General features: G+C 47.4%; 1 protein-coding gene and 3 long non-coding RNA genes across 7 annotated transcripts; 2 read left to right on the forward strand and 2 right to left on the reverse strand.

Moving 5' to 3' along the window:
• Window positions 1–2,759: 2,759 nt before the first annotated feature.
• LOC111772756 (uncharacterized) lies at window positions 2,760–8,672 on the reverse strand. Of its 3 annotated transcripts, none has more exons than XR_011437314.1 (3): window positions 8,452–8,672; window positions 4,076–4,229; window positions 2,760–3,002 (listed from the first exon to the last, which is right to left on the reverse strand). It is a non-coding gene; the product is annotated as an uncharacterized lncRNA (long non-coding RNA). The 3 variants fall into 3 exon arrangements; XR_011437315.1 differs by having other exon boundaries at window positions 8,576–8,651; XR_002806773.2 differs by having other exon boundaries at window positions 2,760–3,013; window positions 8,452–8,633.
• A 3,739-nt stretch (window positions 8,673–12,411) lies between these two features.
• LOC100050764 (liver carboxylesterase-like) lies at window positions 12,412–43,940 on the reverse strand. 2 transcript variants are annotated; one of them, XM_014738460.3, is made up of 13 exons: window positions 43,777–43,940; window positions 40,728–40,932; window positions 37,175–37,319; window positions 34,034–34,167; window positions 31,124–31,277; window positions 29,925–30,029; window positions 27,978–28,082; window positions 21,056–21,196; window positions 19,119–19,199; window positions 18,711–18,858; window positions 14,132–14,263; window positions 13,064–13,136; window positions 12,412–12,783 (listed from the first exon to the last, which is right to left on the reverse strand). In XM_014738460.3, exons 1-13 carry the CDS (start codon window positions 43,826–43,828, stop codon window positions 12,600–12,602), a joined length of 1,659 nt encoding a protein of 552 aa, XP_014593946.1. In that variant the 5' UTR covers window positions 43,829–43,940; the 3' UTR covers window positions 12,412–12,599. The 2 variants fall into 2 exon arrangements, with proteins under 2 accessions (XP_014593946.1, XP_023492782.1); XM_023637014.2 differs by having other exon boundaries at window positions 40,728–40,935; window positions 43,777–43,925.
• Window positions 31,745–36,922, forward strand: LOC138923566 (uncharacterized). Its single transcript, XR_011437318.1, has 2 exons — window positions 31,745–31,860; window positions 32,899–36,922. It is a non-coding gene; the product is annotated as an uncharacterized lncRNA (long non-coding RNA).
• LOC102148574 (uncharacterized) lies at window positions 40,837–44,644 on the forward strand. Its single transcript, XR_011437311.1, has 7 exons — window positions 40,837–40,975; window positions 41,106–41,484; window positions 42,082–42,288; window positions 42,400–42,911; window positions 43,085–43,200; window positions 43,422–43,478; window positions 43,767–44,644. It is a non-coding gene; the product is annotated as an uncharacterized lncRNA (long non-coding RNA).
• Window positions 44,645–57,403: the final 12,759 nt, after the last annotated feature.

The following is a 57,403-nucleotide window of genomic DNA, read 5'->3' on the forward strand; positions in this document are numbered from 1 at the left end:
ACTCACCAAGGATGAAACCTTGACACCAAGGATGAAGCCTTGAACTGGAATTAACGAAGCCTTTAATGAGTGTTTAATGAATAAAATCAGAGAGCTCAAAATGCAGAAGAGTGGAGCTCAGAGAGACGTACCAAACCAAAATTTGGCAAACAGATTAGTGGTTACGAGAGTAAAAGGAGGTGGGGGGTGGGTGAAATGGATAAAGGATCACATATGTATGGTGAGAGATAAAAACTAGACTATTGGTGGCGAACGCAATGTAGGCTACACAGAAACTGAAATATAACAATACACACCTAAACTTTACACAATGTTATAAGTCAATATGGCCTCAATAAAAAAAAATATGTATATATTTGGCAGCAACTCATGAGAGCGTTGAGCACGGGGGGCTGGTGCAGGGAGCTTGCTTGGTTCCAGGGATCATCGTCTTTCAGGGATCTCCTCATTTGGATCCCATTTCTGACAACAGTTACCGTCACCCTTAAAATAAAATAGCCCGTTAGCTCAGCAGCAGATTGAGTTTATTCAGGAATAGCCAGAGGAATTCAGTTTGGGACAAGCAAGCTATGGCAAAAACCACCGGCAAGGCCGGAGAACAGAGAAGGGGATTGTGCTTTTAAAGAGAAAAAAGGGGAGTAGAGAGGGCTGTTCTGTGAAAGTTCCTTGGAGGAGGGTAAGAGTCCAGGGTGATGATGGTTTCTCATTTGCTGAGCTGTGGTATTTTCCATTGGCTGGGCTTGTTGAAGGACAGAAAGAAATTCTTCCTTCCTCCTGCTGGGGTAGTAAAGTAGTAGCCAACTTGCTGTTGGAGATGCCAGGTAAGTCCTTTCCTCTTTGGGGTATTGACAATGGGTGGCAGGCATTAGAGCTCCCTCTACAGGTCTTCCAGACTCCAATTTTAGTTGAGGTTTCTTTTATTAATTTACACATGGTGGTGGTGAGCATCATCGACTTTAAGCCACTCACCTGTAATGACTACATCTTCCCACTCTGGGACAACCAGGTTGGGTGGGGCATCACGTTCTCCTCCATGGCTCTGGTGCCAGCCTACGTTGTCTACAAGTTCTACAGCACATGAAGTTCCCTTCAAGAGGTGAGCACTGGGCCAGTCTGGAGGAAGACAGGGGCACAGGGAATGGAGGGGTCATCTTAAGTCATTCCTGTTGGAATGAGAGAGGGGATACAGAAGGATGTGGACACTAGAGTAAGACAGACCCACCACATTTGCCAACTTATTTACCCCCCCCCCCCACACACACACAAGCCTCAGTTTCCACATCTGTAACCTGGGGATAATAATATGGACCTTGAAAGGAAAAAGGGACTGTGCTTAGCACAGTGCCTGGTACATATATGTTCAACACATGTTACCTGCTGTTATGTTATATGTCCTATGCAATAAATGCTCCTACTGCTATTCCTACTGTTATTTATGTGGGAAGGTGATGCTCAGTCCTCAAGTCCTCCAAGGATGAGCTAGACAGACTGCCTTCATTGGACCCACTCCCGTGGTCACTCTAAGGTTTGTCATGGCTCCAAATGTCCTAAGTCTCCCTGTCCAAGCTCACGGTGACCTGGTATCTCAGCTTTTACCTGCCTCTTTCCTAAATCTGACACCTGATAAACCTAAACCAGAGATCTCCAAAACGTATTGTTCTTCTTTTACCTGTATGCATTGCATGAACATATACACATGGATAAGTGTTTGGGAAACAGTGCTCTTTATTCTAAAGTTATGTCTTTCCTATTCTTTGGTTATTACCATGCCCTTTCTTTTGTAAATCATAATGATGATCTTTTCTTGATGTCCTTAATTTGAAAGATAAAGATTTCATTTCTTCTTTCCTTTACCCACTCACTCCACAGATATTTACCGAGAACCCGTATGGGCCGTGCAGTATTCTCAGCACTAGGCAACACTTCCTGGAGTTCACATTCTGATGAGGGAACAGATAGACAAATGAGGACTTGAGGGAGGGAGCCATACAAGAACTGAGGGAAGAGGGCCCCAGCCACTGTTGTCTGCTCTTTCCCCCAGTTCCTTGTGACATATTTCCTGTTCATGAAATCTCAAAATCTGGCAGCCTCTGGGTGACTGGGAGGGTCAGGGTTCCGTGAGGTCATCCCAGACATGGGAACCAGGACCTGCTTTCAGCATTTTTATTGTCCACGCTTCGGGAGCATGGAGGGCTTCCATCATCTAGTGATCAGTCGTTGACTCTAATTATGTTCCCTGAGTCCTGCCCTGTGTCTCCACCCCAGGGAGGCCAGCCTGCTTCCCAGGCAGGGCCAGTCCCATCTCCTGTGCTCTCACTGCACTCTGAGCCTGTCCTCTGCAGCACTTATACCCATCATGGATAGAAAATTGCCTGTGCGTTTATTTGTTCAATGCCAGTCCCTTCCATGAACTGTAGGCTCCCCCACAGCAGAGAGCATGTGGGTCTCCCTCAGCTCTGGATCACTAGGGCCTGGCTCAGTGTCTGACCACAGTAGTTGGCTCAATAAACACTCACTGGATGAATGACTCAAAGTGAACTGACCAACTCCACAAACGGGTGGGCTGTGTTTTGTACAAACCTCACATGCTGTCCATGTGGGACTTCAGGACCAAATAGCAGGTGACCCTTACTTTGGAGTATCTTCTCGGCCACTGGAAGGGTGACCCTGGACCAGGCTGAGGCTTCCTCCAATTCTCCATCCTCTCACAGAGACTGGCCTATAACATCACTCCAGAGAAGTCAATTAATCACAACGAATTAGGGATCAAGAAAGGAAGATTTAATTCAATTAGCTGTCACAATCAGGAAGATGGAAGACTAATGTCTCAAAAACCCATCTTCAAGGACTGCAGAATCTTGAGGAAGATATAGGCAAAATGGGGAGTAAGGAGGGGGTTTACTTCAGTCCTGATGGACTCCAGGGTCTTTTACTGTTCCATTCCTTTGTCAGCTGTGATGGACACTTTGTAGGTGTGTTCCCCACCTGTGATCAGCCTGTTCCTGGAGGGAAACTCATAGAAAAAAGTCTTAATTTATCAAGCTATCGGGTAGTACATACGTAAGCTGAGGCCATAAATCAGGAGAGCATGTGAATGTTTTCAGAGTACATGCAGAGCAACGAGTAGTCATGCAGAAGATGAACTGGGGCTATTTAGCATGACAAAATGGCCTCACTTATGCTGACTCACATCCCCAGAGAAGGCCCCAGAAAAGACCATGGCCTGGACATATCCAGGAGCCACCAATAAATTGCTTCTGCAGCAGAGAATGGCTACTATACAGGGAGCGGCCCCCACACCCACTGCAGCTCCAGGTTCTAGTCCAGAGTCCCAACCTAGGATAGGGTGACTCAAAGTGAGGACAGAAGAGGTCTCATGCAAGCCCAGCCTCTGGCCACAGTGGTCCTGCTGCAGACTTGAAGGCCACGTCAGCCCAACACCAGGGCACCTGCCTGCTGCCCACTCTGAGCCCATTCCCAGGCTTTGCTAAATTTCTGTTCTTGCATCACAACTCCTCAAACTCCCATGGTAGTTGCCGTTGAGCCCTGACCCCGTCTCCAATCACACAGTAGTAAAAATACTCCACCAAAGGAGAGAGGTGAGAGGGCAGGGTGATATTTGAGGCATGCCCACTTCACAGATAAGGAAAGACATTGCAACTCTGCCATTTTAAATGAGATGCAGATTCAGATCAGGGAGCATCAGAGCCAAGATTAGAATTACTAGCTAGGCAGTTAAATTTATAGAGCCCCCACCATGGTTTTGGCATTATGGGGAAATATGGCACAAGGAGTGCCTGGCTTTGTTAAAAGAGAGAATGGGGCCATCCCAGTCTCACGAGTCATGGATTCCCAGGAGAACTGGGACCTGAGGAGCATCAGCACCTTGGACAAGGCCAGTGTGCTGAGCTAACATTTAATTAGCAAACACATTGGTTTATCCTGTGCCAGTTACTGTTCCTAGTGCTTTATAAACTGCAGCTCATTGAATCCTCCTAATGAGTCCATGAGGTAGTATTATCAACCCCATTTACTAGTGGTGGAAACTGAGACATAAAGAGATGAAATAACTTACTGGTTGGTGAGACTGAGGTTTGAATCCAGGAAGTCAGGCTCCGGTCTGTTCTTTTACCCACTCTGATATGCCATCTCCCTGGTCCCCAGCCACACAGGCGTAACATGGTCCAGCTGGTACCTGGACATGGATTCTCAACTGGTTCCAACACTCTCTTCATTACAAATACATATAAAAACAAATATATTTATTTATATGTACAGATATATGTAATTTGTATAAATATGTTATCTATGTATATATACTCCTACTTAAGTATATATAATACATATATATAGAAATTTATGTATGAGTCTGGACCCATGGCTGAGTGGTTAAATTCGCATGCTCCGCTTTGGCGGCCCGGGGTTCACTGGTTCGGATTCTAGACGTGGACATGGCACCGCTCATCAGGCCATGCTGAGGCGGCGTCCCACATCGCACAACCAGAGGTGCCTACAACTAGAGTATACAGCTATGTACTGGGGGCTTTTGGGAGAAGAGAAGGAAAAAAAGGAAATTTATACATAGATATATTTAAGTGCCTACATTGCGCTAGGAAGAAATGACTTGTCCTAGGTAATATAATAAGAGAGAGTTCATTTTGAACAGAATTCTCCTGTCTCCCAGGGAAAATACCTTTGCTGGCTTTCCCCAGGCACACACCAGACCCATGCTCTCTGGTTCTTTATGCCAGATACAGGTATGCCATATGGGCTCACAAAATGCAAAAAGATTACACATAGAGTGTACATGTGTTAGGATGACAAGTGGCTCCATGTAACAGATCTAATCATGGTCTCTTAAATGAGGTTTTCTCATTCCTGTGTAACAAATAGGCAATAGGTCAGCATGAGAGATGTTCTTGAGCAAGAAGAAAGGGAGAAATCTTCTTGTTTCCGGAGAACTTTCTTCATCTGGACATGCTCAGAAGCCTGGGATGTTTCTGGAGATGCTGAAGGAAGTCAAGAAGAATTTGCAACCCTTCTAGCTTCCTGTTCACCATCCATAGCATGTGGTTCTCATGCTCATGGAGAGAAAAGGGCTAATCCACCTGCAGACATCTTGCCCACCTTTCAGGCAGGAGGAAGGGAAACAGAGTAAAAGGAAGAGACCAGTTGATCCTGTGTCTCTTTACTATGGAGAAGAGTAGATTTTTCTGGAACCCCACACAGATGTCTACCTACATCTCATTGGCCAGATCCGTGTAACATGGCAATTCTTAGCTGTAAGGGAGTCTGGGGGAAGAGTAAGAAATTGTAAGTGGGTACTTTGCTGCCCTGAACAGAATCAGGGTTATGTCAGAAGGATAAGAAGGGATATTGAAGGATGATGGTCATTGACTCCCTTCCCATGGCTTCCTCACTCTGGATTCCATCATCTGCTGACAAATGTGGGGAGGGGTTGAAAGACCGTGGTCCAAGCGGCCATAGATAAGGGCTTCTCATTCCCACAGGCTGCAATCAGTTATTATCCTTGACGACGTTATAGGGACTCAGGACTAGTTCTTCCAGGATGAGGACAGACAGACCGTGGGTTGGCATTCACAGAGGCACCTCTAAGCTGGCTGAGTGGGTGGGTATGTCCACTGAGCAGAACATTTCTCCCCATTCTGGATTCCCTCTCCCCTTCTCTGAGCTGACAGGGCATCATAGCAATAGCAGAAGCTGATTAAAATAGAACATGGGCACTGTGGCCCTCAGGTGGCACCAACACAGGCTCCTGCTGCCAAGTAGAGGCTGAGGGAAGCCAGGAGGACGAGGAGTCTTTGTCTCTGGACCAGTCTCAGAGCCTATTTGAACCCTCAACACTTCCCTGAACCAGGGAGTGAAAAGGGTTCTTGTCTGGATAAAAAGATATATTTGGTTTCATATTGGTATATCTTGGATGGATTCACTCATTCATTCACTCATTCACTGATCACAGTCATACCCAGTCCTACTATGTACCTGAAGGAACTAGAGAACACAAAGGTCAAATAACCCTGTCCTCAAGGAACTCTCGGTCTGATGGAGGAGACAGCTGGTGTGCTGATCAGGAAACACATATTGAGCACCTCCTGCATGCTTGTTTGAAGTCCTCTAGCGGCTCCCCGTTCCTTCAATGTAAATCCAAATTCCTCAGCCTCCTCCTCCTCCTCATCTCACCCCCGCTCTCTGCCCCAGTCACCCTAGATTAACGCAGGTGTTTCCCCCAGCACACCCTGTCCCCTTGCGCCTCATCCCTGGGCCTTTCTCCATCTCTCTGAAACTGGCTAAGTCCTATTGGTCCCTCAAGATGTCACCCCTAGAAGAGCCTTCCCTGACCTACCCCTGTCACCGCACCTACCACCATTTGTTGACATGATCTTTCATGGGGCCAGTGCCTTTTAGGACGGGAGGCACAACCACTTACTTCTCTTTATGTCTCCAGAGTCTAGACAAGTGTTTGGTACATCATCGGCCCTTAGGGGATGGTTGGGTTACAGAGACAAGTGAGACAAGGCACAGCCTGGCAGAGAAATCATGCACATAACCCCACCCAGGGACATCAGACAGGGCTCCCCATAACAGGTGGCACTTGAGCTGAGTCTGGAGGTAAGTTCCACATCATGACAATACCATGATTCTGCAGTGTAAGGATGTGCAGAAATTTGCAGGGTGCAAGTGGACAGGCTGTAGAGGAAAGTAAACCAGAAGATGAGGGTCCTCGTATGCTGGTATAAAGAGATGGAACAGTTTCCAGGGGCGCTTGGGAGCCAGTGCTATGTTGTAGATTTGTGCAGTGATGTGATCATAGTTGGTTGTTATATAACGTATCAGTGAGCACATGCTGGGTAACAAAACCACTTTGGATCTTAAAACAACAACCATGTCTGTAGTTCATGGTCTGTCGACCATCTGCCTCCCACAGTTCTGCTGATCAAGACCAGGTTCAGCTGACCTTGATCAGGCTCACTCAGGTGTCTGCAGCTGTGAGTGAGCTCAAAGCTGGCTGGTCTTAGACAGCCTCTCCTGGGATGGCTCCCCTCCATGTGGTATGTCATTCTTCAACAAGCTAACCTGGGTTTGTTCACGTGCCAGTCACGTGGATTCAGGAGAACCAGTGGACACGTGCAAGACCTCTTGAGTCCTTAGCTGAGAACTGACACACCATCACTTCCACCATGTTTTACTGTCAAAGCAAGTCAAGAGGCCAGCCCAGACTCTGAATGAGTGGACCTGCAGAATCGCATGTACAGAGGTGATAACAGTTGTGGCTGTTCAGATGCCTCACTCTGGCCCTGTAGGGTGGAGAACAGAGGCAGGAGACTTGATAGGAGTCTTAGACCCGCCCAGGTGAGAGGCAGAGGACAGACGCTTTGCAGAGAAATGCTATGTGAGTGGAGCTTCCTGAGCACTTCCCAGGTGCGGGAACTGGATTAGTTCTGTCTTAGAGGCTGGGAGACCACCTGGGCCTGAAGGTGTTTAATCTCAGTTCGAAGGAGGAATAAGAGCTGGGAAGCTCCCACCCAAGCAGCCCCTGCATGGCTAGGACTCCAGAGGCTGCAAGAGCCGAGAGATTACTCTGAATGCCGTCCCTGGATGTGTCAGCGCAGGCATGGTCACACTGTTTGGGGACGTGGTGGGGAGTCTCGGCCTGGGGTGCAGACCTGGCCCCATCCCCGAAGCAGGTGTGGGTGCATGGACTCTGCCCACAAGAGGGCAGCAGAGAATCATCAAATCGGTGCCTTTGGCCAGAATCAAGGGATGAAGATACAGGTGAGGAGGGGCCCAGAGGTGGATGGTAAACAGTGTCCTGCGCAGGAAGGAAGGGGTGCTTTGCACTTAAGGACTCAGGCTCTGGAGCCAGACTGCGAGGTTCATATCCCAGCTCTGTCACCAGGGCCGGCTTCACGGGCGTGAGACCTGTGCAGTCACACAGACCCGGCTCTCTGAAGGCCTCCGGAGGCCTTAAATGCTTCTCTGTAACCAACATGAAATTCTTAATAACTTTTAAAATGAGGATTATTTTACTTTGCACAACAAAATTATGTAAATTATACAGTTCTATTTTGCACTGTTAATTATGTAGCTGGTCCTATCCATCACTTACTAGTTGAGTTTCCTTGGCCCTTGTTCTAACCTCATAGGGTTCCTGTGGAGATTATTTGAATTAATATGAAAGTAATTATTATGAAGACACATAATAAATATTCAATAACTTTTAGTTACTATTATTAGTATAGACTTCAAAGACATAATCACAGGTCACCGAAGGCTGATGTCCACCTCCACCTTGTAAAGATCCATGAGTCCATCCACCTAGTCCCTTTGCCAAACACTTTCTGGGGGACCATGAAAATGAATCTGACCTGGGTCTTGACCCTGAGGAGCCCACTGTCTAACAGGAACCCCTCTGCTCACCAGCTCCCTCACCTTCACATTTATTCCTGGTGCCAGTGCACAGAGGAACACAAATGAGCTGATGGCACAGGGACTGATGGACAGGACACGTTGGCTGACCCTGGGCTCACTGTCCATCCCTCATCCAGGTGCTCACCTCCTGGACTGACCGGGGAAGCTCCAGGCAGGGCCTGTGGTTACGAGGTGCCAGCTTCAGAAGGCTGCCACTCCCCAGTGCCCTTCTGAGGGGGAGATGTGGGCTGCTCTGCTCCCCATTGTGTAGTCACAGCTGTGCAGTCTAGGCCAGGCACCCAGGCCAAGAAGGACTAGTGTGCACAAAGCCACACACTGGTCAGGGATGATCTCTACTGAAGGGTGACTGACATAGCCAATCACACCTTCTATCTCAGGAAGGTTGGACTGAAACTGTGCAGAGAAAGCCAGAGGTCAGGGGAGGGGACAGAGTGCAATTCAAGGTCACAGTGAGCAGAAACCTTAGTGTCAGACCCAGAGACATCGGTAAGAGTTGCAGAAGCAGAGGCTCGGAGGGGCTGAGTGACCATGAAGGGGGCCATCCAGGTTAGGGGGTGGTACACGACACTGCAGGGGAATTGACACAATGACCTTGTTGTCGTAGCTTACTTGGGTTCACCTCCTTGATGACATTCCTGTCCCCACAAGGCCTCTTCAGTGCGCTGCTTTCCTTCTTCCTGCATTCTGACCACAAGCCCCAGTCACTGAAGATATCCTGGGTGAGCCTACATTTTTGCAATCTCAGGTACCTGGAAAACAACTCCTTTATTTGTCTGCTCCTGCATTCAGCCGTGCATGCCTGCACTCAACACATGCTCTGTGCAGGGCCCTGGAGACACAGGACCTATAGAAAGGGTCCTCCTTCAGGAACAAACTGAGCAGGTGAGGGGCTCTCTACGCTGGCTGTACTCCATCTCCACATAGGGAGCTTTTAAAAAGTCCTGATGCCCAGGCATCTCCCCAGAGGAAAGGAATGAGAACCAGGATGGGGCCCGTGCAAGGGCATGTTTTAGAAGCTGCTCAGCTGATTCCAATGGGCAACCAGGATGGAGAATTTCTCATCCAATGGATTTCTTTCAGCCTCTATAGGTTTTTGCTTCTTTTAAGCCAGGCTGAATTTTGTTCATCTCCAATCTTTCTTTTTCATGTTTTTTTCTCCTTTCTTTTTCTGCTTTCCCTTCCTCTATTGTAGGTCATGACTTGGTGTAGCTCAGGCACCAGCTCATGCCACCAGTTTCGCCAAAGATTAGTCATAATTATTGAAGGGAAATGTCTGTTGATGGCACTTTCAAAGTCTTTGGTCTCTCATAGCTGCCTGGAATGTGGAGGCAACGAGTGTTTGATAGGGTCGGTTTCACACGCTGGAGCTGGGCAGGGAGGGGCAGCAGCTGTAGGCAGATGCAGAGGGAAAATGAGTGGAGAGTATGGTCAAGAGGGAAAGACCCTTCATGCATGGATGGGGTCCATGTGGGGGTGGCCAGGCAGTGCAGTAGAGAGACTGCAACTTATGGGCAAGGAGGCCTCAGTTTGGCTCCAAGGTTTTGTTGATGTTTTCTCGGTGATTTGAGCCAGTTCCTTCCCCTCTCTGGGCCTCTTTTGTCCATACATTTGGGTGGTCAAGTGCCCTTCCTGATGCCCTTCTACGTCATGTCATTTCCTTTTCCTCTGGTTGCCTTCAATATTGTCTCATTGTGTGTTGTTGTCCTTTAATCCTGCTTGGAGTTGACTGATTTTCCCGGATCTAGGCTTCGATGTCTTTCATTATTTTTGGAAAATTCTTGGGCATTAGCTTTTCAACTATGGTTTCTGCTCCTTCTTTCCGTCTTCTCCTCCTGGGATTCCAATTACACCTATGCTGGACCATTCCATATTGTCCCACATCTCTTCGATCCTCTGTACTATTTTCTTCCCACTCTTTTTCTCGTTTTATTGAAGTTTGGTAATTTATATTGGCCTTTCTTCAAGTTCACACATTCTTTCCTCAGCTGCGTCAAGTGTACTGATAAACGTGTTGAAGACATTCTTCATCTGTATTACTATTATTAAAAAATTGTAACCTTCCAATTTGCTTCCTTCTGCTGAAATTACCCATCTGTTGATGCAAGTTTTCCATATAGTTGTTTTGGATCCCTAGTCTGTTAGTTCTAACACCTGGGCCATCTCTGACTCTACTTCTGTTGATTGTTTTGTCTCATGTTAGTGGAGTTTTTTTCTTGCTTTTTCTGTGTTTCCAATTTTGGATGAGGGATCCAGAGTCCCCCTGAGCAGCAAACGTGAGAGAGTAGAAAATGAAGTAAATAGTATGTATTAGTGGAAATGGTCATACTCTTCTGCTAGACTTATAATGTGCATGTGTACGCGTGTGTCTGTTCATGTACGTTTGCCTGTGTGTGTGTGTGTGTGTGTGTGTGTCAGGAGAGTTGAGTCCAATTATCAAGAGAGGAGCAGGGCTTGGGTTTCGTTGTTGCTGAGGTTTTCTTCAGTGCGCCACGCGATTCACATTCTTCCAGTGTTATCTTGTGCTTAGGGCGAGAGGTGCTGAAAGGTTTACCCCAATGTTCCTGTTCCACCCTCAGCTGTACCCCTGCCCTGTGCACCTGCCCCTCAGAGAAGTTCTCTCTCCACACTGTCTCCATCCCCCAGTGGTACATTTCAGCTGCTCAGTCCTTGGTGTGTGCTGACTTGGTGGTGGCATCCAGGAGTGGTCTCTCTTGTCCTGGTCCAGCCTCAGCCTTAGGCAGACCCTCATCCCTTGGTCGTGGAGAGGGGGCTTTCTCAATGATTGTGCCCCTCCCCAGCAGTAAAAGACCTCTAAAGACCAGGACCCAGGAGGGTCTCTTGTCCCACTCCCAGGGGTAGAGGGTTTTTAAATTTTCCTCTTCTGCAGTCTTAATAGGTCTCCTCCAGGGCCCCAAGGGAGGTGGGTTTCCTGCCCTTTTACAATGGTTGAGGGATTTTGTTCCTTAAGGGAGAAGGGTCTTAGCAGGGCTTCAGGCATGCAATCCTGAGGCAGGCTTTCTCTGGTCTCACTACCTACTCCCCATCTTTCTCAGCAGCCCCTGATGGAGGTCCATGGAGAAGAGTCTGGATACAATCCCCCATGGGTCTGTGGCTCTTTAGGATTTTATACCCTCATACTAGTCCACACTTGGCCTTTAGCACTTGATTAGGAATTTTAGAGTAATTCTACTCACACCCACGGTGACCCCATCTTCCACCTGTAGCAGATGGTGAGTCAGCATCCGCATCCCATCTCTGCTCCAAAATGCCTGTCTTCCTGAGACCTCAGGGTAATTGTTCACCTGCAACCTCAGCTCTTCAAATCATTCAGGAAAAGTCATGATTTTGAGAATACCGAGCTTTTTCTTGCTGTTAGGGTGGGAGTGTCACTCATTAGTGCTTTCTACAAGTAGCAGAGGCCAGGAGTCAGCCCAGCAATGCTGAAAGAGGCAGTTTTAGGGTGATACTTCAGGGACTCACTCCAAGCACTTCTAGTGGTGTAGGCTGCAGAAGGGGCTCAGATGAACTGTTGGAAGAGACAGCCTCAGGGAAAGGACTGGGAATGTACTGTGTATGTTGGAGAAAGACGTGTAGACCTGTGGAAGGGTTATTAAAGGCAACACAACAGTGGCATAGGGTCACCATGGCACTTCCCCTACCCCCAGACTCCAGGTACATCTTTGATTGGTGCATTCTCCATCTCTACAGGTAATTCCACAGGGAGGACAAGGACACTGCACTCTGGCCACCCCACATCCTGTTGTTGGAAGGTGTTGAGGGCCTAGAGACATGGAGCAGATGCAAAGTGTCCCAGGGCCCAGCCTGCTGCTCTGCTTGTCCAGAGGCCAAGTCAGACCTGTCAGAGGCAACTCCCTGCAGATAGTGCCCTCTCTCTTCATGCTTCTCTCTAATGAGGATGGATGGTTTACTCTCTAGTTCAAGACACAGATACTCACTTGCTCTCCTAAAGAACATTTATTTCAAAAATTTAGGCCACATACAGAAATTCCCGCTCCCTGGTCTCTGTCCACCCCCACCAGACAATTCCCCAGCCTCCACAATAAGGTGCCTCCTTGGACTTTAAGCAAATTTGGTAGAACACACTGTCTTGGCTCCCCCAGGCCCCTGAGGCCTGACAGGTAGCGTATTCAAAGTTCAACATGTTCTGTCTGTTGTTGCTTCTCTGCTGCCTTCTTGGCCAGGAGCTCGGTCCAGAAAGCCACTTCCTTATCTTTCAGCTTCTGGGCTGCCTGAGTGGTGACACCAATCTGCAAGTACCCTTCCTTCTGGTCGTACACTGGCCAGTGGGGCAGCCCCTCACCATTGGGGCTCCTGGGAACAGAATCAAAGAGATATTCTCCAAATCTACTGTGTGGTCCCAACAATCCTTTGAAATTTTCAGGGATGCCTGGTGTCATCTCTGCCTAGAGGCTCGTATGCCTCCAGAGACAGGCAGCTCACTATCTCCTGGGCAGCCTGTCCATTTTTAGAGAGCTCTCATGTCAGAGAACACAGGTCTAGGAGTTTGACCATCAAACGTTAGAAGCTACCCTTCCCAATAGATATGCCATACCCCTTCCCATCCCTGCTCCATCTTTGCTGTCAGGCTCACCCAGTCCGAGCAAAGTTGGCCCAGAATTTCATCACCATCTTGCTGAGTTTGATCTCCTCTTCTGAGGCACCCTCTGTGGGGAAGAAGAAAAAAAGCCGTTGCTACTCAGAGTGTGTTTAATGGGCCCAAAGCAGCGGGATCACTTGAGAGCTTGTTAGGAAATCAGAATCTGAGCCCTTACTCCAGACCTACTGAGTCAAATGATGCATTTTAAGAAGATTTTGGGTAATGTATGTGCACTTCGAGTTTGAGACTTATTGATCTAGTAAAGGGCTGCAGCCAGTCCATGAGTGGGTGGCGTTTGTCTTCTGTGCCTACCAGCCCTTGCCGTCCCCCTTCAGAGTCACAATGCTGTACCCCAGGCGTTGCATCACAGCAACCCCACCCCCTACGATTGTTCTCCTTTGAGTTTAAACTCAATCTCCTTCACCCACCCACATCTCCACAGAATCTGATAAATAACAGAGCTGTAATGGTCCTAAAGATTCACCCAACCTGGAAATCCCCAGAGGCACTGGTGTATCACAAATAGCTCTGAGGTGGGTCACATGCGATTCATCCCTCACTGTGGATAATTAAGGCATTGAAGACATTTGTGAAAGGTTTTCTTTAAAATATTATACTATTAACATATTAAGTTTGAAAAGATATGAGTTTTAGAAAGATGGACAGATTGTTGGATAGGTAAATAGACACACAGTAGCCCTGATTCAAGGTCCACACCCATTCTAACCTTTCTATAAGTCAATCTGCTATGCTCTTGTGAGCGGAAATGGGTGGTGGCATTCTTGCCCTTGATCTGGACCTGACAGCTCACCAACCGTTTGCTGCATTGATGCTCAGCTCTGGATTCTTGTAGTGACCATGAATGAGGGCACATGGACATACATTCTCTATCATGCATGGTGCAGCAAGAGAAAGGTTGGGGACGCTTCTTGTTCAACTCTGTTACGGAGAATTTGGGAAACTAAGACCTGGAGAGAAGGAGTAACTTTCCCAAGGCCACCAAACTGAGATTTGTACCCAGATCTCCTAATCTGAAGTTTGTAGTCACCAAAGGGAGATCACCTTTTAGAAATGGGGCCCCGAAGACAGAGAAGATCTCATCTCCATGGTCCCCTATCACCGTCTTGGGTCTCATGGCTGATGAAAAGCTTGGGCGGTACTGAAACTCATACATGAAGGTGGAGGCTCCGGCATCTGAGAAGACATGGATTCATACACAGTTCATTTTACCTGATGCACACCTGGATGGTATCAAAGTCTCTGGGGGCCCTGAGCACTCAGGGAATTGGTGGCACGCCTGTGTCCTGAGTATACAACAATGACAATATTAATAACAGCTGCCATTGTGAGTGTCAGCTGTGTGCTGGACACTGTGTGTCCCTGCAGGAAACTCCTTCTTATCAGTGTAATGGAGAAATAGTATTTTGAAAAGCTTCTGTCACTTGCTTAAGGGCGTATAGCTGGTGGAGGTGGAATGGGATTTGAGCCAGTGTTTGTCGAATGAATGAATGAATATTAAAAGAATGAATGAATGACTGTTGAAACACTAGATAGAGCCATTGAAAATAACCATCATTATAGCGGCACTCGGTCAATTCACATAAACTCCTTTGCCCACTGATGCATCCACACTCAAGAACACCTACAAACATAAAGTTTGCACTATTGGATTTCATTGATAACAGGCTAGTTTTCATTCCTTTGGAGAATCCCTGCTGTGCAACAGTAGTCATCTGTTCTGCCCAGTTTTGAGAGTTTCCAGTGTTTTTTCTCGCCCATTCTGAGAAAAATGAAGCAAATCCACGTTGCTGGTCTGAAAGCACAAATATTTAAATACAAACACATGAAGAAAGGGGACAATCTGTGTCTTGTGTCTCAGGGCACCAGAAACTCAGCTCTTCCTTTTTCTCTGTCACCTCACATGTCTTGCTTCTTCCTTGGCCTGGGGAGTGTTAAGGTGGTGGCAGAAGAGAGAAAAGAGGCTGAGGAAGGACAACGTTGCCTCTCTCCTGCCCTCTCTCCTCCTCTCCCCTGCCCCCTCTCTCACTTCCCCCTCTCCAAGTCCCGGAGATGTCAGTTTTTCTATTGACTGCTTCACCAGAGCTGCCCATCCCTGCCCCTTCAGGTGTAACTCAAAGGCCACCTGGCCATGGCTGTTGACACTTTGCATAGATCATATTGCCTATGAGGAGTTAAGGGTCATATCCCAAGTCAGTCTGGTAGAGAATCTTTACAAGTTTTCCCCCTGTTGGACAGAGTAACAAATTTGGGAAATGCATAAAAAAGGAAAATGTACAGGAAGATCAGATATAATCTCACCATTCAGAGAAAACTGTCAATATTTTAGCACATATCCTGGTTTTTGGTTTTTTTTTTTTGCTTGAGGAAGATTAGCCCTGAGTTAACATCCGTGCCAATCCTCCTCTACTTTGTTTGTGGGTCACCTCCACAGCGTGGCTGAGGAGTGGAGCAAGTCTGCACCCCGCATCTGAACCCACAAACCCGGCCACCAAAGCAGAGCACCCAGAAGTTTAATCACTTGGCCATGGGGCCAGCCCCACATGTTCCTCTTACGTATATAAAGTTGAGACAATATTGTACATGTTATTATGTAAATATTATAATCATTTCTTCACATCATTAAATAGTCAGCCACATGATTTTACAATACATGCTGTGCTGACATGAGGAAGTAGAATAATTTATTAATTGCCTCCCACTCCCCATCATTGCACCCTTGGTTTGGGGAGAGGAGATGTTTGGAAGAAGCAATCCTCTGCGGTTCAGGAATCCACTTGTTAAACAGCTGCTTCCAGGTCAAGCAGAGCTCCCTGAAAGGAGGGGTTCACCTCGCCTCTGCTGCCCAAACGTTTTAGAGAGGAGCTCAGAACACAGCCATAGAGGAGAGATCTTCTGTGAATGAGAGAACTTATTTTTGGCACAACACTGCCCAAAAGATATACTTCTTTTTCTTGATTTTTTAACTTTCTGCCTTAAATCACTGCGATTTATAAAATCCTTACAATCACAACACACATGCTCAAAGTTAAGTAAGGCACAGATTTAGATAATTACAATTGGGAACAATGAGAGAAGTAGAAGGAAAGAGAGAGCTAGTAATCAAAAATATGCCAATTGAAACAGCGTGACAATCTCTACTTTTTTTTCTTTTTGGGGAGGAAATGCTTATGAAATTGGCAGTGCTATTTTTACTTTTTAGCCTGAGTGTCCCAGGTGACAGAATTAAGAAATCCACCTTTTAACATTGGAAACCAATTTCACAATCTGTATCAGCAACTTTAATACACTCCTACATCCCAGCCTAATCATTTCACTTCTAAAAACCAATTCTAAGAAAATTATTAGAGAACAAATTAAAGATTTATGCAAATAAGGCTGAGAAGAATGTTTTTCTGGCATCAAAATGTGAGCAGCCAGTCTAAATATCCAATAAGACAGGAATGCTAAGACAATTGTTTTTTTGTTGAGGAAGATGGGCCCTGAGCTCACATCTGTGCCCATCTTCCTCTATTTTGTATGTGGGATGCTTCCACAGCATGGCTTGATGAATGGTGCTTGGTCCATGCCCAAGATCTGAACCTGTGAACTCCAGGTCACCAAAGTCGAGTGGGCGAAAGTGACCACTGCACCACTGGGCCAGCCCCAAGTACTAAAATAAATTTTAATCCATGAAATGATGGATGTCTTCGATGAGCTTTTACTGACACTGAGGAAAAGCCAGCAATATAGTGTTCTATGAACAAAAACATAATATAAATTAATTTTTAAATTTTATGTAAAACACAGAAAGATCAATAGAAGAAAACATATCAAAACTCTATAGTAGAGGGGCCATCCTGGTGGCGCAGCAATTAAGTTCTCATGTTCCGCTTCTCAGTGGCCCAGGGTTCACCGGTTTGGATACCGGGTGTGGACATGGCACTGCTTGGCACGCCATGCTTTGGTAGCATCCCATGTATAAAGTAGAGGAAGATGGGCATGGATGTTAGCTCAGGGCTAATCTTCCTCAAAAACAAAACAAAACAAAACACCAAAAAATTTATGGTAGACTCTTCTAGGTGGAGGTGTTATAAGTTATATCTAATTTTTTTCTTTACGTGTTCCATATTTTCAAACCTTTCCACAACTGTAATATATTACATATCATTCTATACAAATTTTATATTCAGAAAGTTCTTTTTTTATCAAAAAGACAGTAAGAAGAATACACAAAGGAAAGAATAATGTTGACAAAATCTGTGTCGTGCTGTTAAAGGACCCTGAACTCAAAGTCATGAGATTTCAGATGAAAAACATAAGTCCGGTGTGGCTGGAGCAGCAGATGATGCAGACAGGGATACCACAAATCAGACAGGTGGGAAGAGGAAAGTCCAAGTTCATGAAAGAACAGATTTGACCCAATGGCCCCTGGCTGAAGAGTCTCATCAGGGTCTGTGGGAGGGGGAAGTGGTAACCAGCACCTGTACTTTACTGTCCCTAGTGCTCGGGGACATGGTAGGTCACCTGTAGCTACTTTTCACCTTGCTCATCATGTCCTTAATTTACAGCCCTCCCAGCAAGGTTAGAGAGAGAGGTCTGGACCAGAGAAGCATTTCCTGGCTTGCAGACTAGTTGAAGGAGGGCTCCTAGAAAAGGAGGGGTTCTGTGAGGACCTCAGAAAGGGACCCAGAAGGGACACCTCTCTAGGTGAGCTCATCCACCCCGACTTCACACCCCACTCACACAGCCTTGGGTCAGTGTGGGAGGTCCTGTGGTAGACCCAGCACACGCCAGGCTGGACAAAAGCCAGCCGCAAACGTTGACCCTCGCCAGACCACCTGGCCCCGCACCTCCCACTACTCATTTCATTCACTTTTCTTGGTCCCAGGCTACCCTCTTGGTCTTCTGCTTGTCCTCATTTTACCTGTAGCTCCACCAGTTAACAAATTAGTTTGAAGCTAATTCTGGACCTTTCAAGATGCATCTTCTAAGATTTGCTCTAGCCCCATGGACTACAAAAATTTCAAGGGAGCAGTGCTTGTAGCAGACTCTGTCAATGCCTCACCATATCCTCTACTTCTGGACGTGCCAGCCTGACTTCCACCCCTGGCATCTCTAGCTCTTTACCTGAGGTCTTTGGCCACCAGAGACCACCCTTCCATGTGTACAGCAGGTCAAAGCACCAGAGAATTAACAACCACTTGGGAACAACCTTCAACCAATGACTCCTGGGAGTTGGGGGATAAATACTGGAGCTCCCATGCCGCTCACTCAGAATAACCCTGAGAACGTCTTCTGTGGGTTTCCCAGAGCTCCCCAACTCCAGTGTCCACATAGGTACTTGTTTGACAGGGCAGCATGAATTGGCTTCCTTCTACTTCTTGTTCACTGCTCCATTCCCCTATTGGTGTCTTCTGGGATCATCTCCAAAATAAACTGTTTGCATTTGCATCCTTTTCCCAGAGTCACCTTCTGGTAGAAACCAACATAGGACAACATGCCACCCTAGGCCACATGGGAAAAGCCTTGCAGGCCCGACCTTCAGCAGTTTCCCCATACCTGTCTATGCTGAGGGGCGGACGGACAGACAGTGAAGCTGGTGAAGTCAGTGTCCCTCTCCTACCCAATCGTCAGGACTCACCTCTGTGGAGCCGGGCCACAGTCACAGATGGGACACCAAACATCACATCCCCCATCAAGTCCAGGAACAGGTCTTTCTTTTTGACAGGGTCGTCTGTCCCTCCTAAATACTTCTCAATGGCCACTGGAGTCAGTTCCTCAGGGATGTTCTGAAATGGGTCGAGTGAAAGTGACCACCCCCCTCCCCGCCCCCAGTAAATGACAAGCTTCTCTTCTTGTGTTAATGGTGAGCCTCATGAGCCCTGTGCAAATATCACCCCCCTCGGGTGGTGGGTAAGAAAGGTAGAAAAGTGGGTGCAGAACTTTCCGGCCCCAGTCCTCATTCTGCCATTTAATTGCTTTGTGATTTGGGGCAAGCTCCTCCCATCTTTAGGTCTCAGCCAGTTCCTGTGACTCCCTAGACTCTTACAAGGAGGGTGGAGGAGTTCTGCAAGAGTGACGTGGCTGTCCTCTGGTCCATCTTGCCTTCAGAGAGCGGGTAGCCCATCATCTGTTAAAACAATGGTTAAGCAATCGTGAATCATTGGGAATTAGCAAGAAGAACCAAACTGACCAACCAACCAAACCAATGCAGGTTGAAGGTCACCTCGTCATGGCTTGACAGTCAGGGTCTTTGAAGATTTGGGTGAAATTAATTAATCAAACCGACTTGTTACATCCAGATACTCAAGGGGTACAAACAGGAGAAAGTAAATATTAAGAGAAGATGTCCCAGCTCTTTGCAGTATGTATGCGCATATATATGTCAGGCTAGAGTCCCCACAATGGTCATCGACACAGAGCGGGAAGGCTTAAGCCAGGCTAGTGTGGAAGTGGAGGGCTCTGGGCAGAGGACACAGAGCTCACAAATACCCTCCCTGTCTCAGTTGAACTGAGGGAGCCCCAAATCCTGCCATTATGGCTTTGGTCCTTCCGTATAACCGCTGAAATTGTTCTGAAGCGAGAATACATCCCTCTGCATATAACAGCTCCAAGATAATCTCTATAGTAACAGAATTTTCGAAACTCTAACAAGGCTATAGCAGCTTAAGACCCTGTCTTTAGGATGGCACAGCTTCCCTTAAAATGCCTGCCTGAGAAAGCGCCTGCAACCAGGAGAATTTACTGTTTGTTCCAGCCACACCTGCTGAAAGGTTGATAGGTCCCTGAACCCCCTCTTAGAGCAGTTACTTTAAAGAGTTTGCAACTATAAATCCTTTCTCTGACCTTTAAGCTGTAAACAGACTACCCGAAACTGTTTCCTCAAGGACCGGAGAGCCATCTCTCTGAAAGCAAACTCTGAGGGGATGTCTCTTGCTCTCCCTCAGTCCCTGTGGGCGGATAGAAACCTAACTACTTTGGGCACCTTGCTCCAACATATACCACTGTCTCCTGTCATAAAGGCAAGAGAGTGTGGGGACCGGTCCAGTGGCTAGTGGTTAAGTTTGACCGCTCTGCTTCAGTGGCCTGAGGTTCACTGGTTCAGATCCTGGGCGTGGATCTGAACACTGCTCATCAAGCCATGCTGTGGCAGGCGTCCCACATAGAAAGTAGAAGAAGATTGGCACAGATGTGAGCTCAGGGACAATCTTCCTCAAGCAAAAACAAAACAGAAAAAAGCAAAACAGGAAAGTTTACTTCTCCTCCAATGAACACCAATTAACTAAACCAGGTGGCCTAGTCCCATAGACAAACTACCCTGCACACCCCGTGCCTTTCCCTGAGCATAGGGACCCTTTAAACAGGCTCCAGCCTTTAGTTTCAGGGACTTGAGCTCAGTTCATGCTGGACTCTTTTCCCCACTGCAATGGTATAACTGAGTAAAACCTGTCCTCACCACTTACACTCCTGTTGTCTTTATCTTTGACAGAAGGGACAGCCCTTCCTAGCTTTCAGCAATCATTTTAACTCAAGAAGAAGCGAGCTCCTCTGAATGTTTGCAGTTGGATGACCAGGAGCGTGTGTGGAGTTTATGGAGAGACCATGAAAGCACCAAGCCCAAGGGGAGAGGCTGCAGGGCCCCAGCCTCACACTCCTTCACCCCCGAGCTCCTTCCCTTTCCAGGCCTCGGTTTTCTCATCTGCCTTGTGATTGTCTCTACAGTGCCCCCAGCATCGACATTTCAGGATTCTTGGATTGGGGAACAATCAGAGAGTGTTTGGGGACAGGGATACCCAGGGCCACACACCCAGGTGACATTTGGGACATCTCAGAGAAGGTGTCCATGGAAATGTCAACTTGTGTGAAGGGGACGGCTGCCCTGGACCCCGAGGGGTGTCTGGAGAAGGAGGAGCTCCTGTGACCTGAGATGGGAGAGGTGATGAGAGGGGTGGGGGAGTTGAGTCTAAGAGACCAGCACATTCTCACCGTTGGAATAATCCAGCCAAACTCCTGCTTGTTGATTCCGACAATGTAGGGAACAGTGTTGAACGTCTTTTCAGCCAGAATCTCCTCAGGCATCTTTGGCAGCAGCACTCCATCAACCACAGTGGGCAGCAAGGGATGGCTCTGGGGAAGAGGGAGCATAGTGTCCGTGCTTCTCCTCTCAAGGAAACACCTGCCTCCGCATCTCCACCTGTCTGAGCACAAGGCCAGCACACAGAGCTGTGTGCCCATGGCAGTGACCACAGAACTGAGGGTCCCATCAAAGGATGGCAAGTCTGTATCACCCCAGAGGGCAGAACTTCGAACAGGGACTAAAGGTGGGAAGGTGATGGGGGGAAGTCTCCCTCAAAGTGTAATATATATGCATATACACACATTTATATAGATTCAAATATATATAAACATATAAATATATTTAATAATTGAGATATATATATACACACTTTACATGTATTTCAATTAAATTGTATGTATACCTATGTGTGTCTCTCTCTACAGTCAGTCCTCATTATTCGTGGTGGTTTAGGTCTGTAAGTCACCGTGAACTCTGAATTAGTGAACACTGAGCCACTGCTCCCAGGGGAAATACAGGGTCAGGTTCCTGCGTGCCTGTGGTCACATTTTCATCAACCCTGTTTTAAGTATGTTTAAAGATATCTTATGTAATACACAACTCTTTAAAATAATTCATTATCTGTAGTTCTTGTTTATAATAAAGCACCAGCCAAGAAGGGCTCCACATTTCCTGGGCCCTGGGTAACGTGACTGTAATTTCCTTGTCCTTCAGCCTTGTGACAGTGCCGTCCACTATGAGCTTATCATCATCATCTCATGAATCCACAAATGTAGCCGTTTTTCCACAGCTTCATCACAGACTATGGATGATACGTTAGCCTTTCCAGAGGGGCCTCACGGCAAATGTCCTCCTCCTTTTTCTGGATGGGCTGCAGGGTTGATCCATTAACACTGAACGCACCGCCGACAGCACTGTGACCCACGCCTGAACGAAGCTCATCAAACACACGCACTTTCTCCCATGTTGGGCATATCACAGTGTTATTGTGCTTAGGAACACTAGACAGCCCCTCAGCACTATGCTTGGGACCATTTTATTTATTTATTTATTTAAGATTCTATTTTTTCCTTTTTCTCCCCAAAGCCCCCCAGTACATAGTTGTATATTCTTCGTTGTGGGTCCTTCTAGTTGTGCCATGTGGGATGCTGCCTCAGCGTGGTTTGATGAGCAGTGCCATGTTCGCGCCCAGGATTTGAACCACGGAAACACTGGGCCTCCTGCAGTGGAGCACGCGAAATTAACCACTCAGCCACAGGGCCAGCCCCTGCTTGGGACCATTTTAAACAGAGAAACCACCAACAGAAAGCACAGAAATGTGAAAAATGTGGGACTAAATGGACCATGGAAAGGACATTTGTTAATAGTATGAGAGATGAAACAGAAGACGGTGTGTTGCCTTGTTGGATGTCAGATGGGAACGGACGTGTCATCACGTGACTCACTTTCTGCCACTTTTTGCACGTCCATCAATGACCAAAAATGTGCCCTGAATATTGATTTGGAGTAAGAAATAAATTTCAGTGAGTAGGTGAATTCACAAAAACAGAATTCATGATTAATGACAAGTGACTGTGTCTATGTCTCTATATTTAAACACGAGCTATTCTTGATGAAAGGTTTGCTTCAAGGAGGCAGTGAGCTCCTCATCACTCCAGGTGCCTAGACTGAGGCTTGGCTCCCTATCAGAGAGCAATAGCAGGAGAAAGAGAATCAGGGATGGGCTCGCGTTGTGTGGATAAATGTCTTAGTTTTAGGTTTTACCTTTGAAGGAAAATATTTACATGGCCACAAATCCTGCAGAGCCTGACTCACACGTCAGCACCTGGGAAGCTGGTTCTGGGTACAGGAATGTTCCATATTTGGTCACAGAAATTGTTAAAAGCATGGGTTGGGAGCCAGACTATCTGGATTTGAAACCTGCTTCTGCCAGTAACTAGCTGGTGACCTGGGAAAATAATTTCACCTGTTTGTGACTCACTTTCCTCATCTATAACACACATTGTTGTGGGGCTTAAATGGTTGAACACATGCAAAATGCTCAGCACAGTACCTAGTACCTGGAACGGGCTGGATAAACATTAGCTATTACTCATTAGAGGTGTTGTTACAGACCCCTCACATAGACATCAGCTCCATGGACCTTATTTCCATCTGCACATGCTGTGTGTCATATTCCCCCCTGGATGGCAGGTGAAACTGGACAATTCCCAGGCTTTGAGACCAGGGACCTACATCTGCTCTGAAAGGGTCAACAATGGGCAAGTTCTGGCTGCAGAAGAGAAGCTCTGTCAAATGAATCAGACTCAGCAGGACAAGGGCCCACGTCCTAATGCAATATGGCTGACAATAGGGACAAAGGATCTGGGAGCCACCACTGCTCTCTTCGAAAGGCTGTGCAGTTCAGAAAGGGCTGCTGTGGGAAGGCGCCTAGAGGAGCATCTCCTTCTGGGAGGAAGACACAGGGCATCCCACATGGGGGAGGTGCCTGCCATCTGCAGTGGGCCTGGGGAGTGAACAGTATTCCAACAGTGGGAATGGCATGAGCACAGTGACAAGGTGACAGTGTGCAGCACTAATCCCAGGAACCTCAGACCCCGGGAGCCCTGGGCTTGGAGGAAGGCTGTGGGGTGTGGACAGAGAGAGCAGATAGTGCGGCAACTTTCTGCACCATGTCCGGCACAGAGCAGGGGCTCAGATATGCTTTGCAGGATAACTCCATGGAGGTTAGGGGACTTGTCTTGTAAGGAGGGTCAGTCTTTTAAGAAGGGGCAACATGCCCTGACCTGGGTCCACAAGGGTAAGTCTGGCTGCACCGTGGAGCATAGGACTAGGAGAGAGTGTAGAGGTGGAAGTGAAAGCCCAGGAGACAGACTACGAGGGCCCGATCAGGGTGGCGTCCAGCGGGGCTGACGGACACAAGCAACAGTAGAAATGGCAGTGATGCCTGCTGTACAGAGTGGCTGCAAGTGGCTGCCCTGTGTGGGGCTCCTGCATCCCCTGGTTCAAGTCAGAAACCCACGGTCTGCTTCACCCATTCTCCTTTTCTTATGCCCCACATCCTGTCCACTAGCACATCCTGTTGGATGTTACTTCAAAAATATCCAGGCGCCAAGCCCTTCTCATCACCCACTCTGCTGTGGGCCAGTCCAGGCTGCCATGATCCTTTGTCTGGATTGTTCCTGCCCAGGGTCCCCCAGCTGCTGTCCCTGCATCTGCTCTGCCCCTTCCCCACCTTTCATTTAACACAGACATCAGTGAGCCCTTTGTAACAGCCAAGGTCACTCCCTCCTCTGTTCAGAACCCTCCCAAGACTTCCCATCACACTTGGAATCAAAATCCAAGTCCTTTAAAGGACCACCCCCACCTCCCATTCCCTTTTCAGCCTCAGTCCTGTTCCTCTTTCCCTCCACTCTATCCACACTGGCCTCTTGCCTAGGGCCTTTACAGCTGCTCTTCCCTCTAGAAAACTGCCTAGATCACTTTTCCTCCTCCGTTCCTGACAGCTGGCTTCCTCTCCTCCTCCAGAACTGGGCTCAAATGTCACTTCCTCATGGAGTATTCCCAATCATGCCTTGCCAATTCAAATCACTGGCAAACTCCAGCCCCATTTCCAAACTACTTTTCCACCCTAATGCTGACCAACATCACACACAGTATGTATTTTATTTGTCTGTTAAGGTTTCTTCCCTCACTCCAGAAGGCAGGGATTTACGTCTATTGTGCCTGTTTCACTGCTATATCTCCAGTTCCTGAATCTGGTCCTGGTACATAGTAAGTGCTACTTAAATATTTGCTGAATGACAGGGAATCTCATTTAATCCTTGCAACACCTTTTAAGCTAAGTGCTACCCTCCCCAGGGAGAGAGCAGAGACGACAGGAATGTGAGTCATTGCAGAGGTAACGCCACTGGAATCTGGAAACATGTTAGAGGGCAGGAGAGGAGGAAGAAGGAGATGGGGAGGATGCTGCTGGAGTTTCCTCCTGGCTGGGAGGAGGGTGGAGTCCTCAGGACTGAGATTCTTGGCTCCCTTCCTGATGGCCCTGCAGACAGTGCAGCTTGCACAGCTAACAAGCCCTGCAGCCTCCAGGAGGAGATCTGGGCTCCTCAATGAAGGCTCCTGAAGAAACTCCTTAACCAATTATCTCCATCTCCCCACGGTGGAAGGTTCTAGTCCAGCTCTCTCTAAAGTAGCCATTTTTTGGAACAAGAACTGTAAAAAACAAGGGCTAGGCTGGTCTCAGGGGCACAGAGTTAATGAACGGGAGCACTGGAGTGGGACTCAGAAGATCGGGTTCTAGTCCTACCTATAGTCCTCCTGGCTGTGTTATGCAGGCAAGTTACAACCCTTCTTTGGGCCTCAACAGCATGAACACAGGACGTTACTATAAGTCCACAAGGGGAACTCTTTCATTCCTATTTAAGTGGAGCTTGAAGGTGTCAAGACTTAAAACCTATAATCAAGAAACTAAAGGTACTTATGTCTCTGGGTTCTCCAAGTAAGTCAAGACTGAGAAATTTCCGTGAAGACGAAGGCAGAGGATGTGGGTGAGAGGGCTTCCTGGAGAAAAGCTTGACCCTGGCTGCCCTGGGCATGAGCACAGGTTGTAGGCATAGGATGCAGGAGGGGGCTCTGGAGAGGATGTCTGTGGTGGTGCCTGCCCTGCCCTCCATCCATTTCCCATTCTTGCTTCCCCAGGCAACAGCACCCTCTTTTTCCTTTGAGGGACCTCCCCCTTCTCTATTCTCAGTCCATGAATCCAGGCATCTACATGTGACCTGAGGTGCCCCATCTCCCTGACCAGAGAAGATTTCAGTAATGAGCACATGCCTATGTCAGTTCAATAGAGTTTACGCCAAAAGTTTTGCAGGAATTATTTGGAAAGAAGGTTTCTAAGCAGATAGGATGTAAGTCTAGAGTGTGTTCTTGTCTTTATCCCCCCGGGGACTAACCTGCCTGAGAGTGAAGTCTACGCTGAGAGATAAAAAACTTTGGGCTGGAGACAGATTCTTATCAATATCATATGTGCATCTGAATTCAGCCATGCTGAAGCCATCTACTCCTGAACTATAGTTTAGTTTTCAGGTAGTTACCTGAAGAGTCTGTTACAATGCATTCCTTTTTCTGCTCTAGGCTCATCTCGCATTGGCAAGTCCTGACTCACTGAAGCTCACGGAAATTCACCCCACCCTCCGCTTCTCTATGCTGTGTGTTCACAAGATTGCACTATTGCACACTGTAGCTAACAAGTCGATCAGTGTGGAGGAAGTGAGCAGTAAGGATCCCTCTATTATGGGTTGTAGCCATATGATCCAGGTGTGTGTGTGTGTTGAGGGGAGTACGTAGTCATGGGAACTCTCCCACGTGATCTCAGAAGATCTAAGAAGACATGTGCTCTTTGATCTCTGGGTTATCTCCGGATCACCAACTCTTAAATGAGAGGTCCTCTCGTGCCACATGGAGAATTGCAAAAATAAAGTTGCCTCTTTCCAGGCATGAGAAAAAAGTTCTATTTTAATTCTTTGAACACATTGGTCACCTTAGTTGAGCCTTAAAACCCAGGATCCAATTTTAGGGTCACACTGGACTCAACCCGTGGAAATAAAGCAGAGTCTAGCCCTAGATGCTGTCCCTGGGGGTCCAGGAGTATCCTCAGGAGCCCAGGGTGCAGACAGAGAGTCCGGGGGCTCAGGCTACTCCTGGGCTCACATTCACACCATTCTCCCACAAAGGGAAGATTTCCTCTTGTCCCTGGATGCTGCATTCTCTAGGCACCTGTCCTGCCGTAGCTTCCCTGTGATGACCCACTGCAATAGGCATCCATAAATCCTCAAATGTCATCTTCTCTGTGAAGTATCCTTGTGACTATAATGAATGGTTCCCCTCTCTGTACTCCCAATACACTTGACCCAGGACGTATATGAGTGTTTTTTTCATTGAATAGTTCCCTGTAGCAGGCAGTGCATCCAATTCGTGTGCATAACCCTTGCTGTTACCCAGTCATACACTCAGCACAGGTAGATGGATGGATAGATGGATGGACAAGTGGATGGATGGATTGATGGAGTTTATTAATACATGGCATATGGGTGAATTGGATGGATAAGTGGCTAGATGGATGATAACTTGTGGATAGGAGATAGATGGATAACTGATTTTAGAGAGATGGATGATGGAATGAGGACATACGGTGGCAGGATGATTAATAATACATGAATGAAAGTTATGGATACATTGACATTAAATTGATGAAACGATATTGATGAATTGGATGCATTGGTGGACATATAGATGGAAAATAAGAAGATGAATGGATAAATGGATGGATAAAGGGATGGATGTGTAGTTATCCTAGAATCACAATTGAGGTAGAGTCTCGAAAATATAGAAGCCACCACTAGGTTGTAATTGAGGCAGTTTCTAAATGAGTCAAGATAAATTGTGTCCACCTTTCCGGAAATCTTTTTTTTAATGTCCCCATCCCCCAAATTCAGGATGGTAGTTACCTCTGGGAATGTGGAATGTTTAGTTCTTAAAAATATATCTGAAAGTAAGATAGGCAAAATGATAAGATTTGACAAAGCTGCAGGATTATTACACAATGCTCACTATGTTATTTTTTTTGATTTTGTTGATGATTGAGATATTTCATGATAGAAAAGAAAAAAAGAATTTCCCCATTCATATTCAGAGGCTGACACTGCTCCTGAGAGGTGAGACACTGTCACAGGTAGATTTTCCGGGGTGAGGGGACAGCTGAAATGGTGAAACCTGCGGCCAAGTTTACAGGGTGGGGGCTAGTGTGGCCACGAGAATGGGTGCACCTACCATCTTCAGCGACAACTCCAAGAGCTCGTCGTCTGTCTTCTGGCGTAGGCAGTGAACAATGACAGCCGAGGTCGTGCTTTTGCACCCAGCAAACACAGCAATTTGCTGCAGAGATCACAGGTGACAGCAGAATTCAGAGCCATGTCTCTTCCATTGGTCAATAAAGAGCTGTTCCATCCCAACCTCAATTTCTAAAGGCAGCAGGGGTGGCAGAAAGTATTCTAGACCAGCAGGTGTGGGTCCTGGTGCCAGTCATGCCCATTACACAGCCTCTGTCTCTGTTGCCTTGTCTCTGTGAGAACGGGCACAACGATCTCAGAGCTGAACATCGAAGAAGAGGCTGCGGGAGTGGGGCTAAGAGCATAGAGTCCAGAATCACTCTGTCCTGTTTCACATCTCAGCTCATCTACTTACTAGACATTTGGATTCAGGGAAGTCACTTACAAAGTGACCAGAGGAGAAGATGCAGACGGAGAGGAGGCAGGCACCACAATGGCGGGGCCATGGAGAGTGTGCACGGATCCCCAGAGCCTTAGTACAGTGTCTGACACAGAATCAATACTCAGGATGTATTTGTTGAATAAATAAAAAGTCACAGAGAGAAGTAGAGGAGAGAGAGAGACAGACTGAGAGAGAGAATAAGTGTCTTAGATTCCCTTCATTTTGCCAATGTCTTATTCCAGTTTGATAGCGAAATCCAGTCCCATCTCTGCCACCTCTGTTTCCCTTAAATATATTCCCCCTTAAAACTAAAGGACGGTCAGGTGGACTTGCAGTGTGTATGAACAGAGAATTCTGAAAAACATTCTAAAAAATTCTAAAAATTCTTGATGTCTTCCTTTCCTTTCCTCCTACTCACCAGCCCCTTTAAGTCTGGCTGGTGCCCCCACTGCTCCTCGAAACCAGCTCTCACAGCCCTACGTAAATGCCCCAGATCACCGACTCCAGCGGGCTCTCCTCAGCTGAGCCTCCTGTGGCTCACTCTTCCTTGGCTTCCTAACAGTCTCCAGATAAAGACAAAGTCCTGACCAGGGTCCTGTGCAGCCCCCGCAATGTCCCCATCCTCAGCTCACTCCAGGTTCCCTCTGCTCCTTCTGCTCTGGTCACATCAGCCTGTCTCATTCTCTCATTCGAGATACTTCCTCATGCCACAGGACATTTGCACATATTGTTGCCTCTTCCTGAAATATTCTTTTCTCACCAAGTAAATTACTGCCCATCCCTCTGATCTCAACTCATTGACTATCTTTTCAGGAAGCCTTTCCTGATACCCTCCCCTACTCATGGACTAATTGCTCCTTTTGGATTCTGTCATGACACCAGGTATCTCTCCATTATTGCTCTTGTTACTATTAACATTTTATAATTTGTTTGGTTATGTTTTCAATAATTTGTGCCTTGCATTAGAATGAAAGCTTCCTAAGGTTGCTAGATATTGGGTATATCAAAATTATTCATTGATGAATAAATGGATCAATGAGTGAATTCTCCCGTAGTCACAAGGAACCACCCCCAGTCACAAGCCCCTCAGAGAGGAACCCCTCCAGGCTCACATGCTGAAAGTGGGTTCACCAGAACTGAGACCCTGAGAGACACAACACACAGTGACACTCCACTGCCCACTCTGACCTGGCACCCCACCTTGGCACACTTTGGGAAGTGTGGTCCTTGGAAAGTGCACAGTGCTGGCAGTCCAGAATCATGAGCTTGAGTCCAGCTCTGCCCCATCACTCTCTGATCTTGGCCAGCTGCTGACACACCCTGCCCCAGGTTGCTCAGCTGGATAACTGGGAGGTTGGGTGACGTGTCTCCTTGCCCTTCCCACCCAGGCATTCTCACTACTGTGATGCTTTGAGGATGTCAGCTGGATCCCATGACAAGAAAGAACCCTGACGAATCCAGGAGAGCAGAGCTAAGGGTGCAGGGGCGTCCCACTGTGAGACTCACCTGAGCTGCGGCCTTCGAGTCCTTCTGGACCAGGCCAGCAGTGAAGGCCACACCACTCTCAGAGATGGCCCGGTGGAAGAGGTTCTTGGCCAGTGGAGATAACACCTGGGAGGAAAGTAGAGACGAAGAGAGTTTACGCTCACAGCAGGGGTCTTGAAGAGCTAGTCTCATCCACAGCTCTGCCCTGGCCCCTCCCCTGGAGACCCTGGGGCTCAGTGGACATCACAGGTCCTGGCCTGGCCTGTTCTCCAGGCTGACCCCAGGACCCGATTCTCCAAGAAAACCTCCCTCAGCTGGAGGCAGCCAGGAGCACAGAGCGAGGGACAGAACAGGATGTGTGCGGCGTGCACGCTGATTAAAACAATCAAAGGTATCTGAAAGATGCTTAGGAATTCCTAACAACACTTTAAAGACATGGCTCTGATTCTGCATTTCCATTACTTCACATTCCAGGTGTGATCCTACACACTACTCCTCAAGCCATCTTTGGTGGTATCCCACATACGAAATAGAGGAAGATTGCCACAGATGTTAGCTCAGGGACAATATTCCCCCCCCCAAAAAAACAAAAACCCCCCAAAAACAAACAGTAATAGTGCTGACCCTCTGCTCAAGCGTGAGGCAGCTGGAGGATTCCTTACAGCTCCTAGCACCTTCTAGTCTGGTTTTCCACCATTTCTTCCCTCAGCCCCACTACCACTAGCAAGATATCCCAGGGACTACTGCCTTCCCTCTGAGCATGGAGAAACAGTCAGACCATCTCAGAGGAGGCCCCTGACCCGATGTTTGTGCCCGTGTCCCCTTCACATGCATATGGCTGTAAGACAAACCATGACACTCTGACCAACCTTTAAGGTTGCCTCCTCTTATTCATAATGTATTCCCACCCCTACATCCCAAGAGAAGTGAGATGAGCCCTAATGGGAAAATGATTAAGAAGGCGAGAGAGAGCACAACCAAGTTAGAAAATGAGATATGTTGCAGGTGTGGCTGAACATTTTTATGGCCCCAGGATGCTGTTTGAGCTCTGAGCTTCCTGGGGGTCAAGGAGAGTTGGGCCATTAGCTCTCTACCATCCGATGCTGTGCAGTGTGGACTCAGCTTTGAATCTAGGTCTTGTGAATAAAGGTGCCCATGGCTAGATTGATTGGTCTCCACTAAGTCCCATCCACAGCCACAAGAGGGCCAGGAACACTTACAAGAACAGAGACACTTTCACCTCCTGCTGACTCTCCAAAGATCGTCACGGAGCCTGGGTCCCCTCCAAAGTTGGCGATGTTATCCTGGACCCAGTGCAATGCAGCCACCTGGTCCAAGTGACCCCAGTTTCCGGGGCTGTGCTCGTCCCCTGTGCTGTGAGAAAGAGAACAGGGTGGAGTGGGAACAGAGATGTCACAGCAGGGCTCTCAGGACCACAGACTCAGCTGGGAACTCTTGGTGAGCCTTCTGGAATGAGACAGGGCTTCCACAGCCCTGACCCAGGGCTCTCCACTTGCCTTCCTCTCCTGTAGCATTGTTCCGTCGTGGGTTCTACATTCCTTCATCTGGCATCTATTTATTGAGTGTCTGCTCTGTGCAAACACAGTTCTAAGAGCCAGGAACAAGTCTGAGAGCAAAAAAAGTAAGCCTCTGACTAGAGCTCACACTACGTAGAGCTCACACTACGGATCACAAACAAATAAAGAGATAAGCATAGAATCTAATGTCAGGTAGTGAAAGTGCTTTCAGGAAAAACAAAACCTGGTAAGAGAAATGGCAGAGGTGGGGCAGTAGGATCCTATTTCAGACCACATGACCAGGGAAGGACTATTTGAGGCTGTGGCATTTGAGTAGAGAACTGAATGAGTGAGCACAGAGCCTTGCAAATATCCAAAGAAGAGAATTCCGGGTGGAGGAAACAGCAAGTGCAGAGATCCCGGGGTTCAGTGAACAAAGTGTGAGTATAGGACATGCTGCTAGAGAGGGCCCTGTGGGACTTGGTAAGGACTGGATGTCATTGTAAGTAAGGGGGAAGTCACTGCAGGGGAAGGTCATAACTCCGTCTGTGTCTTAGATGATCACTCTGGCTACTGTGCAGATCAAACAGAGCATAAAAGTAGCAGGATTATAAAAGTGGAGGTTGTTACAATAATCCAGGTGAGAGGCACAGAGGGCTCAGATTAGGGTGGGTGCAAAGAAGGAGACGAGAAGTGGCTGAGATTCTGAATGAATGTTAAAGGTGGAACCAGAGGATTTTCTCGTCCACTGGATATGGGATGTGAGAAAAATAGAAGAGTCAAGGCTGACCACAAGGCTTTTATCCTGAGAAAGCAGAAGGATGGAATTGCCAGCAGCTGAGCAGGGAACATTGTGGGGAAAGGAGGAGTATTTTGGGGGAGGGGCAGTGGGAGTCAAGGGTTTAGTTTGTCCAAGTAAAGTGTGAGATGCCCTTTGATGTCCAGTGGAGACAGCAGGAGGGATAAGGAGATAGTTAATGATGTCCTTCTGGGTTTCAAAGAAGAAATTGGGGATAAGGACTGTGAAAGTGCCCCCTGAGGTCACTAGGACACCAGTGTTCGATGGAGAGGGAGACACACACAGGCAAGAGGAAAGGGAGGAGGAGGGTACAGTGACGGTGCTGAGAAGGAGCAGTCCAGGAGGTAGGAGGCGGCCGGGACCCAAGAGAGAAAGTATTTCAAAAGGATGTGACCCATCATGTGTGGATGTTGCCAAGACGGTGTGTGGCCAAGGTTGGGCCAAGAGCTGGTGGGTCATTGGTGACCTCGACCACAACAGTCTGGTGGCATGGTCGGAGTGAAAACCTGATTGACATAGGTTTGAGGAGAGACTGGGAGGAGAGGAAGCGGGGAGCACTAATGTAGCAGTTTGACTGTAATGGGGAGCAGGGAAACGGGCCATGGGTGGAAGAGATGAGCAGTCTTAATGAAGGCAATATATCCTGAGTCATGACTCACCTGGGATAACTCTACTCCAGCTCCATAGGTCTTTCCAGTGAGGAGTCCACCCCTCCACCAGTCCACCCATCAGCTATCTGAGGATCAGAGGTCCTGGGGCTGGTGCATTCAGAAAATGCTGCTATCAACTATGTCCTTCAGGAAACCTGGTTCCTGCTTCCATGGAGGCTCAATGGAGAAGACTCTAGCCTTGACTCATGGGTGCCCCAAAAGCAGAAGGAAATGGGATGAGTGGACCTGACTTTCTCTAGGAGGACTGTGCATTGAGATCAGATGCTGCAACAACCTCCCAGCTCTGGCCACCCATTCCGTCACCCACAAGCATTCACTGAGCTCCCACCATAAATCTGCTCCTTCCTCACTTTCCCGTGAGGTAAGATGTGTAAGCCTATAACTGCTGTGCTGATGCTGTCAATTTACACGTTGCAAGTGCTGGGGCAGCACAGGTGAAAAGGAGATGACCATTTCTGAGGAGGTAACGTGAGTTATCCAGCCTAGTGTTCTAGGGGTTAAGATTCAGTACTCTCACCGTTGCATCCCAGGTTTGTTTGCTCGTCAGGGAAATACACCACTAGTCTGTTAGTTGCCATAATGTGGCGGCTGTGTGTTGCTGTGATGCTGAAGCTCTGCCACCAGTACTTCAAATACCAGTAGGGTCACCCATGTCAGACAGGTTTCAGCAGAGTTTCCAGACCAAGGCAGACCAGAAAGTGGGACCTAGCCAAACACTTATTAAAACATAGGCCATGAAAACCTCATAAATAGCAGCAGAACATTGTCTGATACAGCACCAGAAGATGAGAGGATGATGCAAAAAGATCGGGCAGCTTCTGTCTCTTCCTTACATGGTCACCAGGAGACAGAATTGACTCAAAAGCACTAGCAACAAACATTTGAGTAGGATCTTACAGGATGAATAAAAATTTGAAAGAATAGATATTTCAGGCAGATGGAACATCTTATGCAAAAGCTCAGAAGCAAGCGGACCAGTGTGGCTGGGGAATGAGAAGGGAGGTGTAGCTCAGTTATGAAGGGACTTGGGTGCCTCACTAGGGAATTTAGTAAAGATCCCCTTGAGAGCTGACATGACAAGAGTGGGGTCCTAGTACCCTCGCTTTGGGGGCCAATGCACAGTGAGGAAGTCCAATATCTTACCTGAGGAATCCCCAGATGCCGAGGCGGTACTGAATGGTCACCACCACCACGTTTTCATGGGCAGAGAGGGCCAGCCCATCATAGGTTGATGCTCCACCTACCATCAGACCACCTCCATGGATCCACACCATCACCTGGATAAGGAGGAAGTAACAACACCGCTTATAAGCAGCAGATCTGAGAAGGACCCCACGGTGAAGTCTGGTTTGGTCGTCTATCTCTTAGCCATGACTCAAGGAGGCCCTTACCCAAAGTCCACCAGTGTCCCACAAAGTTGAAGCAATCTGTCACTCTCCTTCCCCCCTTTCCTATCTGGGTTCCAGGCTACCACCCCACTCAATGCATGCTGGCTGCCCCTGCCTGTTTTCCCAGCCTCAGTGCCACCTTCTACAAGGGCTCTTCATGCTCAGAACACCGTCATGGGAACAGTCAAGGCTATAGGTGTCATCTTCTCCCCAACACTCCTTTCACCTTCGTCCGTGGACCCCTCCCTCAGCTCAGAACATTCTGCATGCCACAACCCTTGTATTTCAGCTTTATCTTACGAGTCTCTTATGCAGTGAATTAAACTTCTCTCATGCGTGAATGATTATCTCAAGAAGCGCACATGCCCCGAGTGGTATGTCTTCCTGATATGCCTTTGCTCTGCCTCCTCCCGATTTCTCTACATCCCCAAATCCCACCAATCCTCCAAAGCACAACCTAAAAACCACGTCCTCCAAGAAGTCCTCAGTCATTTGACTAACATGATCTGAGACCTACTATGTGCTGGGGACTGTGATAAGAATTAAGGATCATAGTGGACACAACAATTTACAAGACATGGCTCTTGCATTTAATGAGCTCACATAGCGAGGAAGTGAGAGTAGCTAAAATAATAATATTGTAAGAATTTTGTTATTTAAAGAAAGGAACTCATAGTACGAACTATGTGCCAAGTACTATACTCAGCATTTAAAATTAAACCACCCATGAAGTAGGGACTGCTATTGCCCCATTTAACAGACAGGGAAACTGAGGCACTTAACCTGCCCGAGGTCGCACAGCTAATAAGTGGTGGAAGCGGGACTTGAACCCAGGCGGTCTGGCTCCAGATCCACATGATGGGCCACCCAGCACACTGCAGCCAATGTCCAGGGTGCAGTAGGTCGGCTGTTAGGGAAGGAGGAAGATCTTGCCTTTGGCCAGCTCTAAGTGACGTGTCAGGAGCACTGTCCTGGATACCTCGGCAGGCCCTGAGATATAGCCTGACGGTCATCACTGAATATTTATACGTGATTACTCCAGTTCTGAGGGAAAAGAGCCAGGTGTCTCAGCAATTAAAAGGCAGAACCAGGATTTAAACCTGGGCCCTAAAGTTCCAGGAACTGTGTCCATAACTAGAGGTCTCCTGCCTGCAGGTTCCAGAGCCCCTGTTCCTCCCAAACCTCCGATCCCCGCCTGCCTCCAGGTGGAGCGGCTGAGTCTGAGTCATCTCTGAGTGAAGGCTGAGCCAAGGTCGGGGCAGCAGAGATTTGATGAAGTTAGTGTCCATCTGTGCAGCCCAGATGGTGAGACCCTCGAAGGCAGGGGCTGCTTGGCAATGGTTGTACGTTCCTCCTTCCTCCTAACCCCCAATTCTAGCTCTGTGTGTGGCGCTCTGAGTACAACACGGAAGAATGAATGAATGAGCGAATGAATGAGTGAGTGAAGTTTTGTCCCACCTCTTTGAGCCAAGCATGAGCAGTGCCACTTCTAGTCACAAGTTCATAGATGCCTCCTCCTCTCCTGGGCATCATGCCAGGTGTGTTCTGGGAGAACCCAGGAAGCTCATACCCCTCCCTTCTCCACCCCACGGACCCCCTTCTTTTCCAGAAGACCCTTCCCCAACCTCCACACTGAATCTGGAAGCCGGCCCCATCTCTGGGCTTCTGTTTATTCAGGAAATGCTGACTCACTGGGTCTTCAGCCCATGCCAAGGTGAATTAGGGAGGGAAATTAGCTAAAAGTCCCAGAGAGTTGGCCAAAGGCCAAAGAAGGTGTTTCTTGGATTCATCACGTTGTGTTCTCCACACTTTTATCAGGAGACACTGTGAGGCAGGGTTCTTTGTGTGCTGAGGAAAGTCCACACACAGGCTCAGTTTCCTAGTGTGAGTCAAAGAGCAAGCGTATGACAATCAGAAGACTCATGTTCTTGTTGTGCCAACCCTACTGTGTGACCTCACTTTCCTCTCTTTGGGCCTCAATTTCTCTATCTGTAAAGGACGGGTTGGGTTGTTGGCTTATCTCTACGATTCCTTCAGTTCTGTCCTTGTTGGAAATTGTATATGAGCTGCTCTGGGTATCAGATTCGTAACCTAGCAACCAAGAGTAATCATTCTTCTTCTATAATGCAAGAGAACCTGGAAAAATGGAAAGATACATTACAGATGTGTAGCAAACTCCCCAAAAGATCCTATGTCTGTCAATGGGATAACTGAGGTTGAAGGGGAGCAGAATATGCCACCCCAAAACATGCCATTTTAGTATATTGACTATTTGGAATTAAATTTAGTTAAGAAAATTTCCTAGGAAACAGCCAGTGCAAGGACACTCTAACCCTCGTTTGTCTCCTGAAAGCAGGAAATAAATCTCCCATGTGAAGGATACCCTCCCTGCACCTGAGGGTGAAAGGCGTCCTTATCACCAGAGATGGGGAAGTCAAGGCCAAGAAGGCTGTATGAACAACCTTTGTCACTTCCTCTTTAACTTTTCACTCCAACCCAAACCCCTTTGCTTTGTCAAATCTTCACACATAACTTTTTCTTTGTCTAAAATGTATAAATGCTCCTCGCTTCGGTCCTTTCTTTGATGCTTAAATTTTGATAACCTCTTGTACTTATGAAGATAAAATTGTTTTTCTCCTGTTAATCTGTCTTGTGTCACTTTAATAATGGGCCATCCAAAGAACCTAGAGGGCAAGAAGGGAAAAATTTTCATTCCCTGCCGTTTCCTGTGGTCACGAGGTCTGGCTGTGGTGGGTAAAGAAAGCCCTGGGGCCCTGAAACAAACATGGCTGGTGGTGGCCCCACCCCAAACTGTCGTTGTCCTCTTCCAGTCTCCACCAGAAGATCCTGGGGGGCTGGAACTCACCAGCCTTGACCAGTGGTTCCCACTACTTACCGGCAGCCTGCTTTTTTTTGTCAAGTCAGCGGGAGTGTAAATATTTAGGTAAAGACAGTCTTCAGAAAACTGGACAGGAATGTTCTCCTTTCTTATGGTAAAGAGGTCCGAGGCTATCTGCCCTGCCACTGGGTCCTGGGAGCACCTGGGAGGGGAAGGGAGAAAGAAGTCCTGAGGTTCTGTCAGAGCTGAGCAACGAGATGTCTCCTAAGGTCAGGCCGGGCCTTGGACTCGGAGGGTTAGACCTGTAACAGAGTTGCTCTTCCCACACTTGAGACACTGGAATGAGCAGGAAGGTATCTGAGGATCTGAGTGGGGGCCCTGGGACTCACTAAGATCTTCCAAGACTGTGTATAGTGAGGAAGCCTGGCACCTGTCCCCTTCCCAGAGCCTTCGAGCTGCCCTGGGTCAAGGAGAGGAGGCTGCGTCTACGCCTGGGAGAGGACCATTTCCTGCACTCCCTGGACACAGCCTGGCTCTCCGCTGGGCTCTTTGTGGTGGGCTGCACGGTGACCATGTTCCTCCACCAGGTAAACCAGGCATTCTAGTCCCAGGAGACTTCCATAAACCATGAAAAGTCACTCAAATGGCAGAAATTCAGGGCAGACAAGATGTCAGGAGAAATATTTGTGGGACAACATTAAAGGAACTGTGTTCTAGTCCTGTGTTAGCCATTAATGAGCTTGGTGACCTTGGTTGAATACCTTCCCTGCTCTAATCCTCAATCTTGAGCTCTAGGAGAAGGGAGAAATTTCTTTAAGGGCCTTGCAGGCCTGACATACTAATATTCTACCGTCATCCAGCCCAGACAAGCACTAATGGTTGCCCTAATAACAGATCATGAAGGTCCAGCGTAGAGTATAATTGGTCACATTTCCTTAGTTCTCCCAGCGTGTCAGGTGTGTACTCCTTTTGTATTAACTCATCTAATCCTCAAGCAGCCCCGTGACATAGGTCCTATTATTACCCAGATTTTATATACAGGAGAACTGAGGCACAGAATGGTTTGAAATCCTTCGATCCTTCGTTCACACAGACAGAAAGATCCATACTATGGAGTGCTTAGATTTCCAAGGACATTAAAAGCAACATTTCTGAGTCTCAATGTAAGCAGAAGGCAGATGTCACCGCCCCCAGTGTGCAGATGAGGTGGCTGAGGCACTGAGGTGCCTGGATGACGCAGCTGTCAGGAGGCAGAGTCAGGCCTGAAAAGACGACTTCCTGATCTCCAACCCGGAGGAAGATTTCTGGGATCACTAAGAGCAAGGGGCATAATATTCATAAAGTAAAAAAATCAAATGTCAAAAAAGCAGAAAACACTTCAACATCACTGGTATTCAAATGAATGCAAAATAAATAGCCAAAGTATATATATCATAATTATGATAATAATTATTATTATTTTCTGTATCCATTAGCCAAAAACACATTCTTTAAAACAACCTCAAGCATTGTCAAATGTGCAGTGAATGGAGGTTTTCATACATTACTGGAAGGAGTACAGTTGGAACACTCCTGGAAGGAAATTTTATAAAAGGTGCATATTGTGTGACTTGGAAAAGTCATTTCTTGGAACTTCTCCAAAAATATTCGTGAGTTCAATAAATGTTTAACTATAGGTTATTCATTATTCATGCTATATATATTATCAAAAACACTAAGAACAACTGTGACCCAAATAAGAGATCAGGTAAATAAATGATGATTCAATCCCTGAGGTAACTCAGCTATTAAATGTCAGACTGTGATATTTAATGACATAGAACGACGTTCATGACATACTTAAAGGTGAGCAAAGAAGGCATCCAAACTATCCGTATAGCATGATGGGATACTGTGATTTATAATAAGAAATATCTATTTATTTGTCGTCCAGTTTCTGGCACAGGGCTCCTAAAACCCTTAGAATTTCCTAAGAGACGAGAGCCATAAAGGTGTGTTTGTTATATTAATCAGGTGAATTTTGGACCTCGGCTAAGGATGTGGGCTGGTTGCCAGGAAACCCATCAGTGATTACAGGGCTGGAACTCTCAGTCCCACCCCCCCCGACCTCTCGGGAAGGGAGAGAGGCTGGGTGTTGAATTAATGTTCAATGGCCAAAGATTTAACCAATCATGCCTATGTAAGGAAGCATCCATAAAAAACCAAATGGACAAGGGCTCAGAGAGCATCCAGGTTGGTGAACCAGAACGCCTCCCTGTGCCGCCGTGCCAGACCCAAACTTCATGAGAACAGAAGCTGCTTTCTTCACAGCCTCACCCTAGGAATCTCTTCATCTGCTGTTGATTCATATTCTTTAATGTGCTTCGTAATAAACCAGTAATGTAGCGAGTCAACCAGTTTCCTGAGTTCTGTGAGCTGCTTTAGAAAATTAATGGAACCCAAGGAGGGTGCCATGGGAATGTCTGATTTATAGCTGGTCAATCAGAAGCACAGATAACAACCTGGACTTGTGATGGGCATCTGAAGGAGAGGACAGTCCTGTGGGACTGAGTTCTTAACTCGTAGCATCTGATACTACCTCCTGGTAAAGAGTGTCTGAATTGAGTTGAATTCCAGCTAGTGTGGACAAAACTCCCCATGTTGAATTGGGTGCAGAATGTTGGGTGGTTCTATTTTTAAGAGAGAAAACATGCAACACATGAAAGACTGGAAGAGCAGAACCTAAAACATGAACCGCAGTTCTCTCCAGGGGTGGAATCATAAAGGATTTTCATTCTCTTACCTTTCCTTACCTGTACTCCTGCACTTTTCAGTAATAAGTATGTATTACACTTACAATCAAGAAATAAAAACAGTGAAAATTATTTTTAAAGGAAAGAAGAAAGGGGAGAAGAGGAAAAAGGAAAGAAAAGAAAAGACGGCAAGAGGTGGGAACCTGGAGATTTCGAGAAATGCCTTGCTGAGAAGAATGAAGTCTAACTGGATGCATGGAGGCATTCGTGTCTCCGAGGTGCAGCTGCAAGTCCTCTTTGCCCGGCTTGTCCAGGGTGACTAGGACACATGACCCACTCTTCTGCTTGTGACTGAGCAGCTAGACACATCTGGGAGTTGAGAACTTGCCTGCTCAACACCCCAGGCCCTCCTCATCCACACACTGCCTGGCTTACTCCACTTGCCAACTATAGCAAAGTTCAAGACAGAAGAATAAACAGAACTGCTACCTCTGGTCCCTCCCATGTGAGCAAATTTTAATTTTTTTTCCAAAAAGTTATCATATTCTAACACATTACATAGCTCATTTATTAATTTGCATGTTTTTTATTGGCTGTTTCCCCTGCTTAAATCTAAGCTACGTGAAGGCAGGATCTTGGTTGTGTTCACTAACGGATCCCAGGACCTAGAGCATGCCTGGCACACAGTAGGTGCTCAATAACCATGTGTTGAATAGAGGGCTCTAGAATGCCGTGAGAGTTCTGGAATGTCTCTAAGGATCTACAATATCTTGAGGATTCCAGAACAAAGTATGAGCCACTCGGAGGATGGCCTTGGCTCCTTCCTGCGTCACTTTGAGGCACACACCCACTGAAAGATGCCAAAGTCCCCGGCTTACATGGGAGGGTAGGAGGTGGCGTTCTTCACGAAGGGCCATGGATCTGCAGGCTGCGGCGGAGCAAACCTCAGGGATCCCAGGGGGGGCTTGGCAAAAGGGACCCCCAGGAAAACGGCCACGGGCTGTGCAAATCCTTCCAGGCTGACATGCTTCCCCAGGACCTTGCCCTGCGCGGTGTCCACCACAGGCGGCGAGGATGGGTGCCCTGCTGGACAGCGAGAGGAAATGAGACGCGTTAGCAGTGAAAGGTTTGACCTGGATTCCAGGGGTCTTACCACTCTCAGCATGTGACCTTGAATGAGTCACCTCAACTCTCTAGGCCTCAGTTTCTTCTTATGTAAAAGGGAGGGGAGGTTAACTGTCCTTCCTAACTCCCAGGGCTGTCTTAAGGAGCAAAGTGGACATGGAGGTAAAACGGCATCAAGTGAGAAGGAAATGCAAGAAGGAGAGCTGCTGGGAGTGAAGCAGACATTGGGTTGCACTCTCAGGAGCCCTGGAGACAGTTACCCACGAGGATCCTGGCGCTGAGCTGCGTGCTGGATGGGAGGGTGGACAAGAGGCGGCCCCTCTTCTCAGAAGCTCTGAACCTTGTGGGGAGAATGAGCCACATACACGCTCGACCCTACTGCTGGGAAGAAAGTGGTCAGTGTCCCGAGAGAGGGACCAGTAAGGTCCTACAGGAGTTAGAAGAGGGAGCGAGGCCTTCTGATTGGTGGCATCCTGGAGGCGGTGACCTTGGAGCTGGAACTCACATTAGGTGAGACTGAGCAGGGGGAGATGGCCGAGGGGGTATAAAGGTATAGAGCAGAGAAGAGAATGTGCCGAGGCGAGGCTCTGAGACAGCAAAAGGCAAGGCCTGCCCGAGGAAGAGTGATGGCCCATGTGAGGCAGAGGGAGTCTACGGGGAGCGGAAAATAATCCTGGGGTGAGAGAGGTTCATGTTTTGGAGGGCCTTGAATGCCAGGCTAAGGATCTGGGCTTTATTGTGGGTAAATGAGCAGCAATGAACCGTTAGAGTACGGGAGAGTGACACCATCAGCTTGAGGAGGATTCTTTTGGCGACTCTGAGCAGGGTCGTCCAGAGGGGCTGAGACTGGGGTCAGATCCCCGTCTGTTCCGTTCTTGTGGAGCAGACAGCTCTTCCTCGCTGAGCTGAAGTTCCTCCCCTGCAGCTTCCACATCAGCCCTGCTTCTACCTGCTGTGGCCCGTCCTGAGCTCCCATGTGGCAGCGGCCTTGCAGACCCCTGAGCCTGCCCATCCCTCAGGCCTCCTCTTGTCCGTCCTCAGATGGTTCCAGTGTTCCTCGTAGGAAATGATGTCTAGCCTCTCGTCCTCCCAACTGCTCTCTTTTAGATGTTGACGAAAGGGCTGCATCTCCCTCAAAGTGTGTGGCCAGAGCAGAAAGAATAACCCAGACTTGTTCTGAAGAAGAATATCCAGTGCTAACCTTTAGGAGAGATGAAGTGGACAGAAGCCAGATACCAAGGGTGACAAAGTGGGCGATGGGGTGAGAGGCATCAGCCATAGTGGTAAGAGCAGCAGTTACCACGTGTGTTACAGGTAATGTTAATATACTGAGCACTTCCTATGTGCTGGATGTGCATTCCAGGTCCGCTAAATTAATCTTCCCAAAAGCCTTGCTAGGTAGTTGTTCGTATGCCCATTTTACAGATGAGGAAGCTGAGGAGATCGAGGCAGCCACTATGGACTTTCTGAAGATGGAAATGGGATGGACTTGCCAGGAGGTGACTGCTGATTGGGAATAATGTGTCCTGATTTGGCTGTTACTCTGTAGTTACACTCAGTTCCAGGCCTCTCATGGTGTCACACCAGCAGAAAGAAGGTAAAACCCAGATGCAGCCTAGGCTGTCAGGACAGTGTTGGATTCAGGATGCACAGATAGATTCCAGCTTGTGATTTTCCAGTTGACCTTGGACAAGTCCATTTCTGTGTCTGAGTCTCAGTTTCTCCATCTATCAAATGGCACAGATGTATTCTGAGGTCCCTTGCTGCACCCTTGTATTAACCGTGTCTTTTAGTTTCTCTGATCAGATGCTTTGACATCAGGGGCCTTGCTGACCCTGGAGGGACCACCTCTCCCTAGAGGCAGGAATCAGCTGGTCCTTCCAGCTTGCCAGAGCCCACACCCCAACCGCCTTCTTCATGGGGCTCTTACATGCCAGGTAACTGTCATCCTGCTCTAATCACTCCAGGATCAGGTACCTGACAACTGTGGACAAGCCCAGGCACCAGAGTACTTTGCTTTGGGTGCAAATCCTATACCTGCTTATCCTGCCCCACCTCTTGATTGCCCTCCTAACCCTGCTTATTCTGCCTCACCCCTTCCTTCCCGCAGCACCCAGGAGGAAGACTCTAAGCCACAATTCCTCCCTCTTCCTCTGCCTCCTGACCTGCCCAGTGCCCCACCTTGAGGCCCACCATGGTGGTAGTGTGCCCCTCACCTTGGGAACTGTGAGTAACAAACTGTCTTTTCAATGGTAGTCGTCTCCTGCTCTGTTGGTCTTACCATACCTCAAATTTCTATTAGTATGCTATTTTAGAACAAACCCTTTATTTATGAATCCTTATTTTGCACTTTCTTCATGCCAGGAACTATGCTCTGTAGAAACAACAATGCATTTCCTCCTCACAGTTGTCCAATGAATTAGAGACTGTGTTCATTTCCATTTTAGAGAGGGGGAAACTGAGGCACAGGAGAGTGAAGAACCTTGCCTAAAGACACACAGCTGGTGAGTGCTGAGCTGAGACGGAGCCTGCACCCTCTCAGCCAGAGTGAATAATTCTATTCTGCTAAGCCACTGTCCATGATTTGGCCATATCTGGACTAATATCAAGGGGAAATAAGCTGAATTCTCGAGGTGTTCATCCTCCCCTGGAGAGGACGGTCTGGGCTGGGCGATCCAAGTCTGGAGGGCAGCTGCTGCAGAACCGGACCTGTCACACCTTTGTCCTACGTCGTCTCCCTCACCTCGCCCCTGGACCAGCATTTCCAAGGTGCCCCCCTGTTTGTATTTCAGAAGAACTCACCCCAAACTGTGGAGGTGGCCAAGGAGACCAGGACCAGAGCGAAGAGCCACATCTTGGAAGGACAGCAGCTCCTGGACCTGCAGGACTCAGCGCTGCTGGAAGGGGCTGTGCAGTCAGCCCCAGAGCCCTGCCCCTGCCCCGCCCCTCAGCTCCCTCCCTCCCAGCCAATAGCCTAATCAGGCAGAACAGATTTCCCCTTCCAAAGATCACTCTGGGCTTTGTGGATCCTTTATGCTCCGCCTCTTAGAGTTTACCCTCTTTTATCTAAACAGCACAGAATGAACTCTGCCATTACAGACAGCCACAGACTGGTCAAACAACTTGTTACATAAGGGTTTCCCCTCTCCTGGATGCTAACCTCAGTGCACTGTGAGCTTCCCAAAGGCAGGTACAAGCACCAGATGCCTTTGGTTTGGGCTCCCAGAACAAGCTTGAAAACTTTTACAGCAACTCCCAGCCCTGCAGCTGCTCTGCTGGGGAACTGAGAACCTATCTCTTCTTTACCCTGGGCTTCTATTTCATAGGGCTCTATGCTGTCAGGTTTGTAAGCATCTTAAATTGCATCCAGTCTCCCTTCTGTTGCCTAAATTGACTTTACAATATTCCTGCCAAATGACTGAGCTTCCTGTCTCACACCTCCAGGGACAGGGAACTCACTATCTCTAGACGCAGGGATATTTGGGCACAAGGTTCTTAGAGTAGTGAATTCCATCCCACCACAGTGCCTGGCTATATTCATTCATTCATGCATCCATCCATTTGTCCTTCCATTTATTCATTATTCCATTTATCCATTCATTCATTCTCGAAAATTTACCAAGCCTAGCACTATGCTAGGTGTTATAAATACAAAGATGAATTCAAGATATGTTCCATCTCCTCTTGTAGTTCACCGTGTAGTAATTAAGACAGATGGGGTGTGGGGGTATGAATTGCAATGTAATGTGAAAGCACCAAAACTGAGGGATGCAAAGTGCTCTGGGTTCACCTGGGAAAGTGTCATTTACCTGCTGGGGATGCAAGCAAGATACTCAAAGCCTGTTTCATAGAATCATTAAATGTCCAACAATGGGGAATCCGTTATAGACACTGGTACAGCTGGCTAAGGACATACAATGCATTCACTCAAACTAGTGACGCTCACAGCTATTTACTGACAAGGAAAGACAGTCATGATCTATTGTGAAAGGGAAAAAAACACGTTATAAAATAATGGGGTATTTTTTGTACTTTAGGTATTTTGTTGTTATTGTTGGAGAAGATTGGCCCTGAGATAACATCTTTTGCCAATCTTCCTCTTTTTATTTTTTCTCCCCAAAGCCCCAGTACATAGTTGTATATCCTATCTGTACGTCCTTCTAGTTCTTCTATGTGGGATGCTGCCAGAGCATGGCTTGATGAGTGGAATGTATGTCCACAGCCAGGATCTGAACCGGCAAGCCCCGGGCCACCGAAGCGGAGCGTGCGAGCTTAACCACTACACCACCGAGCCGGCCCCGGTTGTAAAATCGTTGTATCTGCTTTGGGAAACAGTTAGACAGTTTCTCAAAAATTAAACATTAGGGTTACCATATCTCCCAGGAATTCCACTGCAAGGTTATTACCCAGGACAATTGAAAACATGTCCATACAAAAACGTGTACGCAAATAGGAGCATTAAAAACCTGTACACAAAGTGGAAACACTCAAGTATCCATCAATTGATGAATGGACAAATGAAATGTGATCTATCCAAACAATGGAATATTGTTCACCATAAAAAGAAACGAAGTATAGATACTTGTTACAACAAGAATCTTTTCACTCATTGCAAGGTTGAATTTTGAAAACATTACACTAATGAAAGAACCCAGACATAAGAGGCCACATCGTATGGTTTTATGTATAAGAAACGTCCAGAATAAGCAAATCCACATGGACAGAAATTAGATGTTTCCAGGGTTTAGGGGAGGAGAGAATGAGGAATGACTGCCAATAAGTATGAGGTTTCTATTTGGAATGAGGGAAATGTTTACGGATTAGATAGTGGCAAGGATACAGAACTTTGTGAATATACAAAAACCGCTGAATTGTACACTTTATTAAAAAGGTGAATTTTATGGTATGTAAATCATATTTCAATAAAAGAAAGAAACTTTTAAAAAAAATCATGTCATGTGTAATACCCATGTTAGTAAAAACATATACCTTCATTTGCATAGGAAAAATTCTGGAAGGATATACATCTATTTAGTATTACAATAGCCATTTGCTGGCTATAGTATTGTGAGTGTTTATGCTTATTTGTATTTTCAGCTTTTATTCAGTCAGACATTCGACTGTGTGGCAAACACTGGGTTGAGTGTTTTGTTTGTAGGATCTCAGTTCTCAAAATAACCCAATGCATTGGTGCTATTATCTCCTGTGGCTCAGTGTGGTCAAGGAACTGGCCAACAGTCACACAGCAAGTACGAGGAAGAGCTGAGGATTGAACAAAAGCTGCATAATATTGCGGCCCATACTCTCAACAACTCTATGGCAGTGTTAAAAACTTTTTGAGAAACTGACCTTGTTTGGGCCTTAAGCACATGTTTGGTTCTGTGGGTGAGCTCAGGTGGCCTCTCTCTTCTAAGATCTCCTCCATGTCTGCCCCTTGTGCCAAGTCTTCCTGCTGACCCCTCCTGGATTCTCAGGCTGCCTGGAAGGATGGTTGGAACCAGGAGTGCTGGGGTTCCTGGGAGAGGTGGTGACCAGGTGGTGGAGGGCTTGCTGTTGGCTCTACCTTCATGGTCCTCTCTCCCAGTGTGCACTTGTCAGTGAGAAAATGCTGCCCAACCGGGAACACATTCCCCATCCCCCTCACATTAACTGGATTCGTGAGATTCGTTCCTGCCAATGGAGGGGGGCAGATGTGAAGCACCGTTGTCTCCAGCTGTCTGTTGGACTGCAGAACACTGCACTGGGAGACCAGAGGTCAGCGAACCCCTCTGGGTGATATTCGGGAGCCCTTTCTGGAAGTGGAGTCATGAGAGGCAGGGAGTGGCTATGGGTTGATGATCTCTCATGCACTGTTCACCGTGGATCAATATTCTGTGAATCAAGAACCCTAGGATCTTTTCTAATGCAGCTTAGACACATGCAGTGTTTCTGGAACCTCAGTTATTCTCATAAGAACATCATGTTTTTTGATGATATTTAGTTATTGTATATTATTTTGACGTCATTTTTGATGTATTTTGATTCTCATAATAACGTCATGTTTTGGGGGATGTCAGGGTACCATCTGCAGTATTGTTAGCACTTTTCCATTTCGTAACGGTATTCTTTTTACTTTAACACAATCATTCAAAAAGGAAGTCTCACATCATTTTCAGAAATGGAAGACTTGTATAACTTACCATGAATTAAAGGTAAGCATGGAAAATGAGTCATTGTATTTTTAAAAATTAAAAAGATGGTAAATAAGAAGTGAAGAAAGACATATAAGTAATAATACCTTCAATTATTTTACAAAAGTGTACTCCCAAAATCACGTTACTCAATGGGAACAGGGAACCGTTGATGGTCAGTAAGTAAGAGAAGGGCAGGAACAACCTTCTCCACCATCATGACCACTAGGGAGGCGACCAGGCACTGGCCAGATCAAGGGTCATTGTTACTGTAGCCATTTCCTTGAGCTTTAGGGATCTTCTTTTTAAAATTCCAATCATTGGGGAGAAATCTCATTCTGTTCACATCTCTCTAGGCCCTTAATGCTGGGCTGTAATTAGGTGTTTGGACTCCCTGAGGTCGATCTGGTCCAAGGACACGAGGAAGGAGAGCGCTTGTGGGAAACTTTGGCCTGGGAGTGGCTGTCAGAGGGGAACACTGCCCTGTGGGCTTAAGCACGGCACAAACAACTGGCGGTCAGGTCATCTGCATCGGTGATCATGTGGGACTGCCTAGCTTAGCTCCTGCTGAGTAAGAAAGTATTGTGAGAATTGGGTAGACTATGGGAGCAAACAGTTCCAGAATTTCAGGGGCTTATTTCCCTCTTATGTAATAAACTGGGGTGCTGTTCATGTGAACAAGGTGGCTGTCCTCCATATGCTCATTCAGGAATCTAACCAGGGGGTCAGAAAACTTATTCTGTAAAAAGCCAGATAACAAATGTTTTAGGGTTTGTGGGTTATATTCTCTCTGTGGCAACTTCTCAACTCTGCTGTTGTGGCAAGAGAAGCATAGACAATACCAGGCAAATGGGCATGACCACGTTACAATAAACTTTATTTCAAACACAGATGGTGGACCAGATTTGGCCCAAAGGACAGTCTGCAGACCACTGATCAGGATCCTGGTGGTTTAGCCATCTTGAACTCATGGTTTCTGTCGTTGTTATGGGTGTTGATTCCAGTCAGCTGAAGAGGGGAGGACCATGAAGAAGTGAACATGGGGCAGGGGAGGGGCATTAGGGGTCAGATGTGGACGTGGCCCTCCTCACTTCTACTCACATTCCACTGGAAAGAACTTACCCACATGGCCAATCTAATTGCAAGGAAGACTGGGAAATGTGGTCTGGTTGTGCATCACAGAAGGTAGGACAGACTTTAATGCACAACTAGCAATTCTTGCCCCAAGTGATATAGATTAAAACACAGATTTGAAATTAGGGATTTTTTCCCCAATAACCAGCAAAACAAATATTTAACCATTACGTAAATAATTTAAAGTTTGTTTGCAGGCATCTGAAGCGATCTCACATAATTCTTGGAATGTGTGCTCATTTTGGTAAACACCGAGTTTTTCTATTTATTTGATTTAAATTTCTAGAGTCTGGTTGTAAATCTAGTCCCTGCTTCCTAGCGCTAGCTATGAACATTTCCTTCAGCTTTTTAGGAATAAAAAACATAAATGGGTGAATCAGAAAGATACATTAAAATTTCAGCCCATAAAAGTGAAGATTGAATCATATTCTGGAAAGGGATCAGCAACTCAAATTGCTATTACAGATTTTATTATAGATATCTGGGTGAATACAGTGACCTCAACTAGACAAAGTTTTCATACCCTGAAAGTTCATATATACTAATGCACCAAACTCTCCGTGACCTCTCCTGATTATACTGGGCATCAACAGTTGAGCAGGTTTTGGAGAAGCAGAGAAGAGAGGACATTAGCAGTGGTGTAAAGTGGGTTTGAGGGCTTCTTGGGGAAGTCTTTTGGGCTGGATGGGTGAATAGAGGATGAAGAGCTTGAATGCCAAGCTAAGGAAAGCTGGCTTACACCCTGGACAACGGGGAGCCATTGAAAGGCTTTAATCCAGGGAATGACAAGATCAAAAGGACATTTCTGAAAGGAGAATCTAGCACAGCAGGCAAGTCATTGGAGAAGTCAAGAGAGTCACTCTGAAAAGGAACCTCCCAGGCAATCACTGGGAGGGTGGAAGGTAAGCTCTCCTTTCCAAAGATGGCTAAGCTCTCTGCATGTGAAACCTTCACCTTTTGGACTCAGACAGGCCTCAGCAAGAATAAAGACATAAGCATCTCCAAAATGTTGGACTGCACAAAGTCTTGCCACATCCCATGATCTATTGATGCTGGCCTTTAGTTCTCACTTTAGAAGGTCACCAAAGCTGTGGAGAAGTTGTAACCCTCTGAGATCCCCCAAATCATTTTCTGTTCTGTCCTACTTGTCCTTCTATGCAAGCAGGCGGGGAGCATGCTGGCAGTGGACACAAGAGTGTGTGTGGGAGGTTGAGTCTGTCCATGGACCCCCATCCCATCACCCAGGCTCCTAGGGCCTTTTAAGCTACACACATACAAAATGTCATTTCAACATCCCAGGTTGAACATCAAGACGTGCAAAGTAAATCCAGATACTCAAATTGCTCCTATTAAATTGGCAAGGATTTGTACCACTAGTGTTTTAGTGGTCATGCCAAGTGTTGGAAAGAGTATGGAAAAACAGGACCTTTCACAACTGATGTGTGAGATAAACTAGTGCAGGGAAGGAAGACATTTCCTCTACCCAATGTGGTTTCATCTGGCCAGAGGATGAATTAAATTCACATGAGACAGAATAGCAGGAGAAAATTAAACAAAGCTTTATAACATGTATACATGGGAGAGGTCAGGCAAGCTGAGCAACTCACTAAAATGGCTGAAGTCCCCACTTAAATATCTTATCCAGCTAAAGACAAAGGAGGATCTTGGGGGTGGGGGGAGTCGGTTACAGGAGGTTACCAGACAAGCACAATAAACAAATGCAGATTTAAGTCCTTGCCCTCCCCATTGATTAAGAGTTTCTAGAGATAAGGTCATCCCCCCTTCTTCCTGGTAGAGAGGGAGATATATTTACAGATGGAGACTTCCTTTACAGTGTAAATGTCTCTTACAAGGGGTAAGTAAATTCTACTTTTCAGTTGCTTTCCTGTCTGCAAAGTAACCAGCCTCAAATAATCATCATGCGAAAGAGACATATCTTGGGGTGGCCAATTCCAGGCCCCCACACTAGCATACTTTCTTGGGGAGCACTTTAGCAAAGTCTATCCAAATACAGTCATCCCACGGTATCCACAGGAGATTGGTCCCAGGACCCCACATGGATGCCAAAATGCGTGAATGCTCAAGTCAGAAGTGTGGTGACAAGAGACTCCTGAAAGAGCTGGCAACTAACTGGCTTCTCATGTCCTGCATATCATGTACTGTCAGCCTCAGGCCTGGGAGAGACGGAGCTGGGACAGACAAGCAGGGTATGAAAGTAAGGGCTTGGGCTTAAAGATTTAAGGAAGACTTTGAGAGGAAAATCTCTGTCCCCAGAGAAGGCCCTAGCAAGATCCAGGGTTGGACATAACCAGGAGCCATAGATCTATTGTTTCTGCAGCAGAGAATGGCTATTATATAGGGAGCAGCCCCCAGACCCATTGCAGCTTCACACTCCAGTCCAGAGTCCCAACCTGGATGTCTGCCTACATCTCACAGGCCCGATCCGTGTAACATGGCAACTTCCAGCTGTAAGGGAGTCGTGGGGTGGGGTAAGAACTTGTAACTGAGTACATTGCTTCTCTGGACAGAATCAGGGTTCTCTTAGGAGGAGGAGAAGAAGGATATGGGGAAGATGCTGGTCATTGCCTCCTTTCCTGTGGCTTCCGCACCCTGGATTCCAGCATCTGCTGAGAAAGGTGAGGAGTGCTTTGTGGAAAGCACCGTGGTCTGAGAAGCCGTAGAGAAGGGCTTCTCTGTCCCCTGGACTATCATTATTCTCCTGGTCTCAAGTTATGGGCACTCAGGACTCAGTTCTTACAGAGTGAGAACAGGCAGATTTGGGTTGGCATTTACAGAGGAACCTCTAAGTTGGCTGAGCTGGTGGGTATGTCAACTGAGGGGAGCATTTTCTCCATTCCAGGTTCCCTCTCCCCTTCTCTGGAGTGACAGGGCACCTTAGGAACAGAGGAAGCTGATTAAAATAGAATATGGCACTGTGGCCACCAGGTGGCAGCAACACAGGCTCCTGCTGCCAAGTAGAGGCTGAGTGAAGCCAGGAGGACTGGGGGTCTTCGTCTCTGGACCAGTCTCAGCCTGTTTGAACCCTCAACACTTCCCTGAACCAGGAGGTGAGAAGCAGTTCTTGACAAGATCCGTTTGATTTCATACTGATAGATCTTGGATGGATTCACTCGTTTATTCATCCATTTATTGATCAGAGTCATACTCAGTCCTACTATGTACGAGAAGGAACTAGAGAACACAAAGGTCAAATGACCCTGTCCTCAAGGAACTCTCGGTCTGATGGAGGAGACAGCTGGTGTGCTGATCAGGAAACACATATTGAGCACCTCCTGCATGCTTGTTTGAAGTCCTCTAGCGGCTCCCCGTTGCCTTCATGTAAATCCAAGTTCCTCAGCCTCTCCCTCCTCATCTCACCCCCGCTCTCTGCCCCAATCGCCCTAGACTAATGCAGGTGTGTCCCCCAGCACGCTGTGGGCCCTGGGCCTCATCCCTGGGCCTTTCCCTCTCCATCTGAAAGTACCTAAGTCCTATTGGTCCCTCAAGATTTCATCCCTAAAAATCCTTTCCCTGACCTACGCCTGTCAGTGCACTTACCACAGTTTGTTGACATGAACTTTCAGGGGCCGGCAACTTTTCAGACGGGAGGCACAACCACTTACTTTTCTGTATGTCTCCAGAGTCTAGACGAGTGTCTGGCACATGGTCGGTCCTCAGGGAATGGTTGGGTTACAGAGACAAGTGAGACAAGGCCACCTCACAGCCTGGCAGAGAAATCATGCACAGAACCCCACCTGGGGACATCAGAGAGGGCTCCCCATAACAGGTGGCACTTGAGCTCCGTCTTGAGGGTAATTCTAGGTCATGAGACAGCAAAAGTGACAGCACAGAGGTGGGAAGCAGTATAGACAGTTCAAGGGTTCACAGAAATTTGCAGGGTCTGCGTGGACCAGCTGCAGAGGAAAGTAAATCAGAAGACGAGGACCTCCTGTGCCGGGATGAGGAGATGCAATTTTTTCCGGGGGCCCTGGGGAGCCAGTTGGAAGTTTTAGATTGGTGCAGTGATGTGATCATACTTGGGTGTTATATAGCATACCAGTGAGTAGCTGTTGGGTAACAAACCATGCCATATCTTTGAATAACAACCATGTATGTAGCTCAGTCGGTGGACAACCTGTCTGCCACAGTTCTGCTGATCTGGACCAGGCTCATCCGATCTTGATCAGACTTACCCATGTGTCTGCAGCTGTGGGTCATTCAGCTGGAGGCTGGCTGGTCTTAGATAGCCTCTCCGAGAATGACTCCCTTCGTTGTGGCGTCTCATTCTCCAGCCAGCTAGCCTGGGTTTGTTCACATGGCAGTCACGTGGGCTCAAGAGAGCATGTGGACACATGCAAGCCCTCTTGAATCCTTAGCTGTGAACTGGTTCTTTAGCTGAGAACTGGTACACCCTCACTTCCACCACATTTTTCTGTCAAAGCAAGTCAAGAGGCCAGCCCAGACCCTGAATGAGTGGACCTGCAGAATCATATGGAAAAGGGTGTGTGTCCAGAGAGGTGATAACAGTTGTGGTTGTTCAGATGCATCACTCTGGCCCCGTAGGGTGGAGAACAAAGGCAGGAGACTTGATAGGAGTCTTAGACCAGCCCAGGTGAGAGGCAGAGGACAGACGCTTTGCAGAGAAATGCTATGTGAGTGGAGCTTCCTGAGCACTTCCCAGGTGCGGGAACTGGATTAGTTCTGTCTTAGAGGCTGGGAGACCACCTGGGCCTGAAGGTGTTTAATCTCAGTTCGAAGGAGGAATAAGAGCTGGGAAGCTCCCACCCAAGCAGCCCCTGCATGGCTAGGACTCCAGAGGCTGCAAGAGCCAAGAGATTACTCTGAATGCCGTCCCTGAATGTGTCAGCTCAGGCATGGTCACACTATTTGGGGACACGGTGGGGAGTCTTGGCCTGGGGTGCAGTCCTGGCTCCATCCTTGAAGCAGGTATGGCTGCATGGACACTGCCCACAAGAGGGCAGCAGAGAGTCATCAAATCGGTGCCTTTGGCCAGAATCAAGGGATGAAGATACAGATGAGGAGGGGCCCAGAGGTGGATGGTAAACTGTGTCCTGCGCAGGAAGGAAGGGTTGCTTTGCACTTAAGGACTCAGGCTCTGGAGCCAGACTGCGAGGTTCATATCCCAGCTCTGTCACCAGGGCCGGCTTCACGGGCGTGAGACCTGTGCAGTCACACAGACCCAGCTCTCTGAAGGCCTCCAGGCTACATAGTCACTTAAATGCTGCTCTGTCACCATAATGAAATTCTTAATAACTTTTAAAATGAGGATTATTTTACTTTGCACAACAAAATCATGTAAATTATATAGTTCTATTTTGCACTGTTAATTATGTAGCTGGTCCAGTCTATCACTTACTAGTTGAGTTTTCTTGGCCCTGTGTTAACCTCATAGGGTTGCTGTGAAGATTATTTCAACTAATATGAAAAGTACTTTATTATGAAGACACATAATAAACATTCAATAATTTTATTTTCTATTATTAGTATAGAGTTCAAAGACATAATCAGCAGGTCACCGAAGGCTTATGTTCACCTCCACCTCATAAAGATCCGTGAGTCCATCCACCTAGTCCCCCTGTTGAACACCTTCCAGGGCACCATGAAAATGAATCTGACTTTGGTCCTGACCCCAAGGAGGCCACAGTTTAAAGGAATGTCTCTGGTCACCAGCTTCATTGCCTTCATATTTATTCCTGGTGCCAGTGCACAGAGGAACACAAATGAGCTCATGGAGCAGGGACTGATGGACAGGATATGTTGGCTGACCCTGGGCTCACTGTCCATTCCTCACCCAGGCGCTCACCTCCTGGACTGATGAGGGAAGCTCTAGGCAGGGGCTGCGGTTACAAGGGACCAGCTTCAGAAGTCTGCCACTTCCCAGTGCCCTTATCAGGGTGAGATGTGGGCTGCTCTGCTGTACCCCATGGTATGGCAACAGCTGCACAGTCCAGGGCAGGCACCCAGGCCAAGAAGGACAGTGGGCTGAGAGCCACAGCTTGGTTGGGGATGGTCTCTACTGAAGGGTGAGTGAGATGAGCAATCAGACCTTCCCTGTCAGGAAAGGTTGGACAGAAACTGTGCAGAGAAGGCCGGAGATCAGGGGAGGGGACAGAGTGCAACACGAGGTCACAGTGAGCAGAAACCTCCAGCATCAGACACAGAGACATCAGCAGGAGCTGCAGAAGCAGAGGCTCAGAGGGGCTGAGTTGCCATGAAGGGCGACATCTAGCTTAGGGGGTGGTGGGTGCCACTGCAGGGAATGACCCTGTTGTCATGGCTTCCTTGGGTTCATCTCCCAGACGACATTCCTGTCCCCACAAGGCCTGGTCAGTGTGCTGCTTTCCTTCTTCTTCCTGCATTCTGACCACAAGCCCCGGTCACTGAAGAAATCCTGGGTGGGCCTACATGTTTGCAATCCCCAGGCACCTGGCAAACAAATCCTTTGTCCTCCTGCTCCTGTATTCAGCCCTGCATGCCTGCCTGCATTCAGTGCATGCTCTGTGCAGGGCCCTGGAGTCGCAGAGACAGATAGAAAGTATCCTCCTTCAGGAACAAACTGAGCAGGTCAGGAGTTCTCAACTCTGAATGTACACCATCTTCACGTGGGGGGCTTTTAAAAACTCCTGACACCCAGGCATCTCTCCAGATGAAAGGCGTCAGGATCAGGATGGGGTCCGGGCAATGGCATGCTTCAGAAGCTGCTCAGTTGATTCCAATGGCGGCCACGATGGAGAATGTTTCATCTAGTGGATTTCTTTCAGCCTTTGCAGGGTTTGCCTCTTTAATTCTTCGTGCGTTTTCTTATCTCCATCTTTCTTTTTATTCTATTTTTTAAATTTCTGTTTCTCTTGAGAAGTATTAGCCTTGAGCTAATATCTGCCACCAATCTTCCTCTTTCTGCTGAGGAAGACTGGCCCCGAGCTCACATCTATGCCCATATTCCTCTACTTTATATGTGGGATGCCTGCCACAGCATGGCTTGAAAAGCAGTGCATAGGTCTGCACCCAGGATCTGAACTTGCAAACCCTGGGTCGCTGAAGCTGAACCTGTGAACTTAATCGCTGCGCCACCAGGCCAGCCCCCTCCGTCTTTGTTTTTCAAGTTTTTTTCTCCTTGGTCTAGGTGAGGCACCATCTCAAGCCACCATTTTCCCCAAAGATTAGTCATAATTATTTAAGGGAAATGTCCATTGTTGGAAATTTCAGTCTCTTCCTCCCACAGCTGCCTGGGATGTGGCAGCAAAGTGTGTTTGATAGAGTCAGTTTCACACCCTGGAGCTCTGGGAGGAGGGGGAGCAGCTGTGGGCAGATGCAGAGGGGAGAAGAGTGGAGAGTGTGGTCAAGAGGGAAAGACCCGTCCTGTGAAGGGGGTCAATCTGGGGGTGGCCAGGCAATGCAGTAGAGAGACTCCAGCTTAGGGTAGCGAGGCCTCAGTTTGGCTCCAGTAGTTTTGTCTATGTTTTCTGGGTGATTTGAGCCAGTTCCTTCCCCTCTCTGGGCCTCCTTTGTCCATACATAGGTGGTCAAGTGCCCTTCCTGGTGCTCTTCTACGTCATGTCCTGTCCTTTTCCTCTGGTTGCCTTCCATGTTGTCTCATTGTGTGTCTAGATGTGTGTGTTGTCCTGTAATCCTGCTTGGAGTTGACTGATCTTCCTGGATATAGGCTTCAATGTCTTTCCATTTTTGGAAAATTCTCAGCCATTAGCTTTTCAAATATGTTTTCTCTTCATTCTTTCTCTCTTCTCTTTCTGGGATTCCAGTTATTCCTATGTTGCACCATTCCATATTAACCCACATCTCTTAGATCCTCTGTACTTTCTTCCCACTCTTTTTTCTCTTTTTATTTAAGTTGGGCAATGTCTATCCACCTTTCTTCAACTTCGCTCATTCTCTCTTCAGCTGTGTCAAGTGTACTGAGAAAACCATTGAAGGTATTCTTCATCTCTGTTACAATTTTTCAAAATTGCTGACATATCAATTTGCTTCTCTCTGCAGAAATTATCCATCTGTTGATGCAAGTTTTCCATATACTTGTTTTGGATCCCTAGTCTGTTAGTTCTAACACCTGAGCCATCTCTGACTCTACTTCTGCTGATTGTTTTTCTTGCTTTTTGTGTGTTTCCAATTTTGGATGGGGGTCCAGGGTCCTCCCTCAGCAGCAAAGGTAGGAGAGTAGAAAATGAAGTAAATAGTATGTATGACTGGAAATGGGAATGCCTCTTCTGTTATCCCAATAATGTGTGTGTGTACACGTGTGTGTGTGTACAGCTGTGTGTGTGTGAGTGTACAGGTCTGTGTGTGTGTGTGTGTGTTGGGAGAGTTGAGTGTCTTTATTGGGAGTGGAGCCGGGCTTGAGTTTCATTGTTGCTGTGGTTTTCTTCAGTGCACCACCCGATTCACATTCTTCCAGTGTTACCTTGTGCTTAGGGCGAGAGGTGCTGAAAGGTTTTCTCAATGTTCCTGTTCCACCCTCAGCTGTACCCCTGCTCTGTGCACCTGCCCCTCAGAGAGGGTCTCTCTCCACACTGTCTCCCTCCCCCAGTGGTAGATTTCTGCTGCTCAGTCCCTGGTGTGTGCTAACTGAGTGCTGCCATCTAAGAGTGATTTCTCTTGTCCTGGTCAGACCTCAGCCTTAGGCAGACCCTCTGTCCCTTGGTCATGGAGAGGGGGTTTTCTCAGTGGTTCTGCCCCTCCCCAGCAATACAAGACCTCTAAAGACCAGGACCCAGGAGGGTCTCTTGTCCCACTCCCAGGGGTAGAGGGTTTTTAAATTCTCCTTTTCCTCAGCCTCAATAGCTCTTCCCAACAATGCCAAGGGAGGTGGGTTTGCTGCCCTTTTCTCAATGGTTTAGGGATTTTGTTCCTTGAGAGTGAGGTGTCTGAGCAGGGCTTCATGCTTGAATCCCTGAGGCAGGCTTTCTTTGGTTTTATTACCTGCTTCCAATCATTCTCAGGAGACCCTGTGGCAGTCCTTAGAGAAGAGTCTGTACACTCCTCCATGGTTCTGTGGCTCTTGAAAATTTCATACCCTCATACCAGCCCACACTTGGCCTTCAGCACTTGATTAGGAATTTTACAGTAATTCTACTCACACCCACGGTGAC

This window comes from Equus caballus, chromosome 3, assembly GCF_041296265.1.
Source record: "Equus caballus isolate H_3958 breed thoroughbred chromosome 3, TB-T2T, whole genome shotgun sequence".
NCBI lineage: Eukaryota > Metazoa > Chordata > Mammalia > Perissodactyla > Equidae > Equus > Equus caballus.

Excerpts from the sequence above, each read along its gene's own strand:
- LOC100050764 (XM_023637014.2), bottom strand. The coding sequence starts at position 43,828 with ATGTGGCTCTTCGCTCTGGTCCTGGTCTCCTTGGCCACCTCCACAGTT. Across the intron at positions 37,320-40,727 it reads GCCACCTCCTACCCTCCCAT|GTGCTCCCAGGACCCAGTGG; the intron begins GTAAGCCGGGGA and ends TTCCCCTCCCAG. Across the intron at positions 19,200-21,055 it reads TTGGCTGGATTATTCCAACG|ATGATGGGCTACCCGCTCTC; the intron begins GTGAGAATGTGC and ends TTGTTTTAACAG.